Below are 53,807 nucleotides of genomic sequence, written 5' to 3'. Positions count from 1 at the left end.
TGGTGACGACGACGACGACGACGAGGATGATGATGATGATGATGATGATGATGATGATGATGATGATGATGATAGCCATTATGTTGTTTACAGACGACGATATGATTTGGCTATGAAAATGATGCTCTGGTGAAATATGAAACCGAAGTAGCGCGAGAATTTATCCTGCAACAGTTTTTCATTTTTGAAAACTATAAAAAAATTTTGCTTTGAATCGAACCCTGGCCTCTTTTGATGAACTGAACTAAGGCTAGAAAAAAAAGTTCTCAATTTGATATTTGTCTTGCTTAACATCATAACTTCAGTACTGGCGTGATCGTATACACAAAATGCATTTCTCTTCCTCACTTATTAAATGCGTGTCCATGTGGTTTGTGCACGCGTTACTCAGCTGTTTTCTCCATTTTACGTTCTATTGAGATTCTCTAGGCCCCCTTCCTGGCTATCATTCAATGTCTGCCATCATTAAATTTTCACTAGACATTCCACTTTTTGCAAGCAACAGAACTTTCTGTTTCATACCACTGAATAAATTCTGATCTTCTCCCACAAGCTTAAATTTTAAAAAGTTTCTGGTATTTTGTGTCATGGTTTTGGTTGCCACTCTGAATTTAGTTGAATATTTTCTACTCCAGACATTCCTTCACTATCAAAGTTCCCGTCTTCTAGGGATGTTCATTCTTTTTTACTCTGCTTTCGTGTTTGAAAGACTTTTTATAGCTTAACGGTCTAATCTTGTTATAGATATTTCTTTAACTTGATATACAAGTTGACCCAAATCGTGTTTCTGTATGAACATAACGTAACTGCAGTTCGCATCGAAGTTCTGTTAATAATAGTTTGATTGTGAATTACTCTTAATTCACCGTAGGCTACTTCATGTTGTCAAAAAGCAACAACAAATTAATGTTTAAATGATGATTATTTCTTAATAGCCACCCGTACGCCTTGTACACCATGCGGGGAAGGGTAGGAACCTTTATTAGACCTACTTACTAAACAGAGGACTATGAAGCTCACATTATGTAACATTATGTAACATTTACTTACATATTTATTTTATAGGAATGTACACACAAGAATAGCCTATATAAAAAATGCGTTGCATTTTGTTCTGTGCGAGTGAATTTATAGGTCAATATGAAATTTGGTCTCTCTATATATTCTTTCTCTTCATTTGTACCATTATCACAATTACCTCAAACTTTTTCTCCAGCATTTTCATTTCTTTCTGTCTCCTTTTATAAGATAAGATTATCCATTTTTTAATCTTGCGTACACCACTTTTAACACTTGAATATAAATAATTGATGAACTAGTGGACTTACTCGTGTTAAATATTTAACACGAGTAAGTCCACTAGTTCATCAATTAAAGATAAGATTAATATTTTAAATATACCACGTGTTAGAATGCGACCAAAGTACTCTCTCGCTAGTAACATTTTTCAAGGATAATAAACTTTGAAATCTTGCACTTTATTCGTATTTATTTATTTATTTATTTATTTACTTATTTATTTATTTATTCATTTACTTATTTATGTATTTATTTATCTATCTATTTATTTATTTACTTATTTATTTATTTACGTACTTATTTACTTACTTGTTCATTTATTTATTTATTTTGTTTATTTATTTATTTACGTATTTATTTATTTATTTTGTTTATTTATTTATTTATTTATGTATTTATTTAATTATTTGTTTATTTATTTATTTACGTACTTATTTACTTATTTATTTATTTATTTATTTACGTACTTATTTATTTATATACTTATTTACTTATTTATTCATTTACTTATTAATTTACGTAGTTATTTATTTATTTATTTATTTATTTATTTATTTATTTACGTGCTTATTTACTTATTTATTTATTTACGTACTTATTTACTTATTTATTTATTTATTTTGTTTATTTATTTACGTACTTATTTATTTATTTATTTATTTATTTATTTATTTATTTATTTTGTTTATTTATTTACGTACTCATTTATTTATTTATTTTGTTTATTTATTTACGTACTTATTTATTTACTTATTTATTTATTTATTTATTTATTTATTTATTTATTTATTTATTTATTTATTTATTTATTTATTTATGTACGGATTTAAATCCTGGTGGGACAAGTTACATGATTGAGGTTTCTTCCAAGGTTTTCTCTCAACTAATTGAAGCAGAATTGCGGGTAACTTTTGACGTTGGACCTCGGACTCATTTCGCCATCGTAATTACACTTCCCCTCTTTCTTCATCATCATCATCATCATCATCATCTCCGTTTCTTTCCTAGGTTTCGGGGCTTGCTCCGACACCGAAATTGGACCCCGTGGTATATGGTTGCTGGTGGTAGTGCAATGTACCATGGGATCTCTCCTCAGCTCATAGTAGCTCGTGGGACCGCAGTAAGGACTAGGCTACGCGGAAAGATAAAGGAATTCTGCAGGTTGTAGGGGAATTCAGGGGCGGCCCATAAGGGAATATGTAGCGCGGGGCCCTTAGAGCATGCACATTATTCCATCCCGTCTAATACAATGGGTTTTAATAGTTTATTTTACGACGCTTTATCTATTCTTATGGTTATTTAGCGTCTGAATGAGATGAAAGTGCTAATTCCAGCGAAATGAGTCCAGGGTCAAGCGCCGAAAGTTACTCAGCATTTGCTCGTAATGGGTTGAGGGAAAATCCCGGAAAAAATCCAACCAGGTAACTTGTCCCAAACAGGATTTGAACCCGAGCTCTCTCGTTTCACGTTCGGGCATTTATTCGACTCGATTTCGTGCGACAACAGTGTAGACACGGTTCGATTTTTTTCCCGTATATAACTTAAATTGCATTGTGCGCGGGAAAAAATCTAACCGTAGGCATGTACACAGCTGTCCGCAAGAATTTCATTTGAATAAATACCCGTTTCGAGAAATTCCCGTGCCGTGTGAACGAGCCCTTACTCCACAGCAGTGGACAGCAGGGGCGGCTTTCGAAGAGGGGCTGCGGAGCTGCCAGACATTTGTGGCTCTTGTCTCGTTTTATGTTGTGAAATACATTTATTATACAGTCTCTATTTAGCGGCTCGAATTTTTTTTAAATTTCGCTCTCATTGACATGCATGCAATCGTTAGTGAAGCCACTTTCTCCCCTGGTGATGCCAGAGCGAAGCCAGAGACAAGGACAATGTATGAAGCCACTTCCTCCCCTAGAGCTGCCAGTCTCGTCTCGGATGCTTTGCGCGTTAGTTTTACCTCTCCCCCTGCTGCCCCTCACCATGAATCCAGAGTTTCCAGGCGCTACAAAATTTGCAGCAGTTTGTCAGTATCGCGCAGTTTTAAATACATTTTCTTTAATGTTGTGAGTATAACAAGTGCAACAATGTTTAATTCTGTGCAATATTTACAATCTATTCAGTTCAGTACCTTAACAATTCAGGAGAAATGTGAAATTAAGTGCCCATCAGTTGAATCTCATAATGGAAAGAGCCGCTAAACAAAATAGTCTACAAAGCTCGCATATTTTTTGCTAATTTATCCAGTATCCCTGCTTTCTGCTCTCGATCTCCACACAGCCTGTATTAGATTAATGTGTTTCAAAGACATTCCATCAGCTGGGGCAACAAGATGGAGTTTTAAAATAAGAACAGTAAATGTTGTTCATGAGAAAAAGGAGCATCGCTAGAATGTTTTTAAAATATAATGGAATCTCAAACATGTAATAATATCACAATAAATGAGGCAAGCGCAGAGTCGGCCTCGGTAGCATAGTCGGTTGCGGGTTCGATCCCAGCCCAGGTCGATGGCATTTAAGTGTGTTTAAATGAGACAGGCTCATGTCAATAGATTTACTGGCATTTAAAAGAACCCTGCGGGACAAAATTCCGGCACATCGGCGAGGCCATATAGACAATACGGAACAGTGCACAGTTGAGCAGCGAAATCTGTGAAAATAAAAACCCTAAAAAACGTCGTAAGGTCGAAGAGATTCAGACAATGGTTGCGGCAGCCAAGGAAATGTGTGACCTCATTATCACACGAGCTAACACCCGATTCCGATCATCTGATATTATCTTCTCTTCTGTGTCAAGAAAAATTTGAATGCTGCAAAAGTTCATTTCCTGAAAATGACCTAAATGTATGTGTGAAGCTTTTTCTAATGTTCGATAAAGACAAAGTAAAAACGGAACTCACTGTGTTGTATCAGAGACAAGAATTCAGAAATATCAGTGACGCAGTCAAGCTCTTGCAGTTTCTTCTATCTGAGAACTTGCAGGCCTCATTTTCAGAAGTTGTGAAACTACTACGCATAGCTATCACCATACCAATGACAATTTGCGAACCAGAACGTTGCTTTTCGTGTTTGAAGAGAGTAAAATCCTATCTTAGAAATACGGTGAGAGAAGAGAGACTGACCGCATTAGCTATGTTTTCCATTGTAAAGACTATGTTAAACGGCATATCGGATTTTAATAAGAGGATGATTCAAAAGATTGCAACCTACAAGACAAGGCGCATGGAACTAATATTTAAATAAGGTAAGTTGCATAGTTTATTTTTGTATGCAGCCCCCCTGAATTCAATACCCAAGAGCCGTCACTGGTGGACAGTACAATGGGCCCACCCAAGCGGCCTACATGGGAGGACAGTCCCCAGCCCATGTTCCTCCCCTCAAAGTGGGACTAATAGGTCATACTGATGAAGCAAATAAAGCCCCCAATACTGCAACTCTCAGAGTTAAATAGTAGACTGACTCACCCAGTACAAAACACATTTTGACCTACATTCATTGAAAAATTAACTTTCAGAAATTGTAAAGTAATAAACCGAAACTTACTTATAAGTGGGCCTAGATCAAATTTTAAACTGGAGGAGGTTTACAGTGTTGCGATTTCCTCCACATCATTGTGATTTGCCGGCATACCTCGTAAAACTTAAAACTAAAACAGAAAATTTCCACATAGAATATTTCTTTCATTAGTACAACAATCCTAAATGAAACTGACAACAAATTCTTTAGCTAAAATCATTCAAATAGATTGGTTAAGACTTTTCGAACGTGTAAAATGGATTGAATAACAATATTGGCTATTGAATGAAGCCATAGAAAACGTAATCATTAACGCTGGCTGAAATGGTAGTGACGATGAATATAAACAATGATGAAATTGATCAAGAAGTGATATGAACACTAACATGGTGGGTGGAATTACAGCAGATACTAAGGAAACGGACACAATTATTGATAAAAATCCAGGCATTCACCCATTTTATGAGGTATCTTCCTGTGCTAGATTTTCAATGTGACTTTAATGAAGATTATGTTAGTACTATCTAATTACAAGGCTTTAAGGGGTTAGGTACAGCTTACAGCAGTAAAATTTTGGAAATATTCAACATTTTTTTCCCTTCATTACTGTATCTTGTACAATAGTAAAAATTAGTATGTGTAAAACACTGTCCTTCTGCTAGGCCTATATAAAAAAATATTTTTACTATTTAAAAAAAATTGTTTACATTTTTTTTTTTTTAATTCAGTTTACTGTGCAGTGATGAAGAGTTTCCCACATAACTCAAAAACTATCCAACATTCTGTGATGAAATTTCATATGTGCATTAATGCATGTCATATCTACAATATGTTGCAAGATCACTTCTCTATCTTTGATAGACTGTCGGAACAACTGGATAATACGCACGGTACACCAACGTCGGCAGTCGACGTTGCGCGCTGGCCAATAGTCACCGGGCCGTACCGAGTCGTGTCAAACAAAAGACAATCGAAATGGTGGTAGTAAAATTCGCGACTATATTCTTAAATAATTCACTCTATTAGTCAAATACAAAGTTTGTGCAGTACAACGGCGGTGTTTTGAATGCACCAAAAGAAAATGCAGATGCAGTAATATCATTAAGTAGGTTATCACACCGAAATAAATGAGAAAAAAGGTGTGTTTTAGGGAATAACATTAAAATGAAGGAAAGTACATTTCCGGTTAATGTTCTCCAAAGCGTTAATTACGTAATTATGACCGCGTTACCATTTTATTTGTGGTCTATAAAAAATACCTCATCTTTTAAAAAGAAAACTTTTAGCGGCCATGAAATTATTCACCACTTTCATCATATTATTGTTTATGAATATTACGAAACAAAAACTATCATAAGGGCCATGACCGACAGGATCATCTTGGCTGTCTGCGTATGCGCGGACTTGGTTAATAAAAACCTAAACTAACCAAACCTAACCTTCGTATATGCAAGATGTGTAACCGGAGTAAGAAGGGATCTTTTTGATTTGATCTGGAATGTACACATGAAAATAAATTCAAGGAAGGATCATACTACCACAGCAAAACAGTTCCTATAGCGAGCCTCTCATCTAAGACGCGTAATCTACTCGCAATATTTATGCAACTACATCTTGTCGCTAACAGTGGTGATATCTCTCAGTAATTTCAGAACGAAGGAGGTAGAGAGAAAAAAAATCTTCTTCTAATGATGCCGCAGATCAACGTCATGTCCTTATGTTGGCGACATTGTATATTTAGTTAAATTTCGTCGTAACCGTAATGGCACGCTTCAAAGCTACCGTAGCAAATTCTCCAGTTCAGCGAGATTGCCTGGTAAAAAAATAAATTAATTTTACAAAATGGTCAAATATCAGTATTTTCTTCTAATACAAACTAAAAATAGGTAGTTTCCTAGTACCCGGTACTCGTTATCTATAATAATGTGTTCTTAGGTTAGGTTAGGTTAGGTTAGTTTAGGTTGTAGTTCATTTCCGACAAAAGAAAATATTTTTATCGTTTTTCTTTTCAGAAAGGAACCACTGTGTAAACACAAAAACGACCTATGTAATGAGTACCGGGTACTAAGAAATTACCTATATATATATATATATATATATATATATATATATATATATATTATTTATTAAGTAATGTAGTTGAAAGAGCATGATATTGTAAACATGAGTTTCAGCAATAAAATAAAAGAGAGAGAACATGAAAAGGCTAACAAGTTTACGAGTTATGAGGGAAACGGTTCATCATTGCACAGTGAACTGCACATTTTGAATTTTGAAAAAAATATACATAAATAATTTTTTTAATCGTAAAAATGTGTTTTTTTTTTTTCATATAGGAGAAGGAGTGTTTTAGATAAATTAATTTTCATTATTGTACAAGATACAATAATGGTGGAAAAAAATGTTGAATATTTCCAAAAATTTTACTGCTGTAAGTTGTACCTAACCCCTAAAATGTGTTATTCATCTCTAATGTGTCCTTCTTCCCTACATCCAACGATTGCCTAATGGTTATCTGAGCACCCTCAAGTCCAGCAACATTCAAATCTTGGTTCGGTAATAATAACCCAATATAAAGCCGGAGAAGATTGCAAGAACAATCCCACGAGACAGAAGACTACATAGTCTAATCCTACTTTACATCCAAACATTCAAATAAAACTTAACCAGATGCCTTTAATTAATATCCCAAGAACAACTAAACATATCATACAAAAAGAAATACGTACGAACTTCATTCATTATACAGTATGATGAAGTGCATTTCTGGATAAAACGCAACAAAAAAGAACTCCCCAAAAATGTCCATGAGACTACGTTTTGCATCTTAACAAATAAAATTATTTTAGAACAAATAGTAATCTGAAATTTAGTATATAGGCTACATAACCTTAAAATATTGCTCAAATTTACAAAACATACTTACTTACTTACAAATGGCTTTTAAGGAACCCGAAGGTTCATTGCCGCCCTCACATAAGCCCGCCAGCGGTCCCTATCCTGTGCAAGATTAATCCAGTCTCTATCATCATACCCCACCTCCCTCAAATCCATTTTAATATTACCCTCCCATCTACGTCTCGGCCTCCCTAAAGGTCTTTTTCCCTCCGGTCTCCCAACTAACACTCTATATGCATTTCTGGATTCGCCCATACGTGCTACATGTCCTGCCCATCTCAAACGTCTGGATTTTATGTTCCTAATTATGTCAGGTGAAAAATACAGTGCGTGCAGCTCTGCGTTGTGTAACTTTCTCCATTCTCCTGTAACTTCTTCCCTCTTAGTCCCAAATACTTTCCTAAGAACCTTATTCTCAAACAACCTTAACCTATGTTCCTCTCTCAAAGTGAGAGTCCAAGTTTCACAACCATACAGAACAACCGGTAATATAACTGTTTTATAAATTCTAACTTTCAGACTTTTTGACAGAAGACTAGATGACAAAATCTTCTCAACCGAATAATAACACGCATTTCCCATATTTATTCTGCGTTTAATTTCCTCCCGAGTGTCATTTATATTTGTTACTGTTGCTCCAAGATATTTGAATTTTTCCACCTCTTCGAAGGATAAATCTCCAATTTTTATATTTCCATTTCGTACAATATTCTGGTCATTTTTTCTTATTCCTTTGCTGTGGTCGTGCCAGAGAATCAGTCCTATTCCGAGGCTTATTGTAGGGATTCGTAACAAGCTGTTTTTTACGGTGATGGGTTGTTAGCCCTTCGCCCAACCCCCAAGCTGGAGGACCACCCCTTATCGGCTGTCCACGACTGCTTATTCAATACATTCGCAGCTACCCTCCATATCTGGAGACCGTCTCCTCTATCCGCAACCTGAGGACGCGCCATGCCGTGGTGATAGGGACCCACATACTAATTAATAATTCTTTAAACAATTGTTCAAGTTACTCACCATATTACTGCATGCTGCATGCCAAAAGCTTCGTTCTTTTACACACTTGACTACCATGCAGAGCTTAGTCTATTAAAACCAACGAAACTGTCGAACTTCGCGGCTTGCACTTTCATAAACATCATACAGACATGCAGAATGCGCTTATTTTTTAAGTAAAGTTTGACTTGAAAGCAGTTTCACAATGTAACCTGTACACGCACTTTAAATAAATTGTCCACTGTCCACATTGCAAATAAATGTTTTATTGCTTATGATAAAACTTGATTTGCAACAAATACTAGGCCCTAAGCCTATGATTTCATAGTAGACGAAATTATGACTAGCAAGAAACAGCTGATTGGCTAATGAGTTGGCAAAGGTAGCATTCCTGTTTCATAGTTTCAGAAGCAGCCTGAGGGTTAAATTCTGTCCTGAAAAATTACACGAATATATTTCACTGACAAAATATTGAAAGTTATTACTTCCCTTACCTCTTTTAGTCTTATATTGTATTTCAAGTTATTAATTCCTTTATTCATCTTACGTTAGTACCACAGTCTCTAGTATATACAGTCACGAAGTTTGAGTTGAGGGTACTAGGAACAATAGACTGTGCCAATACTATTTCGCATTGTCTGCGATGAGGCGATAGTAGCGAACCTAGTGGTTAGCAACTATCTATGGATGCATATTACCTACGTATTGAGCTTCGTGACCGTATATACTAGACTGTGTTAGTACGGTACTGGTAACAAGTTGGATTTTCTTTTATTTTGCTTGGTTATTTAACGACGCTGTATCAACTACGAGGTTATTTAACGTCGATGGGAATGGTGATAGCGAGATGGTATTTTGGCGATATGAGGCCGAGGATTCACCATAGATTACCTGGCATTTGCCTTACGGCTGAGGAAACCTCGGAAAAAACCCAACCAGGTAATCAGTCCAAGCGGGAATCGAACCCGCGCCCGTACGCAACTCCGGATCTGCAGGCAAGCGCTTTAGCCGACACAGCCTAACAAGTTGGATTAAACTGTCGAATTTTGACGACATGAGAATTCCCCCACTACTAAACATTTCAATATTTCTAGAATTAAGACGTTTATTGAAATAAAATGAATTATTGTAGTTCAACAGTTAATTTATATACCTATTTTTAACACCTACAACTTTTTAAGTTGACATAGCCTATTTTCGATTTTATGTGGAATGATTTATAAATACATATTATACCGATTAGACGATATTAAGATAGGCTATATGAATCATGTTCGGAGACTAAGAGGAAAGCAGAAAATAGGTAAGACTGGAAAATGCTGGGTTTGCAGTGAAAGACCTGCCCTTGGACAGAACACTATGAATGAATGAATGGTCCAAGGATGAGAGAGGAGATAAAAACAAACTTTTTTTATGTGATGAAAACCTTTTAGACTTGTCATTTCGACGCTACGAGTTAATAAGTGATGTGAAGAGATTGTGTTCAGACTATTACCTGAATGCAGTGATGTGAAAAAATGTTGTTCAGAGATGTGGTTCAAACTGCCTTCCGTTTAACTGAATGCACCATTGATTGATTTCTATGGACTGTCTGACAGCCTATGCTCAGAAGTCAGGAGTTTATCGAATAATCGCTGCAGCTTTAGCAACGCGAGCAATAAGTTCTTCTGCCATATTTATCGGGGTCTCATACACCAGGCATTGCATATTTCCCACAAAAAAGAAATCCATAGGGGTTAGGTCAGGCGATCGAGGTGGCCATGATATTGCTAGCAGAATCATTCAATCTTCTTAATGTATCCAGCTATTTGCTGACAACATAAAGTCCACTATAGTTCACTGTAGTCTATTCAGTTGTTGTTTTTCATGAGAAATGAGGGGTATTTTTATCAGTGTTCATTATAGATGCCTACTGCTAGTAGCCAGAGGTGGGGTGTAGTCAATATATACTGCAGGGCTGTGTCTTCTGCAACTGGTATTGATGATTTTAATTTACTTCTTTTGTGGTTTATGGATGGACAGTATAGAAGAATGTGTTCCAGATCTCCATCATGATTATTACACCACAGACAAGTAGGATTATCAGAAATGTGAAATCGGTGTAGGTACAATTCAGTGACAATGTGACCTGTTCTGGCTCTTGTTAAAAATGTTTGAACATGTCTGGGCAAGTTTTTGTACATTTCCAGGTCATTTGGTTTCTTTTGTACAGATTGTAAAATTTTTCCTTTGTCAGAAGAGAGCCAATTGTTGATCCCTAGGTTTGTAAAATGAGACTTTACTGAAGCAAAAGCACTGGATAGAGATATCACTTGAAGAGGTCTTGGTTGCAAATATGTTGCCTGTTTTGCAACATTATCGACTTTCTCGTTTCCAGGTATACCACAATGACTAGGTATCCATTGAAATGTTATTTCTTTTTGGAGTTCTTTTAGTTTACTTAGTTGTTTCTGAATTGGAATAATTCTATGTGCATATAGGTTTGGTACAAATTTAATTATATTAAATATAGCCCCCTTTGAGTCGGTAAGTATGCAAATAGATTTTCAGAAATTTGACTAAACACTGAAGAGCAGCATCAATAGCTAGCAATTCAGTGTCAAGACTGGAGGAGGATGAACATGGTATGAAATAACTTTCTTGATATTTTAGAATATAATACCCTGCTCCTGATGTTCCATTATTAGGATTTAGAGATCCATCTGTATTAATGTGAAGGTGATCCTTATATGTACTGCAGAGTAGTTCCATGGAATCTAACTTAAGAATGTATGGAGGATCATTTTTGGAATGATTTCCTGGAATTTGTATGCTATGTTCTGGAATCACCCATTTCCATGGAGGAATTTCGTTCACAACTGGAGTTTTAGCAATGAGTGTGTCTGTGATATAGATTGGTATTTCTTCTTTTTTTATTTCATAGAAATTACACAGAATATCATCTCACAGTTTGAAGAATATCTGAGATCTGGATGAAGCTGCTAGCAGAATGCGAATTTACCTTTCTTAGCAATCCACTCACTGCATTTGTAACACAATTCGCCTTACAAGTGTTGCAGTAAGTGGTCTGACGGAAGCCAAGCGACTTCTACTGAGAAAATGGGCTTCTGCGAGATTTTTTTCACATAAAAAAAGAGGTTTGCTTTACCTCCTCTATCGTCTCTGAAACGTTGCAAACGAACTTTCTTGACACTCTGTAGATCACCTCCCATGGTGCCTATGGCGGCTGAAAGAACCACAGCTTTGGCTGAGTGTTTGTTCTGTTAGAACCATTTGTTGTGGCTTAGGAATTCTATCGTTCAGCCCATTTCTCTAATCTAAGTGTAAAAACATGTTGGAGTTGTTCATTTCGCCTCTCCGAGTAGCGCACCTCGCCATTCACTCGCCGTGCACCTCGCATCTTACCTCAGCAGAACATAGTGAAGCAATTCACCTCGCCATGATTCTCGCCGATACGCGGACAATGAGTACAGATGTGAGATTCTCCATGAACACAACGTGGTAAATACTAATAAATTTATTGGTCTTACCTCTTAGTACTTAAAATTGTTTACAAATTCTGACAGTGATAGCGATTTATCTGCAAGTACTGCAATGAAGTGGTGGTTACCTTCCAACAGAAGAAGAAAATACAGCGTGCATCCAATCAATAAGGAACGCACTAAACTTGGTGAATTCTATCAATTATATCAGCAGCTTAAGGCATTTCCAGATAGATTTTACGAATATTTAAGAATGTCTCAGTCAACGTTCAATTACACCTTTATGCTAATAGAACCTAAAATCCAAAAAGTGTACACTAACATACATAACAACCAATCAGTGCTGAAGAGAGGCTGGTTGTGACTCTCAGGTAATTAATAATTATACAGTATATAATAATGTACTATTATCAAAATTTATTACTTATTATTAGCAAAAATCTTTCACTGTCAGTCACAATAAGAAACACATATTCTTTCAAAATATTGTACAAAAGTTTGACGTCGGTATAAACACTTTTTGTTCTCAAAACGAAATGAATAATAATAATAATAATAATAATAATAATAATAATAATAATAATAATAATAATAATAATAATAATGGCTTTAAAAATGATCATATTATAATATAATAAGCAATTAAGAACTGCAAAATTTAAAATAAAAAATAAGGAAAAAAACTGCCCAACAAATTAACAGAAAATGAACTAATTACTGCCACTGAAAGTCTTTATTTATCTCATTCACATTAACAGTTGTCAAGTTTCGGTACAAATTATTTCCTTATTAATTCCTCCTTATCCTTGGCTGTAAATCTACACGGCAATATTTGTTATTAATAAATAACAATGTACATGGCCAGCAGTATCACAACTGTGCATTTACATTGAGAGGACGGATGGAGAGAAATCATGACATTCCGTTGCGACAATCGACCAATCAGAAAGCTAGTTTCAGGCACCTGCATCTTGAAAATCAAACCAGTTTGATTCCCGCTGAACGGCGAGATGTGCGGTGAGATGCGTAGCGAGATGAACTACTCCAGCATGTTTTTACCCATTATATATCGTTGGTTTGTTTCCTAATCGCCACACGGCAAGATGCGCGGCGATATGTGTGGCGAGATGAACAACTCCAATATCTTTTTACCCTAAGAACAAGTTGTCTGTTTCTCTGCTTGGAACTGCGTAGAATATTAAGGAATGTCTCTCTCTAAATTGCCTACACATGCCTTGATAAGAGTCGTTTCTCACATATGTCAAACATAAAATTGTTTGTTCTAGCATGATTGATTTGGAAAAAGCATTTGATAGGGTGAACAGAAATAAATTATTAAATGTATTAGCCGCAGACCTTGTTCCACAACAACTTATAGCAAACATATACAATATCTATAAAACAAATCTAATTGCAGTAAGGTATGACAATAAATTATTGCATTGGACAGAAATTCATACAGGAGTAAGACAAGGCTGCGGCCTTTCACCGTTGCTATTTATTATAATATAATTAAAGAGTGGAAACAATTGCCTCATGGATATATACAACTCAATAGACATTTACAACTAGATTCATTACTTTTTGCAGACGATTTAGCTCTGGTGGCATTCTCAGAAGATGAAATACAACATTCAATTTTTAATTTTAACAAAATTGGAATTAAATATGATATGAAAAACAATAAAGAAAAAACTTCTGCGGAAAATACCCTGTGCCTAGTAAAATATGTTTAGATTCAAAAATATTAGAAAGGATAAATTATTTTACATATCTCGGATACACATTATCTTTTTTCGATGAAGCAGACATTTCACAGAAAATTTCTAAATACACCAAAACAATGGGAATAATTAACACCATTATGAAACCTTCACTAGTACAAAGGTATACTCGAATTCGCCTTTACAAGACCTTGGCGAGACCTATACTTTGTTATGGCAGTGAGGCATGGACATTGAGGAAGAAAGACGAAAGGAGATTAACGGGTAATGAAATGAAATTTATGAGATATACAGCGGGATATACGAAATGGGATCACAAACGCAATGAAGATGTAATGGAAGAATTACAACTAGAACCTGTAATTAATCACGTAAAACATTATCAGAACAACTGGATAAATCATCTGCATCGCATGCATAGAGATAGAATCCCAAAAGTCATGCTCCACTATCGTCCAAATGGGAAGAGATCTCTCGGTCATCCAAAGAAGCGCTGGATTGAAAATTCAACTGTGAGATCGTAACAGGTCATTTGGCCTAATATTTGAAGGGAAGAAGAAGAAGAAGAAGAAGAAGAAGAAGAAGAAGCATGAACTTTCTGACTGGCATTTCAATGGTCAAACAATCTAATTTAATGCATACAAATACACACACACACACATACTGAAATTGCGTTCCAAAGGACTCATTAGTGCTTACTTTGTTGGTCTGGTACACCATGTATAAGGTCAACCCAATCACCTATATGGTCAAAAAACATAAAGGTATCAATTAAAAAGAAGATTCAGATGCCTGTAAAGATCAGATTATAGATTACACTGAAATACAAACAAGTTTCACTTTTATTTTTATTTAATTCTCAAATATTACAATCTAAGCCTTCACAATCTTATCAGTCAGTCGTTAACAATCCATTCATAAGAAAATGTCTGAGTGTATATTTGTATAATTCAATGATTGTAAATATGTGAAACAGTCGTATCTTGACCTACAACTTTCCAATTTATGGTTTATAGATTTCAAGTCAGTCAACGTATACATTTCAAATTTTATTTCGGGTCACTCTCAAATGTAACATCTTTCTATTTTTTCTTAATATCTGTATTCTGCTTACAACACCGACGATTTTACTGAATTGCACCACACAGAATCATGAATCCTAAACCTTGAATTTAAAGAGAGAAAAGATTGACAGTAGAACCTTGGTTTCTGAAAAGTCTGACATAAATACATTTAGAGACGTTTTTAATATTATAAGAGCTATGTGCTCTTGAATGGGACTTTGACCTACATATTTGTGTTACTAAGTAATGAACAATGCTAATAATTTTTAAAATATTGTAAATAAATGAAGTATACCATCTTTAAAACTATTTATTTTCTGATCATTTACATATATGGCTCAATATCACAAACCTTTTAGTTTATATGTTTATTACAAATTTAAGTATTCTTGCATTTTTCATTCCCTGAATCCATTACTCAGTTCCGTCACCTGGATTTCTATAGTAACTCCACGACATATACATATTTACGTCAAAAACGAGGAAATAATAATAATAATAATAATAATAATAATAATAATAATAATAATAATAATAATAATAATAATAATAATAGTCATAATAATAATCATCATCATCATCATCATATCCGTCACGTATTAGACCCTACAGGATCTGTTACGGTCTCATGCCAGCGCTTTCGTGATCTTCCCAATTTCCTCTTTCCTCTTGGTACATAAGTAAGAATCTGTTTAGGCCATCTAGTGCGATCCATCCTTTCGACATGTTTTTTCCACTGAAGTCGATATTGTTGAACAAAATTAACTATAGGATCCATTTTGAGTTCCTGCAATATGTCCACATTTTTACGGTGTTCCAGCAAAGACCATCCCGCTGTTCGTCTCATGAACCTCATTTCCGCTGTCATCAGCCTTTGCTCATCAGCTTTTCTGATTGTCCATGCCTCGCTACCGTAAGTGAGGACCGATCGAGCTAGTGTTTTATATACCTTTAGCCTTGTATGTTTCTGAACATGGGAGGATTTGAAGACGGCATTAATGACGCCAGTGATTTTTATAAATTTAGATATTTTGTTTGACATATCTTCATCAGTGATGTAAGAGAGGTTATAACCTAAATAGTTAAATGAGTTAACACGTTCAATTAAAGTATTATTTATCATGATCTTACTTGGAATTGGGTTCTCTCCCGAAAATGCCATGACTTTTGTTTTCTCTTTTGAGATAATAATAATAATAATAATAATAATAATAATAATAATAATAATAATAATAATAATAATAATAATAATAATAATAGTAATGAGTAGGGGCCGGATTTTTATGTAATATCAAGGTGTGAAATATGTACATATTTATGTAAGAAAAATAAGCTGAATATGTACCAAAATATGTAAAATCATGAAAATATTTAATATCAATATCTGGCAGGTATAGGATAGGTAAGACTCTCCAGTTGTGATTTCAAAGAACACCCGACTTTTTTACCGCACACTTGACACATTACTATTTTTCCATCTGTAGTGAAAGCTTCGTCCATCGCAATCTATGATTTTATTTTTGTCGTTAGGGTTGAAGATACAGGGGCCATTTTAGTTAGTTAAAAGCAGTAAATAAAGTCACTTGCACTTTATAGGTACTGTAAGTACTAAAACTAGAGGAGTGAAATGAATGACAAAACAGTATTGCAAGCACTGTTTCGCTTTACTGGATTAGGAGAAAATAAGAAGAGATGTGGGACACATGAATTTTAGCTGCTCCCTGTAAGAAACAAAATACCTACTAAAACCTAAAACTATAGGCATTTACAAATTGTTGTTTGAAAAGTGACATTCCTGTCTCATTCAGAAGGGTAGGATTATTCCAGCCAAGAACCATACCTTCTAATTGATTGGAAAATCCCATTTCTGTATAGGTCTACTAAATTTAAAATAAAGAGGTCAAGCAATAACCTGAAAGTCTCATGTCAGACTTGACACGGGTTTTCCCTGGAAGGATTAGGAAGAGGGTGGGTAAGGTTGCAACTTGCATGGGAACGGCTTGTTAAGACGTGTGCAGAACAATTATAGTTCGAGACAAATCATGTCGTCCTCGTCCCAGTCCACTGCATGAAGGCACACTACTCTCCGAGTGATTTTTACAATACAAGGTAGTTGTATGAGAAATGTTGCCTTTTGTTCACTCACATTTACAGTCGGTGGTATGCAGTGAATGCCTCTATTACTTTCTAGAACTAAGAATGTTATGTTTCGTCCCGAAATATATCCTTTCTTGGGTAGGTAAAAAGGCTTTTTAAATCTGTGTATTTCAAATTGTGTTGTTGTTGTTTTCTAATGCCAGACGTCTGACAATAAAATCATTTGACCTCTTGCACTCCAATATTTTTCAAAGATATTATCATGACCAGCCAATGAAGCACAGATTTTGAGGTGTTCCGAATCCATTTCTTGGTTTGAGTTGCACAATGGACAGTTAGGGGACTGATATATTCCAATTCTATACAGGTGTTTAGTCAAACAGTCATGGCCTGTTGCCAATCTAAATGCAGCTACAGATGATTTTCGTGGTATATCGGGAATTAACTGTGGATTTTGATGCAGAGAGTTCCATTTTTTCCCCTTGGGATTGTGTTATCAAATTTTGTTTGTTGAAGTCTAAGTATGTAGATTTAATAAATCTCTTCACAGAGTAATACGTAGATTTAGTAACAGATCTGTAAGTAGCAGTGCTGCCCTTCTTTGCTAAAGCATCCGCATTCTCACTTCCCAGGATTCCACAATGGGATGGTATCCATTGGAATACAATTCTTTTATTGAGTGATATTAATTGAGAGAGCATTTTAGTTATTTCTGCTGTTTGAGATGAAGGTGTGTGTTTAGAGATGATTGATAGAATAGCTGCTTTGGAGTCTGACAATATAACTGCATTCCTAAATTTATTGATGTGGCATAGAAGATTCCTGAGACATTCACTTATTGCAATGATTTCACCATCAAAACTTGTTGTTCCATATCCAAGTGATCTATAAAGTGAGAAGAGACAGCACGTAACACCTGCACCGGCATCTTGTTCTCTCGAGATCAAGGATCTGTCGGTGTATAAATGAAGCCAGTTTTGTGGAGGGTACCTAATATTAATTGTCTCTAAAGACAATTGTTTCAGTATTTCAGTGTTTACCTCTGATTTCAGTATTTCTTCTGTTAAATTTAGATTATATTCTATATTTAATAGAGTTAAAGGGTTTGGTTTAATTTGTAAGTTTTGTATTTCAAATTGTAAACTTCCCCAGGAGGTTTTTTTTTCCTTTTAGAGAAGTAAAAATGAATAAAACCCCTAAATATGTAGATTTATGTAATACCAAGCCAGAATATGTAATGTGGGGTAAACATGTAGTATCAAATTTTAATATATTAATGGTAATTACAAGATTCGCAAAGATTTGTTATTTATATACGGTTAGGTTGAAATGAATATAATATGTAATTACATAAAAATCCGGTCCCTAGTAATGAGAGATAAAGGAGAGAATGAATGTCATGCACTTTGTAACAACTCAAATCCTTTAATTTTTATATCAATGGATAAAAGCACAAAGATTGTACGTCCAAAAAAATTTACAAATCAAGTTATTGGTACTCGCTGATTTGTCTTGATGAAATATTCACCGTGGACAAAGGCAGTATGTTCTACCTTGAAGAAAAGGCCATAAAAATGGTTTTTTATTGTATATTACGTCCAACATATCACCAGTCATATGAGGACACTAACAGCATGTCTCACTTATTACCTATTTACTTCTGATGGAGAAGGTGTTTGTGAGCATAATAGTACAGTAAAACCTCCCTAAAACGAAACGGGATCATTCCAGAATTTTTTTTTCCGTTTTCACAGGTTTTCGTTTTACAAAGGGTTGAGTTTTGGCAAAACTAAGAATAGACTACTGCAATATGCTCACTGTAGGAAAGAACACAATGAAGAAATAATTTGAAATAAAAGTTACTACGGAACATGCAAAGCAGTGGCGGCTGATTGACTGAGGCAAGTGAGGCCGGGCCTCAGTCACTTGGCTTAACTGAAATCAAATTTTGTTTTTATGTAATGTATTAGTTATTTGAATGAAGCATATATCGCTGTAAAAGCATTTGAAAACTTTGTGATGTAGATAGACCTGTTTTGCAGTAAAATTTGTTCCTGAGGCCAGGATCGCTCGTGCCGGATCTGCTTCTGGATTTTCGTTTGTCTTCGCGGGCTTTTGATGTTGCGCTTTAAACGTTGTAACTGAGGCACAATTCGTCTGGTCTGGTCAGGTTTCACTCCTCTCAACCATGGGCCGGCCTCAAGGGTAGAGTGGGGTGGGAATAGGATGACTTGTCTTCCTAAATAGGCCATAAATAACAAACATTCCAGCTCTTTGGCAGGCAGAGACCCACACTATTCTCTCCTCTTATGTCTTAGTTTATGACTTAAGCGAGGGTGTTGTTCTATTGTACTTCGTGTAGTGAATCTGGGCCAATGTTATGTATTTCGGGAAAATATAAACAGAAACAAATGCCAGAAATAATGCCGGTGTAGTTAATTCATTGTTCATTGTTAGAGTGTCCTTTTTCGAGAAGAAATAATATTGAAAGAAAGGAAGTTCTAAATAAAAAGAGAGCCGACCGAGATATCTAAGACATCGCTGACAATTTTTCTGACAGATAATCTTAAAACGCGAGTTTCTATTGCATCCTGGTATGGGCAACATAAATGGTTATACCTTATTTTATTTCATGGAGTGCAGTTTCATAGAAAAGACTTTGCCGGCAGACCTTATACCTCCCACTACTAATTGGTTGTCATAAATAAATGTCTTCCTTACTGTGACGGAAATCTTGTCTTCTCCTGTCAGTAACCAATCACAACCTTCGTTCAGAAGAATTGACAGGCTCCCCTCAAATCCACGTGGAGGCAGAGTTGTCGCATCTTTTCCGAATTCCAAGAATCCCGTCAGTTTCACTGCATAATTTCGAGGGTCACCAGGATTGTGGCAAATGTGCAATGTTGGGACGAGGGGACAGGATGGAATTGTCAGAGTTGTTTGTGTAGGAAGTCATAAATCTGTAAGTGGGTGTCCAAAGGAGCCACCGAACTGCACTCCTTGAAATAAAATAAGGTATAAGTGGTAATGTGGTGCAAAATAAACTTCTCTGTTGGCCTTGTTTGTTGCTGTCAAAGGAAAAAAATAAAAAGAAAAGAAAGAAATGGAAATTTCAACACATAATATGGGTTGCTTCATCACACTGAAACAATCACTGAAACTCGCAGCATAACAGCTTATTTGGTGAGTGAAATTATTATTTTTTATTACTAGTAATAATAATAGACTAATAATAATAACAATAATAATAATAATAATAATAATAATAGAGTAATAATGATATTAATAGTATAACAACAATAATAATTAATATCATAAATAAACATTTTCTATTGGAGGCACTTAAACTAGTTGCATCTGGCCTCACCGAGGATTTGGATCACAGGCCGCTACTGATGCAAAGTGAATTTTATTTTCATAATTATTAACTTCCGTAATTGCAGCCTCTCTCTCTCCGCCCTAGTTTCTTGCCCCCCCCCCCAACATTTCTTTTAAAGTGCATTGTCGCGACTTTTTTTGTATGTATTTATTCACACTGCAAATGGGTATATACCCGGTGGCAGTGGTAACTAATTACACTCAATAATGACAATTAATAATAAACAAAACTAATAAAAACAATAATTAATAATAACAAGGAGCATCCTAAATTAAATGAAGCATGGCCACTTAAAATAACATTTAAAGTAAATCTAATTTGTATCTTAACCCTAAGTTCGAACTAAGACCCACGAGTGTGACAGGTTCATACCTGCACAAATACCTTTCAGCACTGCACTTATTTTACTGTCAACTCACTCACTGCACTGATTCTATCCTGATTTCACTAACACTTCTAACCATTTCACTGTTCAAATACTTTGCACAGCCACTTCACTGACACCAACACACTTCACTTACACAATAGACTTCACTCACACTACACACTTCACTAACACAAAACACTTCCTCACTGATAGAACACTTCAAATAACAAGATATCAATTACACCCTTTAAATAGTTACTACCGTCTATTAGTAAAGTCCTTAAGTCTATTTTTAAATACATTTTTGTTTATTGGTAAAGCCTTTAGTAAGTCTGCAGGTAAAGCATTCCAGTCCCTGATAGTACGATTGAGAAAAGAAAACTTTCCAGTGTCCGTCCTCTGTCTTCTTTCCCTTTTGAAGGGAACGTGTAGGATTTCCTTTGCGTCCTGCATCAATTCAGAATGTAAATTGCGTCCTGATTCAAGGGTTGTGTAACTGAAGTTCTGTTTGATGGAAAATAGATTAACTTCACGTTAGACAAATCAATCCTTGGATGGCAGATAGCATTATCTAAAAACAGTATGACCTTACGACCTTGATGTTTCCTTGTTCCATTAAAATTATGAAGCCACTCTTCCATGATATAACTGGTCATCTAGGCTTTTTTTTATTAAATCGCACAGTTTTACTTCATTCCCACGTATTGGCATATTAACACAAAACTTAGAATAAATAAAGGGAAATATGTAACTAAATTGACACTACACTACAATTATTCACAGTTTTATTCTACTCCCACTGTCCTTTATCAATGTATTGGCTTGTTAGCACAAAACTAAGAATAAATGAAAGAAAATAATGCAAGAGGGTTAGAAGAAGTAACCATACAGGAGGTCAGTGACCTGCCCGGGTTCTTGGCAATAAGCACAGAATAGTGACATGGTTAGAGAAGCTTCACCCCCAAAGCCTGACAAAGAATAGCGAAAGTCTTCCAAATCATTGCATGTATAGTCACAAAAAAATTATGTCATGCTTCATACAGTATTATTACAAAATTAAAAATGGTTTGAAAGAATTTAGCAACAGTTACACTTAAAATTATCCATTTTAGTCAGGATTTTTTTTACCTAAATAGTGCCCAGAAATGATTCCGTTTTCGCGTTACGCAGTTTTCCGTTTTAAAGTATTATTTTACATAGGAAATCATTCAGTTCCCAAATTTATTTTTCTTTTGTGCAGGTTTCCTTTTTATAGAGGGTACATTTTAGCAACGGTTTACTGTAGTATGTCACTTACCGAGACTTTTTTGCTTTATTATCATATACTTTCAGTCATTTTTGTTTTTGCTATCAATTTTGATACATTCTGTATAACTGAACAGTTTCCAGAATATATACACGGGAACGTGGCAAAATCTTTATTTCTTTGAATAAAGGTTTGGTATTTGCCCAGATTGGTACATTCTTCACGATTTTCAGAATTTACTTTTGCCATTTGAACACTTCTATTGCTTTAGGTGATGACTCTCGGAGAGGAATACCATAGGTTAGTATTGAATAAACATCTATAATATACAATTTCTAATATCTTTAATGTTGCTGTTCTGCTAAGAACTCGTAATGTGTAACAAGTCTGACATAATTTAACTAGTTTATTTACATGGATGGGCTGAATCAATCCAAATGCCCAAAACTAGTTTCAGTTACTTCATGAACATCTTTATTTTGAATCTGGATTTTAGGAAATTTTTTATATACTGTGCCGACAAATCATAAAAATTGCTTTATCAATATTTCGAGAAAGTTTATTACCGCGGTTTTTAATGAGGATTAATAATTGTAAGTCCAACTGATTTACTACAGATTGAAGACAGATGGGGTCTCTGTTGGAGAAAACATGTTTGTCTTCAGCAGAGAGTAATATTTTGTAGGAGATCATTTATAAAAAGAAGAAATAAAACTGCCTAAGGATTAATCCTTGTGGAATGCCACAATTAACTGGTAATATGCTTAATTTTTTAGAATTTATTTCCACAAAACTGCTGTCCAACCCTTAGATAGGAATCAAAGCTGTCATTTACTGTACATCTGATTCTGTATCCTTCTAATTTCTTTAATTGAGTTTTGTGGTCAACAGTTTTGAAACGATCAATAACCAAGCCAAGTACATGTGTTCTCATATTTTTAGCACGTAAAATATTTTTAGTAAATGTGATAACAGCTTCTGCTATTGACTAGCACATTTGGAAACCAAATTGTTCTTTGGAAATCCTGGAATCAAGAAATGAGTCTATACATGATTTTTTCTGTAATTAAAAAAAAAACGATAACAATGAGGCAGGTCTGTAATTCTGAATATTGTATTTGTTACTCTTCTTATATATTGAACAAACTTTAGACTTCTTGAATATTTGTGGGAAAATGCCTATGGTAAAAGAAGAGTTACAAATGTCAGTAATTTGCCCATTGTGCAACTCAAACCAAGAAATGGATTCGCAACACCTCAAAATCTGTGCTTCAGTGGCCATGACAATATCTTTGAAAAATACTGGAGTGCAAGAGATCAAATGCCTGGCATTAGAAAACAACAACACCACAAAATATGTCAGTAAATGGGTTTGTTATGTACGGGTATGTGTTACACATGTTCTTATTATGACATCTGGTATCCCATTACAGTCATGGGAGAAGGAATTTTTTAATTGACAAATTATCTTTTTTATAGGATGCATATTTTCCGGGCTAGACGGCCATGGTCTGTCAGTGTTACAACCAAACATTTCGTCCATTATTCCGGTGGACATCTTCAGTGGCGTGGTACACGTGTGCGGAGAGATCTGCTGTGTGTATCAGGAACTGGCATTGAGACTGGTAGCACGTCAATATTTAAGGTGTGGGACTGTTGTTGCTTGTCGTTGTCGCCGCGGTCCGTACCAGTGGCTTCGGTGTTCTGAGTGTTTGTCATGGTGTCTAATTGTCGGAGAAAGGGTTTGATGTGTGTGGTTCTGAGGGCAGGATACCAAGCTTCGTTGACCTTGAGTCCTTCCTCCTTACGGTTAAAGTTGTTTTTGTGTTTATGAATTTCAACAGCTTCCCGATGTAACCTGGCATAGAAGTGTGGTGTACTGCTTAGGATGTCAGTGTCCTGGAACCTGATGATGTGATCCCCATCATTAAAAGCATGCTCGGCTTTTGTATCAGGGTGAAGTAGGGGCATACGATAAGGAGAATTCTGGAGGTCGAAACCCTACCCTGAAATTCTTCGAAATTTTGGGATTTCTAACCATTAACCCAGAGGAAGGAAGAAAAAAAAAAAAACCACTTCTGAATATTACAATCGATTACCAGTTCAATGCAGTTCGACACTCATGAATGTAAATTATCTTATTTCGATATATTGTTTCTTTACTTCCAGTTCCGACTTCTGCTTGTACTTGCCTGATGTTTTTTGTCATGAAAGTATATGATTTGTGAAGCATCTTACTTATAAGCAGTGAAAAACAATTTCTATATGAATGTGTATAGAACTGCAATGTATCCCACTTGAATGCGAAATGCTGTCCAAGCCTTCAGAATTCAAAGAATTTAAAGGTTGTAAATGTGAAGAACGACTATACTTCATTTCAATACAAAAAGTTCCAACATTTTGGTACTATAGTGTTAGTAATATCTTCATATAAAAATTGTTAAGTAGGTTAACAGTGTTCTGTATTGCTGTCTCAGAACAATGAACATATGATCTGAATATAGGATATTAGATCTGTATGACTTTGACAATGCCAGAAACATTTGACTAGTATGATATGAGCAACTTCAGGAAGATACGCAGTGCATGCACAAATATTAAGAAAGGAAAATTAAATAATACTCAAACTTCACTGGAGGTTAAGGGAGTTAGCAATAAATATGATTAAATTTCTAAACTACAGTGTAAATCTGCATACAGAGAGTAAATCATATGCTCGTCTAAAAATAATTTTGTTGAAATGTCATAATCCAAACTTTATTTGTTTCTGAGAACTTATCTGCTAGGCAGAGATGTCCAACTGGCTGCAATGCAATCTATTAGCTTATTGCACATTTCCTACTCTCAACATCAGAGACCTCAGCAGTCTAACAAGATGTTGCTCTATAGAGATATCTGCAAGCAGAGCACATAATTTTATGAACAAGAAATAACTGGTAAATTTTATCTCTAGACTTCTCATTCAGAGGCAGGATTGTTATACTTGTTATAAATTTCGGGCAAATCATAAAACACCGAATACTAAGCTCCACCCACGACCCCTTTCCACTTTTCCCCTACAAGCTTACCACACACTCTACTCTATTTCCAACTAAAGATTGAAGTAGACGTAAACAAAACCGAAATGTATTACTCCGCAATCGCAAGCTAGCTACCAAAGCAGCCACCAGGGCGCATTATTTTCAGCAAGTGAGCACGCAGGGCAGCCACCATCTGATATATTGCAGACATTTCAACACATTCATTGAACTAACCCGTAAAATGCTCACAGAGGGTTAATATTTATTATTTCTCTACTGGGAATAGTGGATTTTCATGTTCTGTAGATTCGTGATTAAATGTTATTCTTTGAAGAGTGGAGAATTTCTTTAATTCTACAGAAATTTATTTGAGGTTGGCAACACTGAATATCGCACTGTGTTAACAGCTGTGCTTTTGTGCTCTGTGAAGCTGCAAGTCACCTTGGGAGGGATTTAATGCCTATTACGCATGCGCGTTGCCATAATGCATGTTACAATGATTTAACACGGAATGTCTGAAACTACTAATATAAACATGTTTTTTAAATCGTAAGAAAGTGTTCTTATAAGCATGTTTAATTCACTCGTATTCCATGTATATTATACAATTTATTATTTTAGAAGGAACTATTTTAATATGAGGAAGATGATGACAAGCATGAGTTTGGAGGCGTTATGTGTCCAATAGCCAATCAGGAACCATTATGCCACGTGCATTTATTTACATTTACTTCAATCTTTAGCTGGAAAGAGAGTAGCGGGAAAGAGAGGGGAAATAGGGGTTTAGGGTGGGAGTGACATCTAGTGGACGAAAGTGGAACAAAAAGAGTGTGAATGCGGCATCTACGAAGCAAAAGAGGAACTTCGTCCAGTCACTCTCTCTCTCTCTCCAGCCTCTCCTTCTCTGTTCCTTGCTTCATGTCTCTCTCTTTTTTTTTCTTATGACTTTGCAGAGGTAGTATTTCATACGCTGAACTTCCTAACGAAACACACGCACGCTTCAGACCTCTCGGCTACCGAGGCGAGTTGGTGGTAGAAGGGAAAATGAATTTATTTATGTTCAAGGGAACTTCCATAACGTATTAGTAAATGTGGTTGTTGTCTAATGCGCCCTAATTTTGTTATATTGTGTTGTGTTGTGTTGTGTTAGTTCGAGGAAAAAACGTATTGTGTTGTAAGATATGAAATACATGCAAGGCGGTAGGCAGTGATCCACCGAAGCAGGGCAGACAGTAGAGAAGAGAGAGCAGGCGAGCAAGGTGCCGAGCAGCAAGGGTGGGGCTAACTTCCCCTACTGGTATTCGCTGTTTTACGATTTATCCTAAATTTCTTATAAATTTATAACAAAAAATTCGCAGCTTTACTTCTCTCCTGAAGAAAGTCACGCTACAGATTTCCTTGGCCAGGTCTGAATCCACGAACCTCAGATCTATGGCGCAATCTAAAGTCTAAATAAATATTAAATAGAAATATTACACAATGATAGCAATTCTAACTAGTAAGTGCTATTTACAATTACGGTATTAAGTAAACTGTACAACTTGTGTCTTTCGAAAATACAGTCATTACAGTCCTTGATATGCTCTCTCCATTCTTCGAAGTTGAACAATATATTTTCTTGCTCATTTGTGCAATGTGGATCAATGATCAAACACAATTTGAAGTAACAATTGTATAACATGTACGCAAGTTAAGTTGTTCATTGAAAAATTACATAACTGCACTTGATAAAAATTGATATATTTATATTGTGCAATACTAATACTACTTAACTGATGTTGTTTTTGTGACTATGAAGTATGGCTAGTTAAGCACTAGAAGTGATTGTTAAATTCGAAAAATTGCAGCAAGTGTAAAGTGAGCAGATACAACTTTCTACTTGATCTGTCGTGCCATTAACAATTATTGTTCTTTATCACTGAATTCAAACTTCCTTCTTCAACCACTACACTATTACTGTATGTACGAAAGTGGGTGTCAGTTTAAAGCTTGCCAAGCAAATGCCAGCCTCAGGATCTTCTGGAGCTCCATGCCTGCTGCTGTTCTACGTATCGGTTCATCTGAAGAGCATGCTTCTCTGCATGGTACGTCTTGAAAATCTGACTCAGCACTGGAGATGCATCGGGGTCATTAATCCATGTGTTGGCACTACTGGGATTTTCCAACATAGATAAGAAAGCTGTAAAAACATTATACACAGTATTAATGACAATATTTTCTTTTTAATATTGGCACTGTTACAACTATAACACTTTATCCGTATGACGTCAACATCATTCTCACAAAGATATTTATTTATTTATTTAACCTGGTAGAGATAAGGCCATCAGGCCTTCCCTTCCCTTCCCCTCTACCAAGGGATTACAACTACAATATTAAGAATACAATTACAGTTATAATTACAATTAATATTAAATTTACAAATACAATAAAAATCAAAGTACTAAAAGATTAACTGATTAATAAAAGCTAGACAGTTTATTGTAAAAGTTACGAAGAGAGAAACATTTGTTTTTATTGATTAAGTAAAAATTAAAACTACTCTACGCAGTAAGAAAATGCTTAATAAGTTTGCTTTTGAACGCTACTAAATTCCGACAGTCTCTGATGTCACTGGGTAGGGTATTCCACAAGCGCGAGAGCGAGATTCTGTATGATGATGAATACGATGATGTCTTATGTGTTGGTATGGCTAATATGCGTCTATTTTGCATGCGAGTGAAGAGATTATGATATGATGACAGGTAACTGAAACAGGAGGCAAGGTAGGTAGGTGTAGAGGTGTGAAGGACTTGGAAAAGGAGAACAAGAGAATGAAAATTTCTACGTTCGTTAAGCCGTAGCCAGTTTAGAGTTTGGAAGGATGGGGTAATGTGGTGAGCGTGACGGACATCGCAGACAAAGCGAACACAAGAATTATGAACAAGTTGTAATTTTTGCGACTGGTTGACATTGAGGTCAGTCAGTAGAAAATCACAATAATCGAAGTGGGGCATTACTAGTGTTTCCACTAGTATTTTCTTGAGTGATAGCGGAAGGAATTTTCGAATGCTGTTTAAGGAATGTAGTATGGAAAGCACTTTTTTGGTAATATGGGTTACTTGGTTATTCCAGTTTAAATGCATATCAAAGTAAACTCCAAGGTTTTTAACACAGGAAACAAAAGGGATTATTGTGTCGTTTAACTTGACTGGAAGAGCAGGAGTAATATTGCATAATAGACGTTGATGTCCCACTAGGATTGCTTGTGATTTTCTTGCATTGAGAGTCAAACCAAACTTTCTGGCCCATGCAGATATAGATTCAAGGTCCTCGTTAAGATTTAGTATTGCGTCATTGAGTGAGTATTTCTACAAAATAATCTTTATAGACGGGATTAAACTATGAGGACTACGAGAGCCTCCAAAAGTAATGCACAACATTTGCAATTTATGGAAGTCATAGATACATCCTTCCCGTTTGTATTCAAATTTAATTTAAGTCATTCCCGTGAGTGGCGCCATGATAGCACTCCTTCAAGATGGCTGCTGTACTTCACATTTGTCAGAAGCAACGTGCTGTTATCGAGTTCCTGTGCTGTGAGAAGGAAACAGTGGGAAATATTCACAAGAGGTTGAAAAAAGGATGTATGGAGATGCAGCTGTCGATCACAGTGCGGTTAGTCGGTGGGCAAGCAGATTATCTGGTGAAAGAAGATATGCCAATATTCAGGATACTCCTCGCAGTGGCAGACCCTGCACTGCACGAAGTCCTGACATGGTTGTGGCTGACAAACACGCAACAGTGAAAGAATTGTCACTCCAAGTTGGAATAGGAGAAGCAAGTGTGTTTGCAGAATATTGAAACAGTTTGGCTTAAAAAAGGTTTCTGCCAGGTGGGTTCCGAGGATGTTGACAGAAGCCCACAAAGAAACCCGAAAAATAGTGTGCAGTGAACTTTTGGACCAGTATGAGAATGGTTGTTGTTTCCTAATACCAGGCGTCTGACAATAAAGTCATTTGACCTCTTGCACTCCAATATTTTTCAAAGATATTATCATGGCCAGCCACTGAAGCACAGATTTTGAGGTGTTCGGAATCCATTTCTTGGTTTGAGTTGCACAATGGACAGTTAGGGGACTGATATATTCCAATTCTATGCAGGTGTTTGGCCAAACAGTCAAGGCCTGTTGCCAATCTAAATGCAGCTACAGACGATTTTCGTGGTAAATCGGGAATTAACTGTGGATTATGATGCAGAGAGTTCCATTTTTTCCCTTGGGATTGTGTTATCAAATTTTGTTTGTTGAAGTCTAAGTATGTAGATTTAATAAATCTCTTCACAGAGTAATACGTAGATTTAGTAACAGGTCTGTAAGTAGCAGTGCTGCCCTTCTTTGCTAAAGCATCCGCATTCTCGTTTCCCAAGATTCCATAATGGGATGGTACCTATTCATTGGAATAAAATTCTTTTATTGAGTGATATTAATTGAGAGAGCATTTTAGTTATTTCTGCTGTTTGAGATGAAGGTGTGTGTTTAGAGACTATTGATAGAATAGCTGCTTTGGAGTCTGACAATATAACTGCATTCTTAAATTTATTGATGTGGCATAGAAGATTCCTGAGACTTTCACTTAGTGCAACGATTTTTCCATCAAAACTTGTTGTTCCATATCCAAGAGATCTATAAAGTGAGAAGAGACAGCACGTAACACCTGCACCGGCACCTTGTTCTCTGGAGATCAAGGATCCGTCAGTGTATAAATAAAGCCAGTTTGGTGTAGAGGGTACCTAATATTAATTGTCTCTAAAGACAATTGTTTCATTATTTCAGTGTTTACTTCTGATTTCAGTATTTCTTCTGTTAAATTTAGATTATATTCTATATTTAATAGAGTTAAAGGGTTGGGTTTAATTTGTAAGTTTTCTTTTAAATTCGGGATATTGATTTTCTGTTTTAATTCTTGAACAATGGATATGAAACTTTTTTGAGTTTTCAATCTACAGAGAGGACTGTATGAATGCCAACTGTTTCCTGGTAATCTGATAAGTTTTTCATATAAGTATGAGAATGGTAGAGATGGCTTTCCTGCAAGAATTGTGACAGGAGATGAAGCATGGCTCCATCATTTTGAACCGGAGACAAAGAGGCAGACAATGGAGTGGCATCATGCAAATTCACCAAAGAAAAAAAAATTCAAAACTGCGCCTTCGGCAGGAAAAGTACTGTTTTTTTCGATTCAGACGCATTCTTGCTTGTGGACATCATGCCACATGGACCCACCATTAATTCTGACGCGTATGTGGCAACCAGAGGGCTGCATTGGAGTTAAATCGCTTGCTTCAATTCAGTCGAATGTCAATCCCTCCAGTGAGATATGGTCTGTCGTAACACGCTCGTAAGAAACATGAAGCACAGTACAAGGTCATTTTACCGACATGTCTTATCTTGTATGGAAGGCGACAGATAGGATACACAGATGTCTTGCAGAGGGGGAGGGGGAGATAGAGACGGAGAGGAGAAGGGGAGATGAAGGGATGGGGAGGGAGAAGGGGAGGGGAAGAGAGAGAGAGAGGGGGAGAGGGGAGAGAGAGAGAGCGTGTGTGTGTGTGTGTGTGTGTGTGTGTGTGTGTGTGTGTGTGCGTGTGTGTGTGTGTGTTCGGCCTGGGTAGCATAGTCGGTATAATGCTGGTCTTCTGAGCTCGAGGTAGTGGATTCGATCCCAGCCCAGGTTTATGGCATTTAGTGTGTTTAAATGCGACAGGCTCATGTCAGTAGATTTACTGGCATGTAAAAGAACTCCTTTGGGAAAAACTTTTGGCACACAAACGACGCTGATGTAACCTCAGCAGTTGCAAGCGTTGTTAAATAAACTATCATTTTTTTATATGTGTATGTATAACTAATGGAGTGTAACACGTAACACTGGTGCAAATTTCCCAGAAAACTATTACAGTAGAAGTGATAGGAAGTCCACTAGAAGGAGGCTGGATTACTGGGGCAGGATTAGCAAGAGTCTAGTGTATTATGTGTTACTCATACTGTACACAAAACCAGATGTCTCCTGAAACTCTGATCAGTTTCCATTCATTTGTTCATGAACTACAATAAAATTTTTGAGTTTAGTTCTGTATTAATCATTAGGCATTTCTAGAGTTACTGAAATTGAACTTTCGAAGCTTCTACTTACCTAAAAGCATTTTTGGACTTGTAAGGCTTAGCTGTATTGCAGGATTTGACATTATGGCTTTGTAAATAGGACTCTCTGGATCTAGTCCACTGTCCAAATCTTCCAGGCTTGGTCGTCGATCTCCAAGCAACCACTCACACTATAAAAAAAATTGCAAAATAATTTACACTTATCTCTGCATTACATATTTATAAGTAAAACAAGATTTGCCTAGTAATCCGCACAACTCTATAGAATATTATTGTTTAAAGGATAATATATAAAACATGTACTTAATTATTGAAATTACCGTACTATGTACGAGGCGTGTTCTTAAAGTAAGTTCCAAAAGGGTGTAGTAAGTAAATGGAAAGAAATTTACAAACCATTTTTGTTGATTGTATTCCTCACACTTCAATTACTTCTCAACATAATCTCCACCATTATTGAGGCATTTATCGAGTCGTGGCACAAGTCTTTCTATCCCCTCATTGTAGAATTCGCCCGCCTGCGATGTGAACCACTCCAGCACTGCTGTTTTCACTTCATCGTCACCATCAAAACGTTGACCACCGAGGAACTTCTTGAGGTGCAGGAAGAGATGAAAGTCACTCGGAGCCAAAGCCGGGCTGTAGGGGGGATGATCAATTTGTTCCCAGCCAAATTTCGAGATGAGATTTTGGGTGTCACGAGCTGTGTGTGGCCGAGAGTTGTCATGAAGAAACACAACTCCGTCGGTCAGCATCCCACGTCTCTTGTTCTGAATTGCGCGACGGAGCTTCTTCAAGGTCTGACAATAAGTTTCTCTATTAATGGTTTCACCCCGGGGCAAGAATTCGATGAGTAGGACTCCTTTTCTGTCCCAAAAAATAGTGCATATGATCTTGCGTGTTGACATGGTTTGTTTGAAATTCTTTTTTCCTTGGCGATGCAGTGTGCCTCCATTCCATGGACTGCTGCTTCGATTCAGGTGTCATGTGAGACACCCAAGTCTCGTCATCTGTCACGATATGGTCAAGAAACTCATCGTTTTGCTCACTGTAACGTGTGAGCAAGCTCAATGCACTGGAAGCTCGTTTGGTTTTGTGTTCCTCGGTGAGCATCTTGGGTACCCATTGTGAGCACAATTTTCGATATCGTAATCGATCTGTCACAATTTTGTAGAGAACACTCTGCGACATTTGTGGAATATTCAAGGAAAGCGAAGAAATTGTGAACCTCCTGTCCTCATGAATTTTTTTATCGACAGCATGCACCAAATCGTCATTGATCAAAGATGGCCGACCTGTACGCTGCTCGTCATGCACAGAGACGAGGCCCTCATTGAACTTCCTAACCCATCTTCTGACCATTCCATCACTAATGGCATCATCACCATACATCTCACAAAGTTGACGATGAATGTCAGCTGATTTGATGTTCCTCGCATTCAAGAAACGGATAACAGACTGCATCTCAGTCGGCGGGGTGCTCGATCACTTTAAACATTTCAACTGATCACAACTAACCACACACACGGACAAACTCTGAAACTGCATGCACAGCTTGCCTGAGGACTGAAGAAGAAAACACGCATGTGCAAAATAACGATTGCAGCGATGCAACGGCTATAATTGAAAACGGAACTTACTTTAGGAACACGCCTCGTATTCAGTATTCAGTGAATGACCAATACATGCAGAGTATTACATAAACAATACTGAAAATACTAACCGCAGCAGACTGATTGTTGCCTGTTATACGGAGTGCATCACGAACATCTGACTCAGGAAATCCCATATCCATTAAGTTTAGCAGTGCCTTTGCATTGGGTTTAAAATCTCGTCTTTTATATGCCCTGAATGATTCTAACAATGCAGCCACTGACTGTGCAACAGATTGTGGTTGTGACTGCGACTTCTTAGGTTTGCTTGGAACGGAGGTACCTGTAAATGTACAGTACATTCACTGAGCCATCTCTTTTTTGTCACCTTCTACGAACTACAGATTCGGTCACTTGCAAGCGCACGCGCACGCACACTCGGACTCACACGCACACACACTCTCTCTCTCACACTCACTCGCGCACACGCACGCACACACACACACACACACACACACACACGCACACGCACACGCACACACACACAGTGATTCACGAGGAAAGGCCAAAAATTTAGGATGTGAATTCTGAAGTCATTCTGAGTCAAAAAGTTCATATATGGATCCGTTTTCGATCGGTTACATTGATACGGTTTTTGATTTCACAAAAACTTCTGGGATTCCATTGTATTAACTCGCATTTAGAAACAGATAACGGACAAATTTCAAGTTTATATTCACATATGCATCCATAGCTAATATTCTAGATGTCGAGGTCGATGTTTCCACACATTTTCAAAGATATCTCCTCCTGCTTCAATGCATTGTTGCGCTTGGACGTGAATCGTGCTCATTGCTGTTCTTTTATGTGGTGTGCAGCATCCAAAATACAGTCGATTAGCACCTCCCTTGTTTCCACCTTCCTTTGGTATACCAAGTCTTTCATCCAACCCCATACACAGTAATCCAAAGGGGTTAGATCTGGGGATCTGGGTGGCCAATTCTGGGGCCCACCTCAGCTGATCCATCGCTCATGTAAACGCTCGTTAAGATAAGTCTGAACAGCACGGGAAAAATGGGGAGGGGCACCATCATGTTGGAAGATCATACCACGTCGGGTATCTAAAGGCACTTCTTCAAAAAGTTGTGGCAATTCATATTGTAGGAATCATAAATAGCTCTGTCCTGTAAGACGACCCTCCAAAATGAAAGGGCCTATCAACATACTGTGCAACAAGTCGCACCACAAATTTACACTGAAGCGGTGTTGGAAATTGCTTTCCACTTCCGCATGAGGATTTATGTGCGACCAAACATGCAAGTTTCTACTATTGTTAACATGATTGCGGGTAAATTGTGTTTCATCAATGAACAGTATGAAATGATGCAACTGCTGATTAGCAATTAGCCAACTGTAAAATTCCATATGGCAGGTGAGATCTCCAGGTTCGAGGTGCTGCACACGTTGCACATGGTACCGGTACAGTAATTTGTGATGTAATGTTTTCCACACTCGTGATTGCGAACACCAATGCGCCTACTTATTCTACATGTGCTAGTGCAAGGACCACGCAGAGCACTTTGAATAATATTCTTTTCTTCCACACTGTTGGGTCCACGTTCACATGGCGTACACACACTTGGAAGGAAACTGGTATCAAGCAAATGTTGAAAGGTCCTGGTAAATATTCTTCGATCTGGTACCCTTCTGTTCGGAAAGCATCACTCATATTCAGCAACAGCATGCAAAGAACTTCCATCGCACAAACCATAATCATACACAATATCAGCGTATTCTCCAGTCGAAAATTTATAAGACATCTTGAAAATCACAACTTAACACTTCCGATACCTGTACTGTTAAAATGCTATGTTTTATTTAACGACACTCACAACTGCAGAGGTTATACCAGCGTCGCCGGATGTGCCGGAATTTTGTCCCGCAGGACTTCTTTTACATGCCAGTAAATCTACTGACATAAGCCTGTCGCATTTAAGCACACTTAAATGCCATCGACCTGGCCCGGGATCGAACTCACAACCTTGGGCATAGAAGGCCAGCGCTATACCAACTCGCCAACCAGGTCGACGATACCTGTACTTCTATAACTACTGTACTGTAGGTGCTTGACTGAACTGCTGTGAACTGATAAGTGATATTGTGTTTGTATTATGTGCGGGTTCTGTGGACCATTACATCAGACAAGGGCAGGCGATTGGACAAGACACCACCTGGTTTGTGAGGCGAATGAACTTCTCTTACTCCACATCCTATAAGAATTATCGCTCAGAATATCAATTCCATTGTTACGTCATTCATTGCAATTGGTGACCTTGTCTCACATCAGCAGCATGTGGTAACATCTGATTCACATTGGGGTGAGACGTTTTACCAAAAAAATGCATCTAGCTCTGCCATCATTCGAAAACGGACCTATGTTCATATGAACTTTTTCACTCAAAATGGCCTACCTTTTCTCGTGAATCACCCTATATATATAGATAGATAGATAGATAGATAGATAGACAGACAGACACACACACACACACATATTCACCACAGAAATACATATGTTAATGTGCAGTTACATACACCTTATAGATTAATACTTCCAGCACTAGTCAATCTATCAGCATTTCTCCATTTAACATCCATTTTAAACTACAAAAGTTATTGAGAGATGATTCAGATATTACAATTCTTTATTTTATATTCGTCAGTGATATAGTGTTAAAAGTTGTGTAATCAAGATTATATTAAAAAGGTCAAAGTGATACAATCATAACAAAATAACAGAGCAATAACAACGAGGAGAACAAAAATATTCGAAAGAAATTTGCTCCACATTTACTTGGTCCTAAACAAATCTAACAGGACGAATCCTGATTTCTTCTGTGAGCAGCCTATAGCAAACTAAGTAAAATATAACTAATTCTACTTATTATGCTACCATATAAACCATGCTAGATATCAGAATATGTTTAATAAATAAGCTACTTAAAAATCAGCAGTCATAATTTGTTATATAAAATAACAATAACAACAACAACAACAACAACAACAACAACAACAATAATAATAATAATAATAATAATAATAATAATAATAATCTATACTAATAATAAATCTGTAGCCGAAATTTTTCTGGTCATTTTGGATTTTCCAAAAATAATTGGTCCTAACATATATAATTAACCGCCCTGAAACAGAAAATCGCTTTTTTGAAATTTTTGTTTGTCTGTCTGGATGTCTGTTACCTTTTCACGTGATAATGGCTGAACCGATTTATGTGAAAATTGGAATATAAATTAAGTTCGTTGTAACTTAGAATTTAGGCTATATGGCATTCAAAATACTTTATTTAAAAGGGGGGGGGGGGTTATAAGGGGGCTTGCATTAAATAAATCGAAATATCTCGCTTATTATTAATTTTCATGAAAAATATTATATAACAGAAGTTTCTTTAAAAATAATTTCCGATAAGTTTTATTCCACGCAAAATTTTGGTAGGACTGATATTTAATGAGATAAATGAGTTTCAAAATTACAATAACAACACCATCTAAGGTGGTGTAATGAAATAAAAAACAAATGACTTCGTCTATAAGGGGCCTTGGACAACAACAATCGAAAGCTATGAAACATAACCTACAGAGAATGTTTCTGTGTTTGTATGAAGTAATATCGGAAGCTAAATTAACCGATTTGTATAATTAATTATTAATTCACCATTGGAAAGTGTAGTTTCTCTAGATGGACCTAATGCTATAATGTTATTACAGTAACTTCTGCGTGAATCGAGGACAGGTAAGATTAAAATAGCTTCTTATGCACAGAAAACTTGATAGGCATTCGTTTCCTGTATTTCCTAAAATAATTTTTATGACCAAATGAGTGGTCTCTGGATCAAAATGATAGCATTTTAATTTTTTTAATACAATTTAAGTAACATAATAAACGATTTATCCTTCTATCAAACACGAATGTTCCCTGGATCAAATGTCCTATTTTAATTATGTAATTACTTTATATTTATTTCTAACGGGTGCAGCGGAGCGCATGGGTACGGCTAGTAATAATAATAATAATAATAATAATAATAATAATAATAATAAAATGGTAACAATTACTGTATTACAAACAATATGATAAGCTATCGTACTAGGCACTGCTTCTTGCTGTTTTTTAGGTCTGACTGCAGCTGAAGCATCTACACTTCCAGCCTCTGTCCTTTGCTCTTCAGGTTCCTCTTCTCCTCCATTTTCAAGAAGCCACTCCAACGCTTCACTAGGGTTCATCCTACGACAAAATTATAGATATGTATACAGTTGCAATGCATTGGACTTATGATTGGTAATTCTTCATTTAACATGCATATTCAGATAGACAGGCTATTTAAAGATATTCGAGATAGTAAGGAAATAACGAAGTAACAGAAGAATAAATGATTGCAATGCTCATTATTAGAGTCGAAGTTCGTGAGTTCAAATTTGGTCACTTAAAAAGAATGTCAGACAAGGAGTCCCAATCGTAGTCTTTATATTATGTACAGTTTTTACTTTTGGTCCAATGTTTTTGTCTTTTGGTAATATAGTTGGCACATTTTGGCATAACCCCATCTCGTTAGTATAGGCTGTGGTGGCAGAGCTAGATCTGGTAGGTGTTCTCTATACACAACAACATGAGCAAGTGCTGCTTTTAAGAAGACCTTTAATAAAAGTTAATGTTTATGTAAATGTAATTAATTCTATTCAGAAATTTGAAAGAAGGAAAATATATTCTATATTATTTATACAGACCAGCCTCATGGTCTAGTGGTCAGAGCTTCTGGCTATAGTTCATGACGTCCCGGGTTCGATTCCCGGTTACAGCACAGGAATTTTTCCTTAAAGGGGATTATTCCTGTGTTCGTCCATGGTCTGGAATTTGGGTTAAGTTTACATTTAAGACCTCTCCTGGCACCACACTATCATAATCATCCTATCACATCATCGGGGTAATGTAACTCCGCCTTCCAGGTGCCCCAACCTCAGAAGTGGGTTACAACTAAGCCACAGCCAGGAGAGAAGACCAGAAATGTCGAAAGACAACCTGGTGGCATTGGATAAAAATATATATATATATATATATATATATATATATATATATATATATATATATATATATTATGCAAAAGAAGTATGCAAAGTTCATGACCTATTTTTCACTAGTATGACGCTCTTGGAAATGATTTTAATTGTACAAATGCAGTTCTGACATTTTTTATCGAATATAGGACTAGATAATGTGATTTCGTTTTTTTATTGACCCGTTTTACTTATCCCTCAGACCCTTACATCTGGAGGTTACATTTGTTTTATATTTGATTTTATATTGTTGAGATTTCGGACCTTATACATCCGAATATTTTATAAAATTTTATTGTTTTTGAAATGTGATACATAATTTATCTCTAGTGGTCTTGTTTTATTATTTTATTTGTTCGTTTTGAATACCACCTAGGGTCGTAGAATTGCTCACTTTTACGTTTCTGTACAAATCACCTTGTGTATACTGTATTTGTATACCTCGTTTCATCGTGACAACGCTTTTTAGTTCCTTTAGCACTCTGATTGTTATATTATTTATGTCTTTGTTTTATTAAGAATTTTAGATAAGGGCGCAAATAGCCATAGTAGCTCATGCGCCCTTTTCAGCTGCCGCCACTGCCACCTCCACCACCACTACTACTTCTTTCATAATTACTATACTAAATTTTGTTATGACACCCTAAACAAAATCATGCATTCTCTCAATTGGGTCATGGAGGAATATATTAGCAAAAGGCTAAATTTATTAAGAAAGGTTCATATATTCAAACTTGAGAACATCATCAACAAAAATTACTGTATCTATAATAAAAATTTGAAACAAAATACTGCTCTGATAAAATATGAGTATGTTGCAGAAACATAACTGCAAAGCCAGCAATGTAAAAACTTCAGTAGTAGAAGATCGAAGGGTAAACAGCATACAATAAAAAGTCCTGCCTGTGCACTGCATGGACATTGGCAGCAAGGGTTAGGAAAATCGTATTTACACAATGATTATCCATACCTGTTAAGACGCAGAGATCTGGAAGCTGCGTGCTCAGAGAAACCCATATCCATGAGCTGGCGAATAGCCCTCGGATCAGGTTCTGCTTTTGCTTTTGCATCCAACCTTTCTCGAATAACTTCGAAAACTTCCTCAGCATTTGGACTTGGTGTTAGGATACGTGCAGATGCTTCCACAAGAGAGATCAAAATTTTTCTAATTTCACTCTGAAACTAGAACAAAGATTTCGCCAAGTTTTACATCACTGTATTGTATTGTATTTATTAACATTCCATGGTATTCATACATTGCTTTACAGCTAGAATATGGAATAAGTAAAAAAACTTAATACTATTATAAAGTCTTAATTTACAGTCACAGTCTAGATCAAATATATACAGACGAGATTTACAATATAGTCTACTAGCACAACACAAAAGTTTTAGTATCAATTTCATGAAGCGTTACTGAATGTCATGAATTCACCTACAGAATAGAAGGCGTGAGAAATTAGGTACTTCTTTAATATGGCCTAAATAATCTTATGTTTTGAGTTTCACTTTTTATATCGATAGATATGCTATTAAAAATTATTACTGCCATATAACGCATTCCTTTTTGATAACACGATAGACTTCCCGATGGAGTATGAAAGTCATTTTTTGACGTGTATTTATGCTATGAACTGTTGAATTAGTTACAAAGTTTTCACGATTACATACGAGGAAGATTATTAATGAAAAGATATAATGACAAGCCATGGGCATTATTTGTAGGTTTTTGAAAATAGTCCTACATGATTCCCTAGATTTGGCACCTACCATTATTCTAATTACTCTTTTTTGTAATAGAAATATATTGTTACTATCTGTGGAATTTCCCCACAATATTATTCCAAAACTCATTACCGAGTGGAAGTATGCAAAGTATATTGTTTTTAAGGTCTTGATATTTACTATCTTTTGCATAGATCTAATAGCAAAACAAGCTGAATTTAGTTTGGGGGTAATTTCTTTAATATGATTTTTCCAATTCAACACATTATCGATTTTTAAGCCAAGAAATTTTGTTGTTGTTGTTTCTAATAGGGATCTATTGTTAATTATTGCGCTAGAAATTTGTGACGTTGAATTTGCACAGGATTTAAATTGAATTATTTTAGTTTTGTTACAATGTAATACCAATTTATTGACTGAGAACCAGTCACATATTTTGAAGAGAATTTCCTCTGTTGAAGATTGGAATGTGTTGGAGTTATTGGCTGTAATTACTATACTTGTGTCATCTGCAAATAATATGGGATGACCTACATCATACATAGAGATGGCACAAAGTTGTTCCAACAGACTCTTCATAACATGAATTCCTCGTCTTATGCAACAAAAGCATTCAAAATTATATCCATGATGGCTTTAAGGTATTTTTGTAATCTTTAAATTCGTTATTACTGAAAATACACAACAGAAACATTTATAGTCAAATACAGAGGAGTCAAACCTGCTGTCTCTGAGCACTAGTCTGGTAAGCAGAACTCCAGCACTCATGCACAATGTTCTTGTTCAGGTCATAAACCGCTAGAGAAAGTGTGGAATGAGTAGTTTCCGCACAAGACCAAAAACCCGCCTACTTCTTCTGCCTTTACTATAATAATCATCTTCATCACTGTCATTGATGTTATCATCATCACCATCATCATCGTCGTCATCTCTATCTTCCTCTCCTCGTTACCACCACCATCATCATCATCATCATCATCATCATCATCACCACCACAACCAAAATCCATAGAATTTGAAATGCACAGTAATCATAGAAATTCATCTTTAGACTTTCCTACAACAGTGCTGTTAAAATGTTTTATATCATTTTTTGTACATTCAAGAATCTTGCAATTATAACTGTGTCTCAATAAAAATGCGTATTAACTACTGGACAATGCTCTTAATAATACAGTAGAACCTCTATTATCCGTGGTAATGAAGGGCGTGGACTGGATGATTAATCGAAAAAATCGTATAATCCGTACCATAAAATATTTTCATAATTAAGTGTATATTACAGTTTTGTAATTCCCTCCGTGGTTTTGTGTTTAACATGCTAGGTAGTGGACCTGAAGTTCACTAATTTAAGTCGGTTGTCAATGATGGGTTTATAAGGGCCAAGAAAATTCCTTGTGATGTTTGTTCGTGGAAATATGGAATAGTAGAAGTCTCCTGTTATAGATTTACATACTTTATACACTTTACCCTTGTTTTTCATTAATTGCGTACAGTTTTAATGCCAATCTCGTATTCTGATGTGAAATGAGTCACGGTTTCTCTTCTCCCAAAATTCTCAATTATTTGAAGTTTTATTTCGAAACTCAGCAAAACACTTTTGATACCCATGGAAGATATTTTCCTTTGAAAATATAGAGTACGGGCATTCGAACAGTAGGACAAGGACTGAATGCTGCACGGGTTTGCTATAAATTATGCAGAAGTTCTTGGGACTATTTCTTTGAAGACAGGTAGTGATTATTTTACAAGTTGGGAAAAACACCTTCAAGCAACTGTTCTTTTTGCTGGCAGTAGTACTATGTAAGGGTAAAGGCTTGTAATAATACACTCTAGAAGAAATAAGTAATAATATAAGGTATAATACTACTTTTTTTTCGCAGCAAAGAAAGAAAGAAAAGAGGGAGAGAAAGACAGTCGGATAATCTGACGATCGGTTAATAGGGTGAAGGATAATCGGGGTTCTACTGTATTATTTTTTCATTAGAACTTGGAGATTCATTCTATAAGCTACGCAAGCAGCCAAGAAGAAAACAAATATATTTTACATATCTTTCTTTCATTACAAATAAGAAGCTTATTCTCCTCCTTTCTCTTCCTACGAGAAAAAATAAACACAACAGAGAACTTTTAAGTTTCTGATAGTAGTCTAGAATCTCCAACTGCTAACCAATAAACGTAAATGAAATCTGCTCACTTTCTTAATACCGGTACATACATCTGCTGTGCATTCCAAAGGAGGGTGCAATTTCAATGTGTTTTTCTCTTCAACTTCTTGGGTGGCAGCATTGATTTCTTCAACAGTGGGGCCTCCTGAGCTGTCTGCTGTGAAAGGCTCTTCAGAAGGTGGTTGTCTACATTCCACAAGCAATAGTTCATCTATTAAGAACAAACAATAATCAATTAATAAAGAAAAACAATATAATAACATTAAACTTGACTCTGTTCAGCACTATGAACTGCAATTCACATCTCTTCAGCTAATGACACAAGGTTATTTAGTAAGTCACAAACTGATTCATACTGAAAGAGGAGGAGAAACTCCATTATCTTAGTTTGCATCAGATCTGTTGGCAGATTACGAAAAATGACTTTGTGACGTCAGCTGCACTAGGAAACTATAATGCAGTGGCTCAGAAAAGTGTTATTATTAGGGTTCCATGAAAGTGTTTTTTTAAAGAAAATTCGCTTTAAAATTTCAAGATTTTGGTGTTACTGCCAGCTTGGTGGTGTTATTTTAAAATTAAATTATATGCAAATTTTATAATCCTGGCTTAAGATATCAAACACAATAAGAGTGGTACATGCAGCATTTTCAGCATTAATTTTCAGTTTTTACAATTTATATAAATTTTAATACATGACTGCATTCATCTGTTGACAAAATCTTGGAACGAAATGTGCCGTAAAACAATCTGGAATTATGAAATTACTTACAAAATAATTTACTGTTAAGATTTCGCGAATAAAACAAGTAACTTAGTGCTGAAATTCGTTTAAAAAGTTGATTTTTTATTCACGTTACTATAAGGCAAGGGTGCACCGTCGGGGGGGGGGGGGGGAGTCCAACAGGTCCGGACCCCCCTCTCAAAGTAAACACTTTTGATTTGACATCCACTGTGATATCACTTTCTCCACAAGTTGTTGTTAACAAACTAAAGAAAAAGCCAAGAAGACTGGACTTTGTTTTGTAAAAAAAATAGAAGAAGGTATGTTTGTATGTGTGTGTATGCATTTATGTAACTTAACATTCTTTAATAGACTACGCTCAAGACAAATTCCTGAGTGCGCCATTGCTATAAGGATTCGAGTTATTTTGCTATTCAAAAGTGCGTTTTAAGATGTTATGGGGAAAAGTATAAAGAAATGATGCAAAAAAATTGTCAAAATGAAAACAATTCACAGACCTCTAGATATCGAATGCAGGCATTGTAATAGCAGTATGCAAGCACAATCTGGCAACTTGTCACTAATTTATGTCCTGATGAAACGTTACTTTTGTCATTTTTTGGGCGAAGCACTTTTTGCTGATCGATCTCCTCATCAAATCCTGCCTAACCTTATCACTGACAGAATGGTTACTTGTCATTAATCTGTCTCATCAAACCCTACATAACCTCATCACTGACAATCGGGCTACTTGTCACTAATCTATCTCCTGATAAAACCTTACATAACCTTACTGACAGTGGGGCTCCTTGTCACTAGTCCATCTCCTCATCAAATTCTACTTACCATGTCACTGACAGTGGGGCTAATTGTCAATAATGGCGAGGAAGAGTGAGGAGGAATAGAGAAGGATCCAATTTTTTCCCGGTAAGAAGGGCACAAATGAATATGAGGCCCATTATCCTTTTGCACTGTTCTAAATAGGCCTATTCTTCAAATATTAAATTGATGATTAGTATTGGCCCACCCAACATTAAAAACAAGTTTTGCCGAACAAACCACAATACCAAAATAAAGGTGCAAGATGAGCGTAATTAATGCAAGTAATGCTACAATAGCTAAACCATAATCACCATTGTCTCTCAATCCTTCTTGCAAAACAGAGTTGTCATTGTCCAGAGGTCTTTTATCTGATACTAGAACAAGTTTATAGTTAGGAGTCACTTTTACACATTCCAAAGGATTATAAAAATGACACAGAGCCATTGTTTTCAATTTGTCTACAGTAATATCTGTAGCTGCATCGATATTCCACACACCACCTTCGTTGCTTATAACACTCAACTTCACCAGATCACTGCTGAAAAGATTTGTGTCTGAAACAAACATGTTTCCACGATCAAGCACCTCGCTTCTAGGCACACTGTCGCAACGTCGGTTCAATATACTTATCAGCTTTTGACGGCTTCCATACAATTTTTCTCGCATCCAAGGGAGCATGAAAACTTCTCAACATAACCGTGAAAACAGCTGGCCTCCACTACTGCATACTATCGATATACATCTATCGAAACCATGATGTGCTCTTTAATTACCGTTGCTTACGGGAATTACACTAGAATTTAAATCGCCATAATTTGCTGACTAAATTTGTGTTACATGTTTAATTTCTATAGCAACGACAAATAACTTACACCAAAACATATTAGGCTTACATATTGCGACTGTGGGAAATAAATATTTCTTTCTAAAATCGCAAAACATGCATATTTATATTACATGATTTAAATTTTAATTGAACTCAAAGAGTATCCTTTCACTCGAATTCAAATCAGTATCGGTAACCTTCTTTTGATATTCCTAATTTCTCTGGATTGGATTCAGTTCTTAATAAGCTTACCATATGTCCCGTAAAAAACCGGGGACAGTCCCCTTTTTTTGCTGAGGTATCCGATGTCCCCGTAATTTCTGTGGGACGCGAAAAGTCCTGTATTCATCAGGGACGTAAGCAAGAGGGGGGGGGGGAATTACAGGGTTTGAACCACCCCTCCGCCCCTTGAACAAATAAAAATTACATATATTTCAATATATTTTATTGTTTCCATGGATTTTCCTGTTATGTAAAGTGTCTTACCAATCATATTATACAAATAACTGTTGACTAAAATAATTATACCGGTAATTGTTGTGTAAGTGTAATAATGACACAAGCATTTTTTTATTATAGAAAATTAAACACAAGTTAAAATTTGTTACTGGTACACATTCAATGGCTGTCAAAAAAAAAATTACGTTTCAAAGATTTTATAGGATATTCAAGAATATGTTCTAAGTTATTAGAATACACAAAATTTAAAATACCGATAATGTAAATTGTGAACAATTTTAATAATGACCCCTCTTTGACAAAATTCTGCTTACGCCACTGCTGTATTCTAATCAAACTTTATTTCATGACGTAAAAATCAATAATTTCTCTCATTTGTCTTTTCTTGTACGGAGGAGGAACCCGAAGGCTTACACTGCAGCCTGAGGCTTATTGTGCTATCACTCCTATTCTGTGAATGATTGGGTAGCCGAACGACCGCACTCTTATACAAGAACAGCACGCCGCACCGTGAACTTAACCCTGACTATGGTATGGATGATGACGATATGTGAATTAATGATCGCGAAATGGGTCTGAGGTCCAACGCCGAAAGTTACCCAGCAATTCTGCCTCAATTGGTTGAGGGAAATCCCCGGAAAAACTCCAACCGGATTTGAATCCTGGCCCGCTCGTTTCACGGTCAGGCGGACTAAGCATTATTCCACAGCAGTAGACAACTATTGATTACTTCATAAATTAATGTTGAAATTATTGGGCGGAAACCAAATTTTCATTTTAAAAAACCAATACAGAAATCTTTAAATGTAGGATATTTTCACACTTTCTGAGGACACCCAGACACAAGAGTTGAAATATAGGACATGTCAGTGAGATGTAGGATGTCTAGCCATCCTAGGTCCAGGGGCTATGTTCCATTTACTTGTAGGGGTAACATTCTTTCATAATTTTTGTGAATACCAATTGCAACCACCAAATAAAAACTTCATCTCTATACCTTTAAGACCTTCTAGACTAGACGCCAGTTCGGAAGGCGGTCGGCTGCTAGCGTTTGCGTCGAGAGAGACAGATAGTGAGAGAAAGGCAATGTACAGCATTCCCACATCGTACTTCACGCGCGCGCGCGCGCAATACAAGTAGCTGAGGAGAGAATTTCAATTTTAAAATGACAATAATGACCTTAGCCGTTGATTACTGCAAGCATGACAAACCTTTGATCAGGACATTATCAAATCTTATGTTCTATTAATAATGCTTATTCCAAGTTTTAAGATTTTTATGTGCGGTAATATTATTATTATTATTATTACTATTATTATTATTATGATTATGTTATCACACAATTTTAATACTAAATGTATACGGTGTATTACTAGAAAAAATGATACACTATTTAAGTAGAAATTGTATATAGGTCTATTTCTAGGCGCAAATTATTTTAGCTAGTTAAATACCCTAAAACAATAACTACGAGTACCATGTTATATTGCCACATTTCGGTCACATTTAATATAAATTAGGATTTAATAAATGTTCAGTACCTGGTTTTAATCGAAGTTGCTGATTCCCTCATCAGTCCCATCAGATTCTTGAAGGTACATTCTAATACCGTACGTCGCAGCACACTTTTATTAAAATCATCTAATTCAGAGACTGTTTTTTCACGACGAGGATGTTTTCCAGGAGAACGAAACGTGGCAGTTCCACTCACATTAAAAGATTTGTTTCCTTCACTAACAATAATTCTTTGCACGGTTCGCAAACCTACACCACATGCTTCTGCAGTCGTCTCCTGCGCGTTGGGAACGTTGCGGCCAGCACCATGATGTCCGGCAGAGTTCTGCTCGTTAATGTTTTTAAAATAATTATACACCTTAAACACTATTTCCCGCGCCTGCCTGTGCAGTACTTGTCTTTTTATAGTATCTGCTTCCATTTATTTATCTTACACACACACACACACACACAGTATATGTTAGTTTTACTTATTCAATGTTTTAAAACATCCACACGTGAACAAAGTAACTCGAGAAGCACTTGTTACTGACTGATTCTGATTGGTTCTCCTGTTAAAGCTTGTGACGTCACATGCCATACAGGCTACGGCGCATCTAGTAGCCATCCGCCTTCCGAATTGCCGTCTAGTCCTAGTAACTAAGCCTACATACCATACAAAAGAAATGATCTGTATTCTCTTGCGTGTAGCTGTTCTGCATAATTACCCAGTTATAGTAAATTAAATAGAACTTTACAATTATGTAAATATTAACTTGGAAACTTGACTTATTTATATAATAGAGCATTGACTTACCATTATGTATCACAGTGTGTCACAAAAAAATTGTTTTTCTTCTGACTGCACTTCTCTCCGTAAATTCGTTACAAACGCCTTACAAATCCCACTTTTCAGCATTATCCCTGTATAATGTATACATTGTGTCCGGCCTATTGGTTTAAGATTTTAAGAGAGTATATATTTTAAAGTAAACCATACTTAATGAAAAACTAATATTGTCTGATAAAGTCATACCATTTACGATACATTTCAAATAATTTCAACATGTGCACCCGCAGTGACCCGATAGATGTCCAACCTATACTCCACCTCCATCCATCCAGGTATTCAGCAACATTTGCAGTGTGACGTTGACGATGGTTTGATAAATCTTTCATCGCAAATGAAGTGCTGTACACTTGGTCCTTCACAAAACCTCATAGGAAAAAGCCCCATGAGGTCATATCTGACCAAGGAAGTGGTTCAGTCCCTCTTCCAATCTATCTTACTGGAAAATGGTTACAAGATGTAATTGAGAAACAACGTAATTTTCCAACATATCCAAATAATTTGTTCCTGTCACTGTTTTCTCAGCGAATAAAAAGAGGCCTATTATTCTATTTTTCATTATTGCACATCACACATTTAATTTTGGCGAATCTCTTTCGACCTCACGAGGATTTTCACTACCCAGATACGACAATTATGTCTGTTAACTTTCCCACACACATGCATATAACTGAATCTTGTAGGCCCATAGACATAATCTTTAGTGAACTACATCATGAACAATGGACCGTGGAATGCCAAGCTCTACACTGGTGCGTCGAATTGGCTTCTTCGGATGAAGAAGGCAGTACAAATCCTTTCCACATTTTCTGCAGATAGATTTCGTTTGCTATGCTAGACAAAAGACTGTCAGTTTCTCGTAACTGTCCCATTTCACAATGCTCACACAGGAGGGAACATCATTGTGACGCCCAAGATTAAATCCACGACGAAAATTTCGTTGTACATGCTTTACAGATTTCGTTTCAGCCAGTCCAAGAACACGGAAAACTTTTTGTTGTGATGTCCACATCACCATCTTTGCACATTATAATCATGTGATAATTCTTGTCATTGCTGCAAGCATAAATTTAATAAATTTCAAGAGACGTACTAGTCATATATGAAAGAATTTTTTTTATCAGAATCTGATACAACGAAAGTTATAAAAGTTTGTAATGTTAAACCTATAAGCCAAACAAGTTGTATTTATGTGATTAAGTCTGCGCTTGGGCACTGTTGAACCCAAAAATGTCATGAATCTTCTCAAAAAAGAAAAAGATCTTTTGGCAGTGGTTTTGGAAAACTGGCATCGTCAGAATTAGACTATAAATTTAATGAATTTAGGAAGCTTCAACTTCAAAAGCTTTACCACATCACCAAATGAAGACTGGGTATAAAAAAAGGCTGTAAGTGCCAATATGTCTAGTTAAAAAAAAAAAGAGATTACCTCTCCTACCTAATTCCCAACCTCACCTTCACGTGGTGCAACCTGTTCCTAAACAGACGAGGCTCTGGGGACCGAGTCACAGTGGTATAACTGTTCCAACACATATGGAGGAAATGCCATATAAACGCCTGTCCAGAAGGTTATTAAGGTAGCAGCCCTACCACTGGACTACTGTGCAACAGGCTTGTAACCTATCCATAGGAACTCTACGATCAGCTTGATGACATTTCAGCAAAAAAAGGTATCAAAATTGCAGCAATTAGTGAAACAAAAAGAAAATAAAACGGATCGAAAGAAACAAATAACTATATTCAATTATACAGTGGTGTTAATAGACAAGAAAGAGCAAGAGCTGGGGTTATCTTAATGATTCATAAATCACTACGCTCCTCTATTGATTATTATAAATTTTGGAATGAAAGATTAATAGAAGTTCGAATTAAACTTAGAAGAGGTTTTATGACAGTAATAGGCACCTATGCACCTGTGGAAGCAGATGAAGATAATAGTCAGTTGTTTTACAATAAAGTACAAATCATCATCAATAAAGTTAATAAATCAGACATGTTACTTTTATTAGGGGATTTCAATGCAAGAATTGGTAATAATGAAGTTAGAGGGCACATTGGAAAACACGGCGAAACAACTTGTAATAATAATGGACAAAGACTACGAGATTTTGTGATTTACAATGACCTAAAAGTAATGAATTCTTTCTTTAAACACAAAAATATACACACATATACATGGCATGCAAGAGGATCACAATCTATTATTGACTATGTCATTTGTAATCAAAAATTGTTTAGTTTCATTTTAGATTCAAAGCTTGTAAAGGTCCTGAATTAGAGACAGATCATTATTTAATTGTATTCCCTATTAGAATACCAGCACCATGGCATAAAAGAAATATTAAAAATTTCAAGCAAGAAAGCAATAGGCTTACTTTTAAAGTAGACTTATTGAGAGATGATAGTATTAAATGGCTTTATGAATGTCGCATAAAGGAATATCTTCAAAAAATCAAAATCTCGGATAATATAGAGGAAGAATGGAACAACTTAACAGATATTTTGAAAAAGGCTGCATTTGAAAGTATTGGCGTAAAAATATTAAGCAGAAGAGAAAAAGAGGCATACTGAAAAGGGATGAGGATATCAAGAAGGTGATAAATGATAAGCGAGAAGCATATCTCCGATTTTTGCAAACAAAAAAACTTGAAGATGAAATTGATTATAAAAGAAAGAGAGCAATTGCAAAATGGGAAACAAGAAAGCGACACTGAGAGAAATGGAGTGATTTCATCTCAAGATTAGAAAGAGATTTAACATTACCAAGACCCAAAACTTTCAAAATTTTAAAGAAAATAAATTCGGAGATAAAAGAAAATGTTGTTATAAACCCTACTCCTAACGAATCTCTACTTGCTTACTTTAAAAATATATGGTTTCACAAAAACATCTCTCTTACATTAAAGAATTCCAACAACAACACAACAGATATTATTACTTATGATGAACTCATTGAAGTATATAAACGTTTAAAAAACGGGAAAGCCCCAGGCGAAGATAATTTAAATTTCGAGCTTTTTAAATACACTGGAGAAGAATTTACCTATCGATTTTTATATTTCTTAAACAATATATGGGCAGGATTAAACCCCCCAGAAAGTTGGCAAAAAGCCATTGTAGTACCCATTTATAAGAAAGGAAACAAAAAACTATGTGAAAATTACAGGGGTATAAGTCTTCTCAATTCTGGATATAAGATCTATACAGCCATAATCAAAAATAAACTATCACATCTTTACGAAGACAAAATCACTGAAGAACAGAATGGATTCCGAAAAGGAAGATCATGTTGTGACAGCTATTTCACCATGAAGATTTTAATTGAAAAGCACAGAGAATTTAATATTCCAACCCACTTAGCTTTTATTGATTTCATAAAAGCTTTTGATAGAGTTGATAGAAATAAACTTTTAGAGATTTTACGCTATGATAATGTGCCAAACCAAATCATTCTCTCCATTTATAATTTATATCAACAAAATGAAATTGCCATAAGAACGGAACGCGGAACTACTAGCTGGACTTCCATCAACCAAGGTGTTAGACAAGGGTGCGGTCTTTCCCCTCTGTTGTTTATTATATATATGAACCATATTTTATACATTTGGAGGCAAAGTCATCATGCTGGAATTCAAATTAATCGCAACACAGTTCTCGATACACTAATGTTTGCCGACGATCAGGTTATTATCGCTAAAATAGAGGATGCTTTACAAAGAGCCATTTATAATTTGCAAATAATAGCCTCTGATTTCAATATGGAAATCTCAAAAGAGAAAACAAAAGTCATGGCATTTTCGGGAGAGAACCCAATTCCAAGTAAGATCATGATAAATAATACTTTAATTGAACGTCTTAATTCATTTAACTATTTAGGTTATAACCTCTCTTACATCACTGATGAAGATATGTCAAACAAAATATGTAAATTTATAAAAATCACTGGCGTCATTAACGCCGTCTTCAAATCCTCCCATGTTCAGAAACATACAAGGCTAAAGGTATATAAAACACTAGCTCGACCAGTCCTCACTTACGGTAGCGAGGCATGGACAATCAGAAAAGCTGATGAGCAAAGGCTGACAACAGCGGAAATGAGGTTCATGAGACGAACAGCGGGATGCTCTTTGCTGGAACACCGTAAAAATGTGGACATATTGCAGGAACTCAAAATGGATCCTATAGTTAATTTTGTTCAACAATAGCCACTTCAGTGGAAAAAACATGTCAAAAGGATGGATCGCACTAGATGGCCTAAACAGATTCTTACTTATATACCACGAGGAAAGAGGAAATTGGGAAGACCACGAAAGCGCTGGCATGAGACCGTAACAGATCCTGTAGGGTCTAATACGTGAGGGATATGATGATGATGAAAAAAAAAGAGTCTATGCCCTTGGCTCAATCCACTAAGAAAAATGATACGTCTCACTGTAATTTTACTTTGAACTTACTTACTTACTGGCTTTTAAGGAACCCGGAGGTTCATTGCCACCCTCACATAAGTCCGCCATTGGTCCCTATCCTGAGCAAGATTAATCCAGTCTCTATCATCATATCCCACCTCCCTCAAATCCATTTTAATATTATCTTCCCATCTACGTTTCGGCTTCCCTAAAGGTCTTTTTCCCTCCGGCCTCCCAACTAACAATCTATATGCATTTCTGGATTCGCCCATACATGCTACATGCCCTGCCCATCTCAAACATCTGGATTTAATGTTCCTAATTATATCAGGTGAAGAATACAATGCGTGCAGTTCTGTATTGTGTAACTTTCTCCATTCTCCTGTAACTTCATCCCTCTTAGCCCCAAATATTTTCCTAAGCACCTTATTCTCAAACACCCTTAACCTATGTTCCTCTCTCAAAGTGAGTGTCCAAGTTTCACAACCATACAGAACAACCGGTAATATAACTGTTTTATAAATTCTAACTTTCAGATTTTTTGACAGAAGACTAGATGACAAAAGCTTCTCAACCGAATAATAACAGGCATTTCCCATATTTATCCTGTGTTTAATTTCCTCCCGAGTATCATTTATATTTGTTACTGTTGCTCCAAGATATTTGAACTTCTCCACCTCTTCAAAAGATAAATTTTCAATTTTTATATTTCCATTTCGTACAATATTCTCGTCACGAGACATAATCATATACTTTGTCTTTTCGGGATTTACTTCCAAACCTATCTCTTTACTTGCTTCCAGTAAAATTCCCGTGTTTTACCTAATCATTTGTAGATTTTCTCTTAACATATTCACGTCATCCGCATAGACAAGCAGCTGATGTAACCCATTCAATTCCAAACCCTCTCTGTTATCCTGGACTTTGCTAATGGCATACTCTAGAGCAAAGTTAAAAAGTAAAGGTGATAATGCATCTCCTTGCTTTAGCGCACAGTGAATTGGAAAAGCATCTGACAGAAACTGACCTATACGAACTCTGCTGTATGTTTCACTGAGACACATTTTAATTAATCGAACTAGTTTCTTGGGAATACCAAATTCAATAAGAATATCATATAAAACTTCTCTCTCAACCAAGTCATATGCCTTTTTGAAATCTATGAATAACTGATGCATTGTACTATTATACTCCCATTTTTCTCCATTATCTGTCGAATACAAAATATCTGGTCAATAGTTGATCTATTATGCCTAAAACCACACTGATGATCCCCAATAATTTCATCTACATATGGAGTTAATCTTCTCAGAAGAATATTTGACAAAATTTTGTATGACGTCAACAAAAGTGATATTACTGCAGTTAGTCCCCCTTCTTAAAGATAGGTACGATTATGGACTCCTTGCATTGTTCTGGTACAATTTCCTTATTTTACTTTGAACTAGCTTCAAAATGTATATTACATGATTAGCTGCAGAAGAAAGCCCTGTTTTCTAGGGTTGTTCTCTTTGGCATTTATAGCCTTTGTTATGTCCGTTCTCAATTCTATACACAACATTGCACTGCCCTACTAAGCACAAGAAGGTAACTGCAAATGAAAAATGAGATAATGATGTAGCCTATAGCAATTCTGTGGAGTATTCTGCATTTTATGGTCATATCGAGGCTCTAAGTATTTTAAAAATGATGCATTTGCATACATATTATACTAAACTTTTCAGTCCAGTTATCTTAGAACTAACTGCAGTACTCCCTCTGTGCTCAGAAGGACAGTGGAGCAGTCACACTCATGTTCCTCTGTGACCGTAAGATTTCATAGTCGAAAATGTCTTAATTGAAAATACACCTGACATAGTCTACTTTTCCAATAAAATGTTCCACTGTGTTAAAGGTTTCATTTTCCATTTTCCTGGAAGCATTCTTTAAGGGATGCATTCAAAGAATTTGCACTCAAAATACTTCACATCAATAAATTTATGCTGTGTATGTAAGACTCTACGAAGGGAGACACTCTACTGGGGGTCCTTGGTTCTGGCAGGACTAGGGTGACCAGACGTCCTCTTTTATCCGGACATGTCCTTCTTTCAGGCCTTTGTCCGGGGTCCGGACAGATTAAAAATAATAAAAAGATGTCCTCCTTTTCGTGACTTGTATGCCTGATATTTTGAAATTATCTGATTTGACGCTTTTTTTCAAGTAATTTGCCTGTAGGTGGCAGCAGCATCGAGTAATATATTCTTTGTCAATGATCATAAATCTCTTTGCTTACAAAATAATATTAAATTCACACTTTGTGCGGCCATTTTATGTATTTTGATAACAATTATAGTTCCCTTGGCTTTAATATGTAGTTAATTGTAAAACCATTTTATATTATGAAGCTCCAACATTCTCT

At 36.0% G+C, this 53,807-nt stretch overlaps 1 protein-coding gene across 3 annotated transcripts; it reads right to left on the bottom strand.

The window, feature by feature from the left end:
- Positions 1 to 15,266: 15,266 nt before the first annotated feature.
- On the bottom strand, positions 15,267 to 44,556 carry Kpc2 (Kip1 ubiquitination-promoting complex subunit 2). 3 transcript variants are annotated; one of them, XM_069812835.1, is made up of 7 exons: positions 44,453 to 44,556; positions 41,861 to 42,042; positions 38,909 to 39,120; positions 36,975 to 37,111; positions 32,944 to 33,155; positions 31,252 to 31,390; positions 15,267 to 27,260 (listed from the first exon to the last, which is right to left on the bottom strand). In XM_069812835.1, exons 1-7 carry the CDS (start codon positions 44,547 to 44,549, stop codon positions 27,091 to 27,093), a joined length of 1,149 nt encoding a protein of 382 aa, XP_069668936.1. In that variant the 5' UTR covers positions 44,550 to 44,556; the 3' UTR covers positions 15,267 to 27,090. The 3 variants fall into 3 exon arrangements, with proteins under 3 accessions (XP_069668936.1, XP_069668934.1, XP_069668935.1); XM_069812833.1 differs by lacking the exon at positions 44,453 to 44,556 and adding an exon at positions 43,686 to 44,109; XM_069812834.1 differs by lacking the exon at positions 44,453 to 44,556 and adding an exon at positions 43,686 to 44,108 and having other exon boundaries at positions 41,882 to 42,042.
- Positions 44,557 to 53,807: the final 9,251 nt, after the last annotated feature.

Source organism: Periplaneta americana, chromosome 16 (genome assembly GCF_040183065.1).
Source record: "Periplaneta americana isolate PAMFEO1 chromosome 16, P.americana_PAMFEO1_priV1, whole genome shotgun sequence".
Taxonomy (NCBI): Eukaryota; Metazoa; Arthropoda; class Insecta; order Blattodea; family Blattidae; genus Periplaneta; species Periplaneta americana.
Note: the sequence above shows the minus strand (reverse complement) of the source record. Positions and strands in the feature narration are given on the sequence as shown.

What these genes read in the sequence shown, in the direction of transcription:
- Kpc2 (XM_069812833.1), bottom strand. Translation starts at nt 44,052, where the DNA reads ATGCTCCCTTGGATGCGAGAAAAATTGTATGGAAGCCGTCAAAAGCTG. An exon ending in TATGTACCGGTATTAAGAAA is followed by an intron (nt 39,121 to 41,860) that starts GTGAGCAGATTT and finishes TCTTTGTTCTAG; the next exon opens with TTTCAGAGTGAAATTAGAAA. An exon ending in ACAGCAAGAAGCAGTGCCTA is followed by an intron (nt 33,156 to 36,974) that starts GTACGATAGCTT and finishes GTACATTTACAG; the next exon opens with GTACCTCCGTTCCAAGCAAA.